At 46.1% G+C, this 71,599-nt stretch overlaps 2 protein-coding genes across 2 annotated transcripts; both read right to left on the bottom strand.

Annotated features, from left to right (window-relative positions):
* Positions 1–19,163: 19,163 nt before the first annotated feature.
* GARIN4 (golgi associated RAB2 interactor family member 4) lies at positions 19,164–20,942 on the bottom strand. The gene has a single exon (XM_068538423.1). It carries the CDS (start codon positions 20,940–20,942, stop codon positions 19,164–19,166), a length of 1,779 nt encoding a protein of 592 aa, XP_068394524.1.
* Positions 20,943–24,304: 3,362 nt separating this feature from the next.
* Positions 24,305–38,336, bottom strand: ATF3 (activating transcription factor 3). The gene is made up of 4 exons (XM_068541467.1): positions 38,137–38,336; positions 31,939–32,186; positions 27,994–28,097; positions 24,305–26,784 (listed from the first exon to the last, which is right to left on the bottom strand). The coding sequence occupies exons 2-4, from the start codon at positions 32,180–32,182 to the stop codon at positions 26,587–26,589; spliced, it is 546 nt and encodes a 181-aa protein (XP_068397568.1). The 5' UTR covers positions 32,183–32,186; positions 38,137–38,336; the 3' UTR covers positions 24,305–26,586.
* Between the last annotated feature and the right edge of the window lie 33,263 nt (positions 38,337–71,599).

The raw sequence follows: 71,599 nt of genomic DNA on the forward strand, positions 1-71,599 counted from the left end.
TTTCAGCCAGAATGGCCTGGTACAGACCCCTCATCACTGGGAAAGAATTCTAGTGCCTCTGTGCTTTGCATCACTTGTTCAAGGCAAGTCTTAGCAGAAGTATAGTATTGAATCAGGCCGGGATTCAGGCCTATGACCTGGACACCTGGGTGCAGAGAGGAGCACCTGGCCTGTTTAGTCTCCAAAGTAGCCACTTATCAAGACCTTATGCAATGGGATATTCTCATCCAATAGGAAAGAGGAGCTGGAGGCTGCACAGCCAACACAAAGCCAGACAGCACAGCTAATATCCAGGAATTAGAAAAGCCTCTGTGAAGCCTGTGGCTTGGGAGATGCAGTCCTTGGGAAGCAGTGGTTGGGCTTATTTATTTCCACCATGATTAATTACCAGGAAGCAAAGTAATGACTATATGCTCCATATCATTTTGCAAGTCTTATTAACTGTTGGGTAAGTTCAATTTATTTACAACACTAATATCTGTTTATGTCAGCCAAGTTGGCAGTGTGGTTAGCCGTTCGCAACTTCAAGGAATTAGAAGAATATGGTTAAAACAAACAACAAACATTAGAAGGAACATCGTCTCTGAGGAAGCTGGACTGGGGAGGAGTTTGATCTCAGGGCCTTAACCGCAGCTGCTTCTCCCTTGGGTCTTTTCTGAAGCCCCGTCCCCGCCCCCCCCCCCCCGCCCCCGCCCCCCGCCCAGATAAGACATTGATAGGAGCAGAGGCTCCTGAGGGGCCCAGGTTACATCTCCAGTGACTTGGCGATGTGTTGAGTTGGTTAGGCGGAGAGAAGCAGGTGGTCTTGCATTTTACAAGTTCTATTGAATTGAAGCAAAATTTCTGGTCATCCGCAGGACCTTCAATTAAAATGAGTTGAATACAAGTTTACACAGCCCTGTTTCATCAGCCCTGAATGCAGGTACCCGGGTCTGGGATGGAGGAAAGGACGGGGCAAGAGTGCGGACAGCCAGTGGTGCGCATGCGCACACTCGCACCTGCGCATGCGCGCACTGGCACCTGCGCACACCGCACAAACCGTGTGCGTGGGCGGTGCCCGCAGTTGGCGCCGGCCTCCTTCGATGTGCGTTGAAGTGAAATTGGGTCCTGGTGCCAGTCCAGTCAGCCTTGAGAATCCTGTGCCGGCTGTTCCTGCTTCTGGAGAGGACGAAGCCACGGAGTCCGCTGAGGTAATGGCCTGGATTTTAATTGGTGCTAAGTGACCTCTTTGCGGGAGGCTTCAGGGTTTGATTCATGCTTACACTTAAGGACAGACGAGGTCCCCTCTTCTTGGGGGCCCATGGGGGTGGGGATCGTCAGCTTAGGGCACGTCAAATGTCCTTTCCTACATTCACTACAATTTAGACGCTTCAGATATTTAATATCTTTCCTCCCGGTGCACACTCAACCTTGGCGGAGAAACTCAACAATGGTGGTTGTCACATCACCTAAAAAGAAACATTCTCTTATCAATAAAACTCCTGACTAGAATATTCAAATCTAATTACTATGCAATTTTAATCATCTTCTTTAAACCCCGCCCCCCGCCCCGCCGCTTATCAGGCACACTAAGTAGCCTCCTGAGGGACCATCACAAAGTCTCTTACCAGGAGCTCCACGGGAGGGATTGACCCCCGTGCTCACAGCACCAGGCCTGAAGCAACCCTGCACAGCCAAAGAGGAGTGAGAGAGGGGAGAAGGGGAGCCCACCCTCCTTCTGCCACCTGGATTCCTCTGTGACTCAGGAACCCAGCTGAAGTTCTCACTCTGCCCTCACATACCCCTCACACACTCAGATTTCCTCCTCAGAGCCTCTTCCTTGCCCAGGTGGAGCCATGGATGTGTGACAGCTCAGTTTCCATCTGCCCACCAAGCCCAACCTTCTCAATGACCCCGTGAAGGCCTGCTTTCTTCAAAGACTCCTTTCCTGACTGTCCTGCCCCTCCTAGACCTCGCACCCCAAACTCACTCTCTCCCCCACCATCATTAAGGCAAGGCGTTCATTTCCCTCCAGTCAGACACAGTGCTTCTTCCCTTGGCGATCTCTTTTTCCTGGCTTAAAGACCACCTCTGGTGTTTATTCAGCGTGATTTCCCTGGACTACAGATATGATGTGTGTAGCAAATAGAAGGGGTGGGAAGCTAAAGTTAGTCTTTACCATCCATGTATGACATTCCTTCCAGCTTTTTTCTTTCCCAGTTCCTTCGTTCATTCGTTCATTCATTCATCAATCATAGATTGCTCTTTTGTCATGTGTCAGGTGCTATGAAAGATAAAGGGCATGAAAGAAAATGGATAAGACATGGTCTCTGCCCTCAAGAAGCTCAGAGTCTAGTAGGGCAGGACAGTTACACAAGCAGATGGTAGTGAGTGCACTGATGAAGCATTACAGGAGCAATGTGGAGGAGCACTGAACCTGGGTGGGGATGAAGCTGAATTGCAAAGGATGAGGAGGCATTGGCCGGGAAAGGTGGGGTGGGGGACAGGAGATCAAGAGACAGTGGTATCCCAGGGAGAGGGGACTGCGCAAGTAAGAGCCTGGAGACCAAAAGTCACCAGGTGTGTGCTGGGAACTAAAGGTAGTTTAGAGTTGCTGGACCTTAAGGCAGGGAGTGGTGAGCACTGAGGCCAGAGCTGCTACAACGCCCAGGGGGTGTCATCATACTGTAGTCAGTGCCGATGGATCCCCCTGCTGGGGACAGTTTTTGTGACCTTAGACCATGGCCCTGAATGGGTCCCAGAGGCAGGTAAGGGCTGAGCTTGGTGGGCGTTACAATTTGAAAAGGGCCAAAGGACATGAACTTCAGCCTCATGCTAGCCCAGCTCCCTGGGCCTGACCGTGTGTGTCCTTCCAGACACCCACCCTCTGGCTCTTCCTTCCCATTCCCTCCCCCTTAGGTCACAACCTGTCAGAACTGGAAGACACCCTAAATGCCATCAAGAATAACCCCCTCTTTTAACAAAGAAAGACGTGGAGGCCTGGAAAAGGGGTTGCCGGCGGTCACACTGACAGTTAGTGGCAGAATCTGCCCATCTGTTCTTCCCTGAAACCCAGCTCCCTACTGGCTGAGTGGGCAACACACCCAGCATCCACCCCCTTCCCCCAGCTTCTCTCGGTATTTTCTTTCAGGCTTTCGGGTGTGCCTGAGGCTAATTTACTTAAACCTCTCCTCAAACAGTTACTGTTTGGCGGGGGTGGGACCTGGGGTTGCACAGTAAGGCCCGAGGAGAGGTTTGTGGGAAATGCACTTCCTTACTCTTCTGAGGACATTTCCAGAAGTCCCCTCGCTCTCCCTGGTTGTGGGGCAGGGGCTGCGCACAACACAGGGTGGAAACTCTCGGAGGAGGTTCGGAAGAAGGCGGCCCCTGGGAGACAGACACAGATGTGAGGTAGGAGGGCCCCCCCCGCGTAACCTCTCCCTCAGGTGCGCTGGCGTAGCCTGGTGTGTGGTCTTGAGGAGAGCACAGAGACGGGACACCAAACAGAAGGACATCTTGTCCTGTGGCCCTCCCCTTGGTAGTGCCCTCTGGGGGTTAGGGGCGGGGAGGGCAGCATACCAGGAATTACGGGAAGTGATCAGGACGAGCGGCTGGCTCGCGGCGATGCTAGGGGTGATGCCTGGAAGCCCCTGGTGCGTGTGCGGCAGTAGGACGGGGTCACACGTGTATCAGTTCTGTAGATGATCACCTGCAGGTGTTCACTTCGTCCTCGTCCCCTCCCCTTGATGTTGGGCTGTCCTGTGACTTGTTTTGGCTAAAGGAATGGAGCATAACGTTAGCAGAAGCTGTAAATGTGCTCGTGTGGTTGAGCTTCACCCTGACACACAGAGCACGTCCTGAGCGTCCCCTAGTCCCAGAATTCAGAGACGCGTGGAGCAGATGTGAACACGACCCACAGTCTGAAGCAGAGCCACCGCAGCCCACTTGCAGGCCTTTGAATGAGAAATAAACATGATCACCATCTGAGATTTTGAGGCACGGCCAAGAGCAAATCCTAGAATACAGGTTCCTTTGTGAGTAACAGAAAATACAAATGAATTGTGCCGTAAATCAAAAAGGTTTTATTTTCTCACATAAAAAGTCCAGAGGTAGGCCATCCAGGGAGTTATCCAGACCCAAGATCCTACCAGCTTTCTGGTTCATCAGAAGCTGTGGCCCTCAGCTTCGTGGTCAAAAATGATGTGGATGCTCAAGGTCCAACCATCATGTCCACACTCCAGCCAGGAGGAAGGAGTGGGGGCGGGGGGGGGGGAGAAGAGCATACCCATCTCTCTAAAGAGACTTCCTAGAAGTTTTTGCGCACCGGAAGTAATTTTCAAAGTATTTACAACATGGATTTCAATTAATCAGAATGGATGCCCTCTGTCAACAACAGGTACATCTGTACCTGTACTTGTGGGCTGTCCTGATCGCATCTTTCCACTTACAAATCTCACTGGCCACATCTCAGTCACATGACCACACCTAGCTTCAAGGAACACTGGGAAATGTAGTCTTTATTCCCGACGGCCATGGGCGCACTTACCTACTATCAAAGAAGGGGAGGACCTTTACAGTGGGACAGCTAGCATCTCTGTCACACTATGGAAAGTACTTAAAGCTCTTGGTACAGGTCCACAAGCCCTTGCCACAATTTGAAAAAATTTTTTCTGAAAACAAGTATTTTTCAGAAATCATTAGATGGCACAATTTGACCTGAAGTGTCTGTTTATCCCTCTTGTGAATATTCATATATTTGCCGCAGAAATATAATGTTTGATCATGAGGTGCTGCCCTGGATCCCTCTAGGGTATTTGTATGTGTGTGTGATACACACACAAGTACAGTATTACCTATAAAATCTTCTAAAAGTCTGAATTTGAAATCCATTTGGCTCAGGGTTTTGGATAGAGTGATCATATATCCCAGTTTGCTTGGGATATTCTGGTTTACCCTTGTCCTGGTGAAATTATTAATAGCTCTCCCAACTTTCACTTTCACAATTACTCAGTTTGGATGTTGAATTATAGGGTCAACCTATGGATAAGAGATTGTGAACCTGTACAAACTAAGCTCTCAGTTAATGGCAGCAGTTATTACTGTTCCCCAGCAGAGCTCCTGTAGTGCCTATTGATATATACAGATATGCTAAAATGTTTCTTCAAGTAGCCATTCAGTTCTTCAGGGCTAAACAGTACCCTCCTGCCGGTTTTGTCTCCATTCTTCATGAATTGGCTTCCAAGATAGTGTGGCAGTCAGTTTCATCCCAGCCACCTCTCAGAGAGCACAGGCTTGGAAGCAGTGAACACTAAATCAAGGCAGTTTTACTGAATCAGGAAAATGACTAGCATATTCTGAACTTTGGCAGACTTTTCTTTCTTCATTCCTGGCGAATTTAAAAAATAGGTCTGGAGATGCCTGTGGATGCAGCAGAATTCCACAGGCATGATACCCTCTTTGCACAGCAGAGATGTAAGGAAAACAGCTGGGTCAAAAGGCCTTTCCTTGCTTTCGTTAATTGTCCTCTGGGTCTCATGGCCAGGATCTCAACTGTGAGCAGGGCCAGCCCTGGACAAGGCCATAGAAGGCCCCCTTCTGTTCTCTTCCCCTCCGCTCCCTTGGCATCCATGTACCCTCTTAGCTTTCCCACTGCGAGGTGCAGAGAAGTGGATCCCAAACTTGGCTGGTCTTCACTCAGGCCTGGGGTGTGTGGGAAGAGAGATTGCTGAAGCCTGCCCCAGGTCAGTGATTTGGGAGTCTGGCGCCAAGCCCAGGAATCTGTGTTTTAACTATTCCCCTGGTGATTCTGAAGAGCAGCCCAGTTTAAGAAACACTGGCATAGTGCAGTGAGCAAGGACTTTGGAATCAGACAAAGCTGAGTTCAAATTTAACTTCTGTCACTGTGGCCTGGGGCTGTTTCTAAGCTTCTCTGAGTCTCAGTCTGCCCATCTGTAAAATGTGAAACTTCAGGAAAATAATGTATTTTATTTTATTTTTAAAAGAATTTAAAAATCTCCTTTGAATATATAGTTACATTCCTTTTTTTTAATGCTCAGTGTTTTTATTGTGTTCACGCATGTGGGATCTTAGTTCCCTGACCAGGGATCAGACCCGCGCCCCCTGCAGTGGAAGTGCGTAGTCTTAACCACTGGACCGTCAGGGAAGTCCCAATGTATTTTTTTTATTTTTTTAAACATCTTTATTGGAGTATAATTGCTTTACAATGGTGTGTTAGTTTCTGCTTTATAACAAAGTGAATCAGTTATACATATACATATGTTCCCATATCTCTTCCCTCTTGCATCTCCCTCCCTCCCACCCTCCCTATCCCACCCCTCTAGGTGGTCACAAAGCACCGAGCTGATCTCCCTGTGCTATGCGGCTGCTTCCCACTAGCTATCTATTTTACATTTGGTAGTGTATATATGTCCATGCCACTCTCTCACCCTGTCACATCTTACCCCTCCCCCTCCCCATATCCTCAAGTCCATTCTCTAGTAGGTCTGTGTCTTTATTCCCTTCTTGCCACTATGTTCTTCATGACCTTTTTTTTTTTTTTCTTAGATTCCATATATATGTGTTAGCATACTGTATTTGTTTTTCTCTTTCTGACTTACTTCACTCTGTATGACAGACTCTAACTCCATCCACCTCACTACAAATACCGCCATTTCATTTCTTTTTATGGCTGAGTAATATTCCATTGTATATATGTGCCACATCTTCTTTATCCATTCATCCGATGATGGACACTTAGGTTGCTTCCATGTCCTGGCTATTGTAAGTAGAGGTGCAATGAACATTGTGGTACATGACTCTTTTTGAATTTTGGTTTTCTCAGGGTATATGCCCAGTAGTGGGATTGCTGGGTCGTATGGTAGTTCTATTTTTAGTTTTTTAAGGCACCTCCATACTGTTCTCCATAGTGGCTGTATCAATTTACATTCCCACCAACAGTGCAAAAGTGTTCCCTTTCCTCCACACCCTCTCCAGCATTTATTGTTTCTAGATTTTTTGATGATGGCCATTCTGACCGGTGTGAGATGATATCTCATTGTAGTTTTGATTTGCATTTCTCTAATGATTAATGATGTTGAGCATTCTTTCATGTGTCTGTTGGCAATCTGTATATCTTCTTTGGAGAAATGTCTATTTAGGTCTTCTGCCCATTTTTGGATTGGGTTGTTCGTTTTTTTGTTATTGAGCTGCATGAGCTGCTTGTAAATCTTGGAGATTAATCCTTTGTCAGTTGCTTCATTTGCAAATGTATTTTAAATTTAAAAAGTGTTTTTCAGATCGAAAGTCTATTCTTCTTCTCAAATGTAAAATCAGACACCCCCCAGGTAGCTCATTAACACACTGGGAGAACCAAGGAGAATCTCATTGCTGAAAAGAACAGGCATAGACTTACCTCCCACCTTGTCCTCTGCTCCCCTCCCATCCGGGAGAGCAAAGGGCAGAGTTCATGACCTCAAGGTGACAACAAAAGTAGATTTGTCTATGCTTGGCAGGTAGTGTGCAGTCAACAAATATTTGTCAATTGCTTGCTTGATTTTATGTTTTTGTTTACCCAACTTCCTCTGAAATCTTCAGGAATCTAATTCTTGTTTGTGGGAGAGGCATGGTGGGAGAGAGGTGAACTGTGGGATTAGATAATATTTTATAGACGGGCTTTTATATTTCTGCTGTATTTGTGGCAGTATGTCTTAATGAGAGAGGATGGTCTTTAGAGTCTGGTGGATTTGGTTTCAGATCTTGCCTTCACCATGCTGTCAGGACAAACTAAACTCTTAGTGGATTAACACGGTGAAGGTTTGCCTCATCCAAGTCACAGTCCAGTGCAGGTAGCGGAGGACAAGGTGACGGGTGCTCTGTTCCATGTAGTCACTCAGGGAGCAAGCTCCTCCCATCTTTATGGCTTCTTGGTGCCCTGGGTCATCCAGATAGTGATGGGAAAGGGCACGATGGACCAAGGTTTTTATGGACTAGGACCGGAAGTGGCAAAATCACTTCTGTCCCTGTTTCACTGGCAGAATTCAGTAATGCGGTCAGCCTAATAGCAAGAGGACCAGGAAATATAGTTTAAGACGTGCCTGGAAAGAAAAGGAGAAAATGGATACTAATGAGCAGTAGAAGGTTCTGCCAGAACCATTCATCAGCTCTGTGACCTTGGGCAAATGCCTTTAACTCTTAGCCTTAGTTTCCTCGTCTGTACGATGGGAATGATACACATCTATTGGGATAGTTGTAAGACTTAAAAGATATAATATATATAACATGCTTGATACACAGTGTGCCCTTCCCTTTTAAATATATGGAAGAGCATGTTTTCTTTCCTCTGAGTAGCCCCAAGTACTGACTAGTTGAAAGTTTTGGCCTTCAATAAACTTTCTACCAAGTTAGGGGAACACAGATGCGAACACAGCTCCTGTTCCCTGGAGTGGAGGGTTCAGTGTGGATCGTCTCCTTTCAGTGAAGCAGTGAGGCGGTCCCTGAATCTTGGGGGAGTTTGTCTTAAGGTCTTTTCATGACATGTGTTAAGGGTTTGCTGGAGTATTACCTTAAAAACCAGAAGCATCTGTACTCTAGTTACCTGGAGGAAATAACCAGAAGGAAATGACTTCCATGGCAGCACCAAGCAATTATGTTAATATAAGTAAAAACATTCTGATGACGCTTAGTAGTCTGTTGGAAAGGTTTTGGAAAAAATATTCTCTTCTCTTGAAATCTTTAAGAAAAGGTCAGTTTCTACCTTTTGGAGTTACTCAGCACCTCCCAGCCTAGGGGCAGAAGAACGGAAGCTGTTGCTTCTGGGGCCACCTTCTTCTCTCCTGTCCTTTCTTGGAATGGTCCTCCTGCAAATGAGGTGCCTAAGGCTTCGTGCCTGAGTTGACCTACCCCAGAGCTATCCTCTGAGGTCTTCTTTGTTGGAACATGCAGACTGCTGCCTAACCCCTCTGGCCAGGTTGCAGAACATTCTGTTTACTTGACCAGCCATACCCAATAAGGACAAGTAGAAGGGGGTCAATGTAGGAGATGCAAGAAGAGAGGAGAATAGCAGAGTGTTGTTGTCATGGGGAGTGGGACATAAATAATGCCTTGTTTCAGAGATGCAGTAATGCCTTGGGTGCTCTGCCCTCCACTGTGTACCCCGTTGGGAGGTTTTGGTAGGGCGTGGGGCTGAACCAGAGCTCAGAGCCGGGAGAGGAAAAGGGGGGAAGGCTTGGCAGCCAGATGCTTTCTCTTCCTCTGACTTTTGCTGGGTCACTTACTAATGACAGGGAACCCAGACTGTGCTTCTTTCTCCGAATGACTTCCAGCCACATCCCTCCCCAAACCCCAACTGGAGGCCACTCTATTTTTAAATTTCTCTTGGGAAGTAGATTCCAGAATTTCCCTAAGTCTTCCCGTCAGGGGAGTTGCTGATTTCCAGTAAATCCAGGGTCACATAGCTTTCTATACTCATTTGTGTTCAGTTTGCATAAATTAGCATGCCGCCGAAAGCAACCCAGGGAATTAAAGCAAAAGGACTCAGCTTTTGTGCCCCAGGGAGGTGATGAGGGAGGCGGCGTCATCCCCAGAGAGAGCGCAGCAGCCCTGACTTGTAGGCAGGAGGTTCCGTCGTCCCCTTGGCCTGCAGGTCCTCAGCATGGGCCGGTGGGAGGAGGCATCCTCAGATCTGAGTAAAGGTCAGGAGGGAGCGAAGCTGGGGGCAGGGGTGGGAGCAGATGTGGAAGGTCTCAGTGAGACAGAGCGTTTCAGTGGAGACAGAGACAGCCCATGGGGCGGGGACAAAGGGAAGAGGGAAGAAGGAGCAAGAGTGGGTGGGTAAGTAGAGGCAAGTTGGTGGCGAGCACTGCATGGCCAGTTAGGATGGCACACGGTGGACATCTGCTAGCTAGCAAGCTAACGGTCCTAGAGAGCGTGTGGCCAGGCGGGTTTCCCAGGAGCCATTTCCATCTTCTCTCGCCAGGTGGGTGTTAGACTGGGGTTTCTTGCTGGGGTCTGGAAAGTCATCCCTTGGGTCTCTGAGGTGTCACAGCCTGAAAGTGCAGATGACAGATTTTAAAGTGGTTCCAGATGAGACAGATGACAGCAGGACAGGACTTTGGGTTGTTTTTCCAGAAGGAGCAAGCTACCCCGTCCACAAATACCACTCATTTCCCCAGTGGCCACGACACTCTTGAACCTGAGTGAAGGGTGCTGCCTGGCAGAGGAGCAGAGGGAGGTGGAGTGGCCCTCACAGCCGGGGGAGGCTGGCACCTGGTGCAGTACCCACTGTCCTAAGTACCACACATGTCTCTAAGCCACGGAGTTGATTGACTGCTGGCTGTAGGCTGGCTACTCTCCATAGTGTAGGGTCTGATACCTTCTAAGGCCATGCAGTCCGTGGAGTCACCCCATGGTGGGGTCAGGCGTGTGGACTTCGGTGTCAGACCCCTTGGGATTTGATCCTGGCTCCACCACTGGGGATCTTGGGTAAGGTACGTGAACTCATCTGTGCCTCAGCTTCTTCATCTGTAAAATGGGAATAACATTGCCTACTTCATAGAGCTGTGGAGAAAGAACTAAACACAATAATCCCTATAGAGGTCTTAGAACAGCAGCTGTCTGAGAGGAAGGACTCAATCGATACAAACATTATCGTATGCGGCAGCCCCAAATAAGATGCAGTGAAAAAGATTGCAGAACTTGGAGAGAAACACGGGGTGGGCTGCTAATTTCTTGGCCCTGTGCCCAGTGTGGCAGCTGCTCATACAATTTCTACTCAAGCTGATGCAGCCACAGCAGCAGACCGTGTGGGCAAGGGCCAGGCATGGGCTCTGGCCAACCACAGGCTAGGAAATAACACTGTTAGCTGATGATGGTTCCCTTTTTTTTTCTCCCTCCAGCAGGGGAGTATGAAGGAAAAGAAATGGCTCCTGTATTCATTTGGCTGGAGAAAGGGACCCCAGCAAGAAAGAAGGGCATGGGACCCTTCGTGACTTGTTGCTACCACTCCCAATAGAGGGGCCCCTGGGGAGGGCCTGGCATCGCGGGCAAGAAGAGACTGAACATTATTAATGGTCTCTCTCCATGTCCTGGGCCTCCCATCACTTAGAGCTGGCAGAGGGCTGCTGGAAGGAGGGGAGCAGGGACTGTGGAAGGTCACCGTTGTGCCTGGATGCAGGAGAATGACGGATGGACTGGGGACTGTAGGTCTTTATAACAAACATTTATGGAGCCTCTAATATGTGTGCTGCACCTGGGGACTCAGAAACAATAAGACATGGCCACCCCCCTAAAGGAGGTTACAGGCTGTACCAATTGAAAAGAATTACTTCAATCCCTTCTTCTCAACAGAGTCCTCCACAGATGCCACTTCTCCCTCTGTCCCGGGCACTCAGACAGCCTTGGGGACTCTCACTGTTGGCCTAAGGTGACTTCCCTGACAGCACACCTGTGTCCCACTCTCAGCTTATCACCGACTTGCAGAACTGCTCTCTGGGGCCGAAAGCACTGGGCTGGTGGATTACAGAGAGTTCTGAGAGGCTTCTTAGCAGGCTCTTCTCCACACATCATCACCACTCAGATCCCAGAGCAACGTGCCAGCCGCCTGCTTTTTCTCCAGCCCTTGCTCTTCCCTCAAGATCAAGCTGCTGGGAACTCCCTGGCGGTCCAGTGGTTGGGACTCCGTGCTTCCACTGCAGGGGGCAAGGGTTCAGTCCCTGGTTGGGGAACTAGGATCCCACATACCTCGAGGCACGGCCGAAAAAAAAAAAGATCCAGCTGCTGATGCTATGGGATGTCTGATAGCCCAGCCTGGGATCCCTGCTCTGGGCCCCATAGTCCGCTTGTTTGAAGTGAACGGAGGAAATAGACTTTAATGTGACAAGAGTTGTTGTCTCTTGGACCTGGCCTTAAGAGTTGTGTCTTCTTGTTTTACATCCCCTCCAATTTATCCTCAGCCTGCCTTCAGTCATCACCAGCCTAAGTTAAATCCTGGATGCCCAGAAAATTTCAAAACTGGCTGCTAGTTGATTCTTGAATTCAGGGAATTCTTGGACTTTGGGATCAAAAGAAGCTACTTGTGTCTGGGGTACAAGGAGGTGGTTGGAGGGGGGCTGGTTATATGGATCCCAACTTGCTGTATCTGTGTTCCCCACTCCCTCCATCCATCTCTGAAGGCTGACACCCAGGCCAGGGCTGGGACAGGCCTCTCTGGGCACAGAAGCCTGCCGGCATTGATTTCGCTCCTGAACCAAGAGGCCAAAAGGACATTGTGATGGTGAGGCAATGAACATGAAACAGAAACGAGTAGCTTTAGTTTCAGGAAGTCCAAAGTGGAAAGCAAGTGTTGACATTCTTTAAGACCCATTGTAGGCTGTATTTTGTGCTGCGCTAGCCAGAACTCTGCTACTTACTTGAAGTAGGACCTTGGGAAAGTCCCTTTCCTCTCTAGGCCTCAACTTCCTCATCTGTAAAGTGCCCGTGGGATTAGTCAAGATACTTCTGGGCCTGACCTCATATGGTTGTAGGTGTTCCAGTAATCTATCACTCAGAGGACAAAGAGCGGGGAGAGATGGGGAGGAAGGGACTACGAAAGGTTCAGTGGGAGTCCTTGTGAGTTTAGCTAACTGATAGGGGAGAGGAAGGGAGGGGAGTAAAAAAATAAAGTGAAAATGAGGAAGAGGGAAGAGCATAAGAGTGGGGGCTAAGGGGGCCACCACAGCTACCTCAGGGCTCCTCGGGCACATCCGGGCCAGGTTTACTTTGTTAGGATGGGGGTAGGGGTGGGAAGTGGCAAACTGTATTTTCCACAGAGGGCCACAATGATATTGCCACCCCCCATGTTCTTTCACATTGTGATCTTGCCATTTCCCTGTCAAGAGTCGGAGTCTAGTTCCTCTCCCTTCAAATCTGGCCTGGCCTTATGACTTGCTTGTAACCACAGAATGTGGTAGAAGTTACGCTGGGTGACTTCTGAGGCTCAGTCAGAAGCAGCTTCCACTTGGTTATCTTGGGTCACTCCATCTGAGGGAAGCCATCTGACTACCTGAGACCATCATGCTGGAGAGGCCACATGTAGGCATTCCCGTTGACAGTCCCAGCTGAGGCCCACCTTCCAGCCATTTCCCTCAAGGCACCAGATACGTGGATGAAGCTACTTTTGACTCTCCAGGCCAGACTACTGACCAACCTCACTTGATACCATGAAGAACAGAAGATTTGCCCCACTGAGTCCTACCCAGATTTCTCATGTAGAAGAATCTATAAAATGTAAGAAAATGACTGTTGTTTTAAGCCACAGAGCTTTGGGGTAGTTTGTTATAAAGCAAAACGTACTGGCACAGGATGGTAGGAGATGTTTAAAAATATAAGCTCCCTTACAATGAAAAATCCTTAAAAATGTACAAACAAGACTTTAAAGATTTCAGAGATGTGTGAAATTTCAAAATTGATTTGGAAACCAACTTTAAATTTTGCCTATTAAGGACATTACAACAAAACTACCATTTTCTGTAGGTCACCATATTATATATTTTTAAGTATATTTTTTATCATGAAAAAGGGAGAAAAGTCACTCTACCCCACCTGAACGGCTAAAAGGAAAGAGGTAAACAGTATCAAATGTTGGCAAGGATGTGGAACAACCAGGACTTTCATACATTCCTGGTGGGAATTATTATTTCCACAGTCATTTTGGAAGGAAAATAGCTTGGCAGTATAATCAGAAGCTGAACATATGCATATATTCAATTCCATTCCTATGTATATGCCGAACAGAAGTTTATGTATATTTTTACCAACAGATCTGCATATAAATGTTCATAATAGCACTATTTTTAATAGCCCAAAACTGATAATAACTTAAATCAATAACAGAATAAGTTGTAGTATCATCACACAATGGAATACTGTATAGCAGTGAAAATAAATGGACGATCGCCAGGAAAGTCATGCCCAAACCTCATAAATATGATGTTAAGGGAAAGAAACCAGAGTCAAAGAGTACATTCTCTGTGATTCCACTACGTAAAGTTGAAAAGCAAACAACATTCATCTATGGTGTTGGAAGCTAGGGTAGTGGTTACCCTTGAGTGACTGCAAGGGGGCACTTCCAGAGTTGCAGTGATGTTCTGATTCTTCGCCAGGTGCTAGTTTTGTGGGGTTGCTTATCTTGTGAAAGGTCATCGAGTGGTATGCTTACGATGGCACACTTTCCTGCATGAATGTTATAAATTGACCATTGAACAACATAGGGGTTAGGAACCTCCCCGCCCCCAGGTGAAAATCCGTATATAACTTTACAGTTGGCCCTCTGAATCCGCGGTTCCACATCTGCGGGTGCAACCAACCGTGGATTGTGTAGTACTGTAGTGTATATTTAGTAAAAAAAATCCAAGTTTAAGTGGACCCGAGCAGTTCAAACTCGTGTTGTTTAAGGGTCAACTGCACTTCAGAATAAAATGTTAAGAAACAAGGAGGCAGGACATGATCTCAAAGCCAAGGATAGATCTTTAAAAAACTAATTTAGTTTTATGAAAAGCAATAGATTTGTTCTTGTTTTTCCCTTGAACCAGTGTATATTGCATTATGGCAGGGTCCCGGGACTGTGAAAGTGTCAGTGGGAAAAGAAAAGCGGGGTGACGTGGTGAGCGTCAGCTGAAGCTGTGGGGAGCAGGCTAGCTCTCCAGGGAAGGTACTTCTCAGCAGCTCCTTGCTGCTGCACTCACAGTTCACCTGCAGACTGTACCACGTGCATGCATGTGCATATCTAGAAAGATGTTTCCCAACCTTTCATAGGCCGTGGCACATGCAGAAAATGACGACATTGGAATGGCACACACTGGGGTACCAGATGGGGCTCCTGGCAGCCAAAGCCAAGTGGCCTGGTCCTCCAGGTGCTCCCGGGATGAGGGGTATCAACCTCAGCACACCTGTGGGATAATGTCCTCTTAGAGAGAGTGTGGGAAGCCATGGGCCTCTACTCTCCATTTCACGTTCTCTGAGCTGGCAAAGGGGAAGAGTCTAGGCTTCCCTTGCCCTTCTGCTCTTGGAGAAACCAACTCTGCACACCCCTCACCCCTGGGTTACAGGTCCCATTTGCAGTAATGAAGATCATGGGGTTCAGGGGAACTGTGCAGCATTCTAGGTCTCTCCTCTATGCTGTGGCCTTACTTCTATTTCTAGCCTCATTTCCCACCGAACACCCCACTCTCTCTCCTGAGCACATTACACCCTGGGCACACTGTACTTGTCTGTCATCTATGAACATCTCCCAAGCCCTTCTCTCTCTCCATCACACCATTCCCTCTGCCAGAGCGCTCAGCCTGCCATCCCTGTGCTAAGCCCTCCACTTCTCTGTGAAGCCTCTTTCTATACACTGAGGCCACTACCACACTGTGATTTGTGTTACAAGCGTGTGTGTGTGTGTGTGAACATCCTCATGGTCCCTGATTTCCTATCTTGCCCACAGTAGGTGCTCAACAGTTATTTCTCAGATGACTTCCATGCTGCAGAGGGACCCTGGCACTAACTCCACCCCTCTTCTTGGTGGTCACTCATTGTCCCCTTGGGTCCGGATCCCCAGCCTCTCAGGGACCTTTCAGCCGTTTCAGACTCTGCCACTCCACTGCCAGGGGCCTGGAGCCATGCTGCCTGGATGAGACACGTCCTCATTGCCCAGATTCCCTCACCTCCCCTAGCTCACACCTGTGGGGTTGGCATTAGACTAATTGTGGTGTGACAAAGGGAAAGGGTCACAGTGACTCAGCCTCAGTGCTGACTCCCCTCATTCAAGCGCCAACCTGCAGTACCAGCATGTGGCCACAAGGGGCTCTCTGGGGGCGACTCTTGGCCCAGGGGAGGAGGGCTCTGTGGGAAGAACTGCCCAGATAAACAAGGAACTGCTCAGGGGCTCTGCCCCTCTCCAAGTGCTGAAGCCCCACTGCCGCCTTGGCTGCCTTATCCTGATGTTTTACCCTTGGCTGTCTAGCAGCTGTTGTCTTCTATCTTAACACGTTACTCCTTGCTTTCCCGTGAGCCTCTCTTCTGGCCACCCACTCTACTGACCAATAGCCGCCACAGGGGCAAGTCACCTCCACTTATGTCAGTTCCACTTCCTTTAGATGAGGGCCAGACTTACACCATGAGCTCCCCATCTTTCAGGATGTGGGCTGGAAAATTGTCCTGTTCCATCTCTTCAACACCTCTCGACTCTGCCCCCTTCTGTCTCCCCAGTGCCACCCAGGTTCGGGGCTCCCCGCCTCTGCCAGGATTAATGCAGTGGCTTCCTGGAGGATCCCGTGTCTCCAGACAGCCCCCTGCCCATCAACTCTCCACCCTGGAGCCAGAGAGATCTTACTCCCATCAGACGCTGGCCTTCAGTGGTTCCCCAAGTCCCAGACACTCAAATAGTACCCCAGGCCCCAAGACCCAGCTGCCTGATTCTCCAGCCTCACGTCCCTCCTCTCTTGCCCTCCAACCAGTAGTACTGAAATACTTGTAGTTGCTCAACACACCGTGATGTTTCAAGCCTTTGTACTTTGCACACGCTCTTTCCTGTGGCCTGATCATCTCCCACCCCTCCCCCACCTTTTCCCTTGCTGCTCATACTTCCTTCACCTGGCTGAGCCCTATTCATCCTTAAAAGTGCCAATTCCCCTGTGAAGCCTTCCCTAACGCACAACTCCTTCCCATGTCCCAGAACCCCTCCTCTGAATAGATCCTGTCCCCAAACACACGTCTCTCATTGTATTTGTCACTCAGAGTTGTGATAATTACTCGTGCTGTCCTGTCTCCTCCACCATCTGTGTACCTCTGTGCGGGACCGGGGTGGCACACTGTCTGAAAGTTGTTGCACTGAGGTAGCTCCCTCTCTGTACCATCACCTCCCACCTTGAGCAAGTCCTTTAAATGCTCTGAACTTCCGTTTGCTTATCTGCAAAATGGAAAGATGTGAGAATCGGAAGGGGGCACATTACATTCAAGAACTCTATAAACGGCTAAGGGCTATGCACGTGTTTTTAATGCATTTTCTTCCTTCAGACTAGTGTTTACCTGCACTTGCCTGTGTGGAAATCATAAGATCAAAGGAATGTGATGTGATCTTTTTGTAATTTCTCCACCTTGGGTCCAAGGAAAAGCTGGTGGAGAGTAAACCATTAATTGTGTCTCCCTGCAGCTCCTAGTCTTCTCGGAAGCTCTGGGTTAATCCTGGGGTCAGGAACCTTGGTTGGCCAGGGGAAACAGTGCATATGTGTAGGTCTCGGGCTGTCTCCCTTTCTCATCAGTGCTCCCCACCAAGTGCCCACCTTTCCCTCCACCAACAGAAGCGACCTCTCCCCACCCTCCCGTGATGAGGTCTGTGGAAGTCACAAACTGAAGGTCCAATCAACAAGGATGCTCTGACCTAACAAATAATCTCCCTCATGTGAGGTTTAAGGATTTGGTTTTGGAGCCCCAAGAAGAAAAATGTTCCTGAAGATTTGGTACGGAGAAACCCTTCTGAGCAGGGCATTCAAAAGTTTAATTAATGGCTGGAGGAGGACTGGACGCTGGACGTTCCAGGAGTGAACGCTGCAATTCCAGGTGGGAGCCTGTTTATGGCTGCAGCGCGGGTCATGCCAGAGGCTAGATGTAGAAGCCTGGGAGCCAGACACAGCTCAAGGGTGGTCTGGATGCTCTCGAGATAAGGCCAGCTAAGAGCTGTGAGCTCACTGAAGTTCGAAAACCGACTCCCAGCCCCCACCCCTCCCTCCCCTCAATCTAGTAAAATTGATGCTCATCTCTGTAGTTTTGGAACATGATGGTAAGAATGCTGGTGCCTCGGGTTCTTGTGCTGGTCCTATCTCAGGCTTGTTTGCTTGCCTCCTTCCCGTACTACAGACAGGGCTTTGTGTAAAGAAGTGGGCTGGTGGATCACTGTTCTGCAAAGATCCCATTGTGCGACTGGAGCAGGTTACCTTCTCTGAGCCTCAGTGTTCTCATCTGTAAAATAGGCATATCGTTCCTTCTTTTCCTAATAACCAAAAACAAGTGTTCTTGTACTTTACCTTAAATAAATGTAATTTAAAGATGCCGAGCCTTTCTGGCATCACTTTTGTGCATACATAAAAGTGAAAAAAAAAAAGTGAAAAAAAGAGAAAGGCATTGGCAATAACTTCATCACAACTGCCACGGCGATTGTAGGACCATCCTCATTTCAGAGTTAGTAAAATGTGAAAAATACAACACCTGTGTACCTACCATCTTGCTTAAGAGACAGAACAATTCCCAGCAGCACTAACAGCCTTGTGTCAGCCTCCTTGACCTAGCCTGTCCACCCTAGAGAAAACTGTCCTGAATTTTGTGTTTACTCTTCCCTCATTTTTAGCTACAGTTTTTTTTTAAACATATACCCTATGCAATACATTGTTTGAGCTTGTTTCAGAATGGTTCCGTGAGTGGAATTGTATCCCATTCTTTTGATGTTTTTAAAAATCATGAGAAGTCGATCTATACTAATGTGTGTAGCTCATTTATCTTTCACTATGGAGTATTCCACTCTCTTCATATCCTGCTGTATTAATTCTGTTGATGGACATTTGGGCTGTTTCCAGCATTCTGCTGTTAAGTTAGTTTTGCTATAAACATTCTCATAGTTGTTTCTTAGAACATGTGTGTTTCTCCAGGGTATATACCTGGGAAGGGGACGGCTAAGTCTAGATGAGAGTGCTTGCTGTTCTGATTGCTAGCCAATACTGCTGCCCGTGTTTCTGTCCACTGAATAGCCCGAGGGGCAGGAGTCCTGCTCTTGCTTTGTTTACAGACCTTCAGGGGGAATAAGCGTTTATAAAAAGAATAGGGGGATAGTGAAGGAGAGCTTCCTAGGCCATAGTCTGACTTCCAGCCATGGCCCCGGGGGGCAAAGCCAGAAAGGAGTGGAGGCCAGGTGGAGCACTGCTGTTGGCGCTGAGCATGTGTGTGAGGTGGGGCTGCCCTTGACTGGACACTGGGTCTCAGACTGTGGCACAGCTGACATCACAGAATCCACTGTGAGGCTACGGCTGGGCTTCAGGACCTAGAAATTCAGAGAGAACACTGCATGCATTCTCAGATTGTATGGTTCTTTATTTAAATTGCAGTAAGGAAGCTGAAATGGGCTCTCCAGGGGTATTTCGCTGAGCCCTGGTCCCCTTTGCAGCTTCCAGCTCTAGGTCCTATTGATGGGCTTCAATGGTCACTGGCTCCATGGCCTCAGATGTCACACCACCAGTGATTTCCAGCCCCTGGCCACTCTCTGCTGTCTCTATGATGGCCTCCATTCGGGTCCCTTCCACCGCCTTAGCCAGGATGTTCACACCTTTATCGCGTGATGAGCCCGCTGTCTTTCTAGTAAGATTGGCTCTGATATTGCTCAAGAAGGAGCTGATCCTGCTGAATCTCTTGGTGGCGGAACCTGAACTCGCTGTAGATAAGCTCCTGCCCGGTTTGTGCGAGGTCCTGGGCTCGGTGGTGATGGGAGCACGGCTGACGCCTTTGTGACCAGTGCCCTGCTCACTGCCCCCCGGGCTGCCGTGGCCTTTCTCCTTCTGGTCATCTCTAGTGGCTCTACGGCCGCCTGAGCACCGGCCAGCTGCTTTTTGGATTATCTTGTTCCCCGCTGCCTTGTGGTGGCTTTCCACTGAACTGCAGAGCGAGGGGCTCCTAAGAGCTCTCTCCTCTTCCCACTGCTCCCTGCTCTCCCTTCTTCCCTTGCGGGCCTGGGACACCCTCTGTGAGCTGCCATCCTGTTCACTCACTTGGCCTTCCTGTGGCAAGGTTGAGATGAGGGTCCCCTCGTCCTCCTTGTCGGCTCTTCCTCTGCCAGTCTCGCTGGTAGGTTCTGCTCCGACCGCAGTCCTGCCGGCCTCTGGGGAGAGGCTGGTGGACGTGCTGGAGGCATACTGTGAATTGTCCGCAGCACCTGCCAGGGCCGTTTTCCTGCTCCTCAGGGATGTTCCGGCAGTGCCCCCAGTGGCTATATTGGTTTTGCTTCCTCCTGGACCGTCGCTGGCTGTGGCCGCCGTGGCGGTGCTCTGCTCTTCAGGGGCAGGAGACTTGATCACTGCCACGCTCAAAGCACCCGCTGCGGTGCCTCCTGCCACCCATGCTGTCTCCACCTTTGTCGTTGCCCCCGATGCTGACTCTTTGTCAAGCACCGTAGGCTTTGCTTTTGCAGTGGCCACATCGGGCACGGTACCGGGCTTGTGGGAGTCCAGTTGGATCCCCTCCCCCCCAGCAAACGCTGCAGACGTGGCCCCGGCCACCTCAGAGCGCATGTGGAGGCTCCTGATGCTGACCTGGTCCTGATCCCACTCTCCTTGGCAATCCTCCCCTGCCGGGCTCCGCCCGTCCTCCTCGTCGAACACAGGCATGCCGATCATGTCCCCGGCTGGAATGGCATAGGTGCTGCTGTGACTGTCCACTGGTGGTCGCAGGAGGTAAATCAGCTTTTCCCAGTAGGCAAAGAGGTCTTCCTGCGCGTCCAGAGGGGGACACAGCTGCAGGTAGCAGGAGCGGCCAGTGGCAAACTTCACGCGCAGCTGCTGTTTCTCACGATCGTGAGCGGAGATCCTCACGAACTTCAAGGGAAGGAGCCTGGTGAGCTCTAAGGTCTTTGCAGCCTTGTGGCTCTTCCCCTTGGTGGCCTGGCTGCGCTCAGCGTGCTCTTCACAGCCGGTGGCCCATCGGGCCAGCAGCATGATGTCTGGGAGTGGGAGGACGGGGCTGCTGGATGCGATGCCCACGGTCACCATGCAGACACAGTTGTGCACGTCGATCACGTCTCCCCTCTTCGTGATCTGGATAAAGTCGCTCTCGAATATCGGTGCGTACCTGAATATGTCGTATTCGCCCTTGTGCAGTTGCTGCTGCAGCTTCCCCATGGTGGTGTTGAACAGGCCCACCCCGGTGCTGCTCTGGGCCGTGTGATACGGGAGCAGAGAGTCCCCAGTCATGGCTGTCTTTGATCACGACAGGCAGCGCGGTTAAGGCGGGCCCCTGGCTCTTCCCTCCCTCGGCTTCGTTGGCAGAAGAGCGAGCTGCGGTGCTCCTGCGTCACACAAGCGGCCCTACGGCAGGTCTTCCAAGCCCACCCCACCGGCCCCCACCTTTGCCTCAGGGTCTCCCAGAGGCAGGGGTGTGGGTAGGGGCACAGATGATCACAGCGGAGACGCTGTAGGGCGCCTGGACCCCAGGCTAAATCTCTTCAAGTTGTAGAGAGGTATGGTAGGCTCCCCCTCTGCCTCACCTCACTTCTGCTTCTGGGTTTCTATCTCCCCAAGAGGCTGTGAACTTCAGTCCTAGTGAGAGAAGTAACCACTTTCTCAGCCTAACCCCCTGGCACAGCCTATTTATCCTCTGATGCCCTTTGTGACCTATCACTGTCACACAGCCCTTTGCCTCATCCCCCAGCTGCCCCCTCAGGGCAGGGCCCCCATCCTCTCCCAAACACCCCATTGCCCCCGCGGAGGACAGGCCCATCCTGCCAGGGACTCAGGTGGGTACCAAAATAAAAATGTCTTCAACTGGGAAAATTTTGTGTGGGTCCTTTTTCTTTTCCTCCCCCAAATTCAGCTACTGGATGAAATCTATAGGAATGTAAGATGATGGGATAAATTTGAACCATTTAAGCTCATGGTTTAATTGTATCGAATAACGTAGAGTTGGCAGTTGCGACCCTTAGTGTGTCCTTTCATAAAATCCCAGTAAACGTTGACGATGGTGATTTTTAATAATAACATTAAAAATTGCTTCTCCTAGGCACCATGCTGCGTTCTTCACGTATGTTTGTAAGAATCCACTGAGTTTGGTACTGTTAACTACTGTTCCCAGTTTACAGGTGAAGAAATTGAGGTTGTATCTCCTGTTTAAATTCCCAGAGCTAATGGTAGCAGAGGCACTATTTGAATGTAGGTCTACCTGATTCTAAAGCCTTTGTTCTGAACCACTACAGTACTTAGCCTCACAAAGAAAGCTTGGCCCAGCCAAATGTTTTCAAACTGGACTGATTTAACTACCTTTAAGAAGACCTATTTGGTGCATTATTAAAAGTCGCATAATTAATTCTATGTGTGTATATATGTTATGGAGAGAACCCAAGACAGCAATTGGGCTGATGTGGGGATTAAATTATCCAGGGGATCACTCAGATCCTCCCTTCCTTTATGCTTGTGCAAACAGCCTGTGTGTGGAAACCTAGTTATTCTTATGACATGTCCTCCCCCAGTGAAACGGGGGGTGAGTAGCCTGAGATGTAAGCTTTGATTCCAAGAGCCTGCCAGATGCTGTCCTGTAGTAACCTCCCTACCAGGCAGAAGTGGTTTGGAAGCCTTGACACCTGTGGGGAGCATGTACCATTAGACATCCTGCCTCATTGCCACTCCCACAGAGCTAGTCACAGAATAAGTGATTTCTAAATTGTGACTTGAAACTTCTGAGAAAGGCCCTTGCTCCCAACTCTCTTATCTCCAGTTTGATGTTATGCTTGAAATCCCACCATAGAGATTCATTCCTTGAGGATAAAGGCTATCTTTCTGTTAAGATACACACACCTGTCCCTCAACAGATGACTGGGTAAGCAAAATATGGTCTCTCCATACAGTGGAATATTATTCAACCATAAAAAGGAATGAAGTACTGATATATGTTACAACATGGATGAACTTTGAAAACATTATACTCAGTGAAAGAAGCCACATATTGTATGATTCTATTTATAGGAAATACCCAGAAGAGGCAAATCCATAGAGACAGATATTAGATTAGTGGTTGCCTAGGGCTGGAGGGAGCAGAGAATGGGGAGTACAGGATTTCCTTTTGTGGTGATGAAAAATTCTGGAACTAGATAGTGGTGATGGTTACACAGTATTGTGAATGTACTGAATGCTACTGAATTGTACACTCTAAAATTACAGTGGTGAATTTTATCACAGTCATACACACACACACACACACACACACACACACACACACACCTGCTCAGAACCTTTATAGTTAAAAAACATAGCTTTCAGCTTTAGAGAGGTCACCTGTGTGACCTTGGGCATGCTACCTAGCTCTCCACTTCGTCTGTAAAATGGGGATAATAACAGTTGCTGTTGAGGATTAAATGAGATAATGCATGTAAAGTATTGAGCATATTGTCTCACTCGATAAATGCCAGCTATTATTGGTATTAGTTTCAACTGGCCCTTTAAGCTTCAGTGTGAATTCCTTCCTGACAGCAGTTTTCGGTAAGACAAATAGAGAAGCTTCTGGGGTTAGAGCCACCATGAGAACTCAGAAGGATCCTCATTGGACAGACCTGGCCTCCTCTGAGGTTTTTTCTCAGGCAAATCCATGAAAACGCTTTACTCCAGGGAGAAACTGCTTGAACACAACCAAAGAGTATGGGATGCGGAAGAGAGGAAAAGCTTGGTGTGGGTTTGGGTTTCAGGGTTTCTTCAAAGCCCGTGGGAGAAATTTGGATAAAGATGGAAAATAGCATTTTAGCTCCTGGCAGAAAGTGGAAGTTTCAACTCCAGAACCCCTGTCCTGGGCCAGAACCCTTTACAGCTCTTTATTCTGAAGTAGAAGTCAGGCCAGATCTCAGGGAAAGGCCAGGGGACAGGATGAGGGCAGGAGACAGGAGGGAGGGTGGGCTGTCCATACCCTGCCAGTGTGACATCACAACCCCAGCAGGTGGTGGCCCAAGGAAAGGACCTTGTCAAACCAGGTGTCTGACTCTGGCAGAGATCCCATCCAAGTTTATTCTTTCACAGCCCCCAGTTTCCCTCTCTGTCGAACGTGAAACTAGATGAACTAAGCAAATTGATGGTAAGTACTTATTAATCCTTTTTTTTAAAGTATGGAGACATAAACTTGGTTACAGAAAACAAAACTATTTTTAATGCATTTGTTAAGAGAACTTACAGTCCCACTGATGATTTACATGCGCTTCTCAGATCAACTTTTCTTGCCATTGCCACTTCCCCCTTCCTTCCTCTCTAATTCGTTGTTGTCCATGGCAGCTTTAAAACTGTCTTAAGTTTCATAACAGCTGATTGGTGGCTCATCCAGAAGGTAAATGCAAGGAAATTCATCCCCCTCCACTAAGACAAGGAAAATAGATTATCTCCTGAAAGAAGTGGTAAATGGTACTTCCCCCAGATGCTCTGTGCAGATTAGGAACTGCCCCTGATATGTAGTTAAAGCAGCAAAATTAGGATGCCTGTGTCACAGGTGATAGTTTAAAGGAACTATACATGAGTTCAAAGGAGCAGGCATGCTTCATGTGCATGAACATTCAAGGAAGCAAGGATCTCTCTGAAAAATGGCATTGGTGGCAGAGTAGCCAAATTTTATTCCCAGCCTGTGAGTGTTACATATGTGCACAGGGAAAGAGCAAGGGACCCTGGTTCTGTTCCAGACCTAAGGAATCATATGCTCTGGAGATTCCAGAAAATTAGGTGGACTATTTTCTTTGAATTATCACACCTATCCCGTCTAAAGTTATACTCTCTCTTCCTCCCCATCCTCACTGCCATTCTTTTCCAAATTTGAAATACCTATTTGCAACAATGAGACACAAACTTGGATGTTATAAGAGATGTAATTCAAGTGAACACGAGGAGTTCTGTGACAGATTGTAAGGTTCAAGTTGAGCAACAGGTGTACATTTTAGGCTTTTGTATATTCAGAGAAACTGGTAGTTGAGGTATTCAGATTTTATATCAAAATTCTATCTTTTTTTAATAAATTTATTTTATTTTTTTTTGGCTGTGTTGGGTCTTTGTTGCTCTGCACAGGCTTTCTCTAGTCGCGGCGAGCGGGGGCTACTCTTCATTGTGGTGCGCGGGCTTCTCATTGCGGTGGCTTCTCTTGTTGTGGAGCACGGGCTCTAGGCACATGGGCTTCAGTAGTTGTGGCTCTCAGGCTCTAGAGCGCAGGCTCAGTAGTTGTGGCGCACAGGCTTAGTTGTTCCGCGGCATGTGGGATCTTCCTGGACCAGGGATTGAACCCGTGTCCCCTGCGTTGGCAGGCGGATTCTTAACCACTGCGCCACCAGGGAAGCCCCCAAAATTCTATCTTAATACCAAACAATCTAAAAGATATGCTTGCTGCTGTGCCCTAGGGTTTGTCAATGAGAAATTGAGCGTCAGAAACCACAGACGGAGGAACAGGATTGAAAGTCAAAAATCCCACCTAGTGGCACCCCAGAGAACAAAGAACAACACCTGAAGAATATTTAAAGCTCGAGACCACCCCCTACACCACCGTCTCCAAAGGAGAGGGGAGGGGAATGGTTAGATCTCAACAAACAACCAATTTAAAAGAACACAAACCAGCACAGCACTTAAGTTCACCATGTCTTGGTTCCAATATTTATTATATTGACAGGTTAGGAATACTAGGATAAATAAGTAATATCTTCTTTTACAGAAAATTGTAATGATACTACTGAGTAGGATTAAACACTCTGAGGATTTCACAGAAACGTCAGAATTTAAACAGACAGTAGCCAGAGTCCTCGTGGCCAGTGTGAGTGACTGTCTCACAGCTATAAATGCTCTGGGCCCGATTTCTACAAACATCTGCATGACAGAAACCATGCCGTTAACATCTAATAATGCTAAAGCCTAGGCATCACCTGGCTTCAAACGCGTCTCCGCTGATTGTGGTTTTCAACCGCAAGAAAAGGAAAATGGAACATTCTTTGGCTCTTCCGGCCTAGAAAAAATTCCTGACCTAAGTCACTGAGCAGAGAATCCTAACCCTTTGGAAGCTGGACTCTGTTTCTGCTTTCTTCCTATGACATTATAACTGAGTTTGCAACAGAGGACCTGCGTTAATGCTTGGGTGCCAAGGGGGAGAGGCCTTCTCTGTTGGCACAAAACTGCACTCAGTCCAGGCTGGCACAATTCTGTTCTCCCGGGGCTGACAAGCTCCTCTGGCCACCTGAATACTTTGCAAGACACTGCACGTGCTGATAGCCCCCCCCCAAATTCTCAGAAACCAGATCTGAGGAAAGTCACGAGAAAGTCACAGTGGTGGTGTACTGCGCAAACATCAGAAGAGCACAACGCCTAGTTTTGAAACGAACGCCTTGCACACGGTAATTCCTGTACAGAACAGCATATTTGCTAGAAAGCACAACCCTGGCCATCGCACAACTTCACAAAATGCCATTCTCACTCCACGTCCCCTACAAGTGACAGTGGCAGCGGCAGCAGAGGAGGTGGCCCCACCCCACCCACCCGAGGTACAGATGCTTCTTCTGCATGAATCCTAATGGTGGGAGGCCTGGTTTTTGCAGAATCCAGATGAAAGGCAGGCAGGACCCTAACCAGGGGCCATCTGGAGAATCCAAGGATGGCCAAGATGTTAAGGCCTAAATTCTGGAGTTGAGGAAAAAGATGCCCTTGTTGCCCTGGTCCAAAGTCCACTCTGGGGTAGAGTGGAAAGGCCCGGCTGAGTCACCGAGGGCCCTCCCGCCTTGATGGTTCTTTGCTGCTGGGATTCAAGAGGTGCACAGGAAGTCAGATCTCCAATGGCTTCAGGGTTTCGGATGTAAAAGGAGGATTCGATGAGGACTCCGCAGTTGCCCCATGCCACGGCTGCTTAGCTCTGCAGTGTTCCCTCTTTTATCTGTTGGATAAAAAGGTTTCTCTCATCTTCTGGAGTCCTCCCGTTCTGAGCCCGGACAATGCATGTGGGCCGGTGCAGGTTGAGCATGTATATCAAATGCTGCTTCTCATTCTTGAGCTCCTCAATTTGGGCCTTCAGTTCGGCATTCACGCTCTCCAGCTTCTCTGACTCCTGGGGGGCAAGCAGCAGAGGGATTAGGAAGGGAAGCCACGGGCCAGTGAGGAACGGGGTGGCCTGCTGGTGGCCCCTGGGTGGCGAGGGGTAACAGCTGGGACGCGTCGGGGCTCATCAAGCTGGGAATGGCCGCTGGCTCCCTGCTACAGTGCCCCACAAAGCCGGGACAGCAGCATTAGGTTTGGGAGAATCCAGAGCCTGGAGAAGCCTTTGAACTTGGAGGCTCCTTCAGAGATGCCTTGAGTTTCCACTCAAGGTTGAGGCAGGTTGTGACCCTGATAGTAACGAAACAGCAATAGAAGCAACGGCAAAGAGATCTCCTTTGCACAAGTACAACAGCCCATGGGCAGGTCTTCTGGACCCGAAAGGGACCTGGGGACTGGAAGGCAGTCCAGACTCATGGTGCTTAGTCTTCTGTGAGTCACTGATTTCACTGAGAAGCTCATCTCCCCAGAAAGAATGTACATAGCGATAAACAAAATGTCTTAATTTTCACTGACCCCCTGAAGCAATTGACAGAACCCTTGGGGACCTGTGGAACCTGGGTGAAGACTCTGCCCAGGCCTTTCTACACTCGGGAGAGGGGACACAGCCACTGGAAAGACCGCATCACGGCCTGCTCCACCTGCCCACAGATGCCGTTGCCACTGGTGCTTCTCCCTTCTGGAAGGGGAGCCGGCTGAATGCAGCTGGGAGCACAGACTATTGGATGCACCAAGGAGAAGGGCTGCAGAGTTAAGACCGAGAGGGGAATGCAAAGAAAGTGTAACCTCTGCCTGTAGATTAAGGAAATAGCTTGTTTGAAGAGATTAATTAAAGGCTTTTCACAGTGAGCCAAATGAGAGGTGGCAGCTTCCTTTTCTGAGGAAAATGGGCGAGTGAAGCCTCTTTCACTGGACTGACATATCCTGTCGCCCGGAGGCTTCTGGACGTGTATGGACCGGCCGAGGGGGAATATGGGCACCAGATGATCTTGTGGTTTTTAATTCACACACCTGTTTCTTACACATCCAGAGTCACATTCATTGTGCTAACAGCTTTGCTACTTCGTCGTTCTGCAACTGGCATTTCTGCTACCAGCTACAATGCCCTTCCTGGGAAAGCACTTCTGGGCGGGGGCTTTCAAACTCCCCTTCCTCACGTGACGTGAGGTTGGCGGGGAACAGGCGTGAGCAAGAGGAAGGAGCAAGGCACACAGGCACTCACTTTCTGCAGGCACTCTGTCTTCTCCTTCTTCTTGTTTCGGCACTTGGCAGCTGCAATCTTATTTCTTTCCCGTCGCCTCTTTTTCCTTTCATCTTCTTCAGGGGCTACCTGTAAAATTCAAGAGGCACAAGCTTAATGGGAGGCTAGAAATTCAATCCACCTCAAATACACTGCCTTTTATTTCCAGCTAAAACTGGCAAACCAGGGCAGCCCTAAAGAATTCGGGAGAAGTAAAGCCCTAGACTTTTGCATGAAACCTCTACATACACACACACTCAAGAGTGAATAATGAAAAATCAAAGAACAGTTAAAATTATATTGGCAATATTAGTAAATTAAATTTATTTTACTTTTAAAAAGCATTTGGATTTTAAAATAGGAGTTTGATATTCAAAGTGATAACTATTGGTTATCAACTAGAGCAAGAAACAGATTTTGTTCAGTAAATATGTCCTTTCCCCTAGAACCAGGAATGACCTCAGGAATATCACCTTGCCACCCACTCCCCCTGCCTCTTCTTCGATTCATCTCTGTCTTCACCTGGAACATCATCATAGCACCTCCTTCCTAAATTCAGGAGAAGCCCGTGCAGCTCCTGGAGAAGAGGAACCCAAGCCTATTCCCCAACCAGAGTGGCGTTATCAGCCCGTGGCTTGGTGCCACCTGTGGGTGGAGAACTAGAACCGTCCATTGATTCATCCAAGAAGTTGATATTGATCTCTTCCTCTGTGCCCCACCCTGAGCCAGCCCTGCGATCCTCAGAGAACAAAACCCTGTCCTGCCTTACCATCTGGTCCTCTGTGAAGTTCACTCTGATCCTGACTTTGCCTAAGGACTGGGGGGGAACCAGCAAAGTCTGGCTTCTGGACTTGGCTCAGAGACCAGAGTCCAGCGGGAGTGAAGCACTCACAGTGAGCAGAGTGGGTGATGGTTTAGGCCACTAATGTCAGAACTCTGTCATGTCACTTGTCACTGCTCCAGACAGCAGGAAAGGCCATGGGAGCCTCACCGCAAATCCAAGAGATCCTGGGACGCCACGATCACCTCACCTCTGACTTTGGATTAGATGACAACTGACTTAAGGTTGTTGGGCTGAGATGGAGGCTTCACAACATAGGGAAACAAAGCCCAAGGGGGAAATACGATGAGAGGCATTTCTACCTTTTATGTCTTGGATCCCAGAACCACACAGGCAGACATTGGGTTTAGACTAAACTACATGTGAATCTCAGCTTCACTGCCTATTAGCTGTGAGACCTCGTGCAAGTTACTGTGCTCTTTGGAGCCTCAGTTTCCTCATTTGTAAAATGGGATCAATAATCTTACCTACCCAGTAGGGTTGTGATGAGGGTCAAATTAGTTAATCTATGTACAGCCCTCTGCACAGGGTTTAGGTGCTATGGAAGCTTTAGTTATTATCATCATTAACCTCATCATCAATGTCTTCATTAAGAATTCCGCAAGTCTAGAATTTCCTTTGCAACTAACTCTACAGATATTTTTGGATGGGGGGAGGATTCAAAGTATTCTCATAAGAGGAAGTACTTGAAAGTAGAGCAAATCTCGGAGTCACAAACTGTCAGACATGGAAAAGCCTTTCTAAAGGCCATTTAGATCAATCCCCTCACTTTATTGATGTGCAAATGAGGCACAGAGTGGCCAAAAGTAATGTGCCGAGGGAGGCCCAGGAATCACCAGCTCATGGTCAGCAGACCAGTAGGCTACAACACTGGATGTAAAACCCAGGCCTGTGGCTCCCAGTCCTGCGTCCTCTCTTGGCCACAGCTGCCTCATTCCACCATGCTGCGTTCCCAGAGGTGCCTGGGATCTGGGGAGGGGGCTCACGCTGCCCAGACACACAGGATGCCCGTGGGTTTCACAGGCTCAGCGCCTTAAGTTGGGAATTACAGCCACCAAGGAGACCAGAACATTCAGCTAGGTCATTTGGTGCATTCTCTTCCCAGGAGAAAAATCTACTTGTTAAACTGACCTAAGATCAGAAGGTCACTTGATGAACAAAAAATCACAGTACGTGAGTTGGATGACTTTAAGGAGTGCTTCCATGAAGCTGGCTGCCTGCTTCTTCCTCTGGAGAACCCTCCAAATATCCCTCCAAAATGCTTTCCTTCCTTCCTTCCACGGCACCCCACTACTTCCACTGCATCCTGTAATTTCAAGATTTAATTAGAAAAAAATTTTTTAAATTTTTTCCTTGGGTGTCCCATGTTCCACCCTGCACTTTCCAATATTGGACTGGGCACCAGTGACTTGCCCTGAGGTTAACTGGGGTACAGCCAATGCCCCTAATGCTGCCTAAAGGATATAGCATCGTATAGTAGTCCTGCCTACCATTCACTGAATGCTAACGCTCAGCCAGGCCCTCTGCTAGACCCTTAACAAATGCCATCTCATTTAACCCTTAGATCAGTTCTATACAGGAGTCATTATTTACCCACCCACCCACCCCCTCCCTTTTATAGAATCATAAAGATTCCTAACCAACTTCCTTTAAAACTCAGTTCTCTTCTGGCCAGGTCCACTACCTCTTGCCTAAAGGCAGTGATCATGCCGGTTAAGTGAGCTTGAAACATTCCCATCTTTCATCCGTGAGGGGGAGGCGATAAAACAGCTGAGACCTCAGCTCTGAAGTCCTCGAACCACCACAGCATTGCCAGCAACCACCTCCCAGACTTCTCACCATGCCTGTTACTCCGGGTGTCTTACAAAAGGTTGCCGAGTGGCGAACAGCACAAGCGTCAGAGACAGAAGTGAACTTGGAGCAGAACCTGTACCGAGGCTGTGAGCACGGCCGACTGGTCCTTGCTCCACAGCCCGGCCACCTGGGTTCTCGTAGTGATGAAAACAATCACCACACTCTCTGCTTCTTCAGAACAACTGGACACAGAAGGTGATCTCATACAGACAGACTCATGGCTTTCAATACCATCCATACGCTGATGGCTTCCAACTCTGTATCTCTGGCCCCGACTCTCCTCTCAGCTCCAGACCCACGTATCCAACTGCCTCCTTCACACCTCCACTGGGGCATTGAACAGGATGGACGCCTGCTCTTGTCCCACCCAATGTCCTGCAGTCCCAACCTCAGCAGCAAATAGGCTCTCCATCCTTACTGCTGGTCAGGCCAGAAATTTTGGGGTCACCATTGACTCCTATTTGGAGTCATACCCGATGTATGACTCCGGGCAATCAGCTGTACCATCAAGACAGATCGAGAGGCTGACAACTTCTCAGTCCCTCACTGCCCTCATCCCGATGCAGACCCTCTGGTGTCGGTACCCTGCTTCTGCCCTCACTCCTACTGCCCATTCTCGACACGACAGCCAGGGTAATCATTTAAGAATATTAGGTTAGATCATGTCGCTCCTCTGCTCAGAAACCCTCCCAGGGGCTCCCCACCTCACTCTGAGTACACGGCGTATCTTTACAATAGCCTACAAGACCCAACATGATCTGGCCCCCACCCGTGAGCTCAGCGCCTGCCTCACTCCCCACCCCACACGCCACCCCAGCCCCTTGGCCCTCCTTGCTCCTGGTCCTGTGCACTCACCACACCCCTCCCTCAGTGCCCTTATTCTTGATCTTTTGCCAGATACCCGTATGGCCCTTATCCGCTCCTCCTTCGAGTCTCTGCTCAAAGGCCATTCTATCAGCGAAGCCTCCCCCTGAACTCCTGGTTTAAAACAGCAACTCCACTCCTACCCCACTCCCCTGTCCCCCTTTGCTGCTTTATTTTTCTCCTTTGCCTGTCTCTCTTTTGTGTATTTACTTATCTTGTGTGTTGTCTGTCTCCTCCCAGTGGAAGGTAAGCTCCCTGTGAGGGCAGTGATTTTGTTTTATTCATGGCTGAAGCCCCCTGCCTAGAGCATGCCTGGCGCATGGTAGGTGTGCAATAAGTAAGTGCAGAGAGGGCGCCCCCGGGAGAACCTACCTCGGCTTTGGTGACCGACATCTCGAGGGGTCTGCCGCTGATGGTGACTGACTCCAGCGCCGAGGACATCCGGTGGCAGAGGTGCTTGCTCTGGATGGCGAACCTCAGCTCTTCCTTGACAAAGGGTGTCAGGTTAGCAAAATCCTCAAACACCAGTGACCCAGGAGGGGACAGGCAGGGGACGATGGCAGAGGCACTGACTTCCGAGGCAGAGACCTGGCCTGGGTGTTGAAGCATCATTTTGCTGAAAGACACATCAAAACCCAAACTACTTCAGGGATTTGGGGGCATGGGATCAAGGACCCCCCCGCACCTGTGACCTCCAATACCTGAGCCCCACCCCCAGAAGAAGGTCCCATTAGCCCTCGGCCTTCTGCTTTGTTTTCATTTCACACCATCCTCATCTTGAGTAAAACAGGTTCTTAAAGTACACAGCTCAGTGATGTGGGTAAAATGCCTAGTTGAAGTTTATAAGGGGTGGCGTTTCAGGCTATTCTGAATTCACAAGAGTTATTAGTATTGGCTGGTGTGCATATATGCAAATGTAGCCTCAAACAGTCCGGAAAGAGGAAGAGTGTTAAAAAAAAATCAGTGAGGCTATTATGTAACCCCATTTGCAGTCTCCTTTTCAAAAAAAAAAAAAAAAAAAAAAAACTTGGAAGGTATCTGAAATCAAGTTAAATCTATCAGTGAGTGGAAGTAAAAGCAAGGAGTGGGGGACCCTTGGATTTAGCAAATATATCTCTGAAGCTTCCCCCTCGGGACGCTGGATCCAAGTCATTGAGAATGAGGACAGTAACGTCGCCCCAGTTTGGCTGGGGTGTGGGAATTCAGGTCACGAGGGACTAGAGTAGCCCTTTCTTAAGGTAAAGGTTGGGGAAGCAAAAGACCTCAGAGTAAAGAAGAGTGAGGAGCTCAGAATTTGGACCTCTTTTGGGGAGTGTTGTTCAGCCCTGTGATGTTTGGAAGGGCTTGGGCTGGGCTCAGAGGGGGCCTGGGACTAGCTCTGGCACTAAGGAGTGGTGTGACCTGAGCTCTCGGAGTCTCAGCCTTTATGTGACAAATGTCTGGGAGCTCCTACAGCACCGGGATGGAGTCTCCACTGTTGCTCTTTCCAGAGCCTGACCCAGCCCCTGGCACCGGCTTCTCCCAATGCCTGCTGACTGCTGGAGACTCTCCGACTGAATACATGAAATGAGGACGGGGCGGTTAAATCAAATGGCCTCTGAGGTCCCATCTACCCCCTATCATTCTACAGCCCAGGGAAGACAAAGGGACCAAAAAAAAAAAAAAAAAAAAAAGAAAAGAAAAAGCAAGCAAGAAAGGGCAGAAATAGTAATGGTTCCATGGTTCCGGTTTGGAATAGCCCTCCATAAATCTCTTCCTGCTGTATACTCCCTCCAGCAGTGGCATCCCCCCTCATCCCTGCTTTCAGTTCTCCAGGGGCGATGAGTGTGGGGATTCTCAGGGCAGGCGATCCCCTTGGAGCATCCCTCTCAATCTGGGCACCTGAGGTCATTAGCTAAATCCAGACAGACAAGAAGCCCTTTGGCAAGTCGCTAACATTTCACAAGTGCCTCCTTCATTCCAGAAACCTTATGTGCCTTAGCTCACTTAATCTTCATGAGAACCCAGTTAGGTCCTAGTCCCATTTTATGGATGAAGTAACTAAAATTTAGACAAGCTAAATAATTTGTCCAAAGTCATAGAGTTAGTATGAGGCAGCGTCAGGATTTGAAATTAAGTTTGACTCCAGAACTCATGCCCTTAATTTACAGAACATAGAATATTATTCTAAATTGTAAAAGCAAACAAAAAGCCAGAGCAAATTTTCTTGAGGGTTGGGAGTAGGCATGGGGATGGGTGAGGGTCCTGGAACTGAAGTGATGGAGGGGAGACTAAGCAAAGAGCCATGGGGAAAATGTGAACTCTGTATTGAATTCCTGAGCTTTCTCTGCCTGGGTGCACACTCAGACTGCTGCCTGCATTCAGGGAGTATGTGTTACTGAATCTTTTATCCAGGAATTCCCAGTCTGGGGTCAGAACATCACGATTTGAGGCTCACTTCCTTATGCGTCATCATCTTTACCTCCCAGAGCCTTCTCTTTCCTCTGTAAAAGAAGTCTAAAAACAATCACCCTATTTTCCCAGAGTTGTGCAAGGCATTGAAGAAATAATACCTGAATATGCCCTGGAAAATATAATGCAACTAGGAAATATGTTATTATTGGGCCTCCCAGGGATCTGTCCAGCCCAGGGCTGGCTCTCCAACAGATGCTCTGTGGGGTTCAGGTGGGTGGGTGGTTGGTCACTGTCTTTGATCCCAAACGCTTCTGAATACAACACCCTGACCTCTACATCCCCCTTAAGATCCAAGATACACTGATGGTGGCAAGAATTCCAGGCCAATGAACGCCACCCTTGTTGACTATTCAGAGAAACCCAGGAAATGTATGTGATTCTCTTCCCAAAGCCCTATGTCATGAGTCAGAACTGATATTCTTCTATCAGTTGAATCCTGTAATCTTAGGATGCAGGGAGAAGACTTTTCCGATAAACTCTGAGAAACCACCTTTCCAAAACCAGAGGCTTAAGATTCTCCCATGCAATTGTGTTTTCCCTCCCTTTCCAACATTATTAAAAACCCAGTAGTTCAGGGATGGAATTCAGAGCTACCACTGGGCTGGCCTTTGTCTGAAGGACTGCATGGCTCCCTTCTACACAGGCAGTTTGAATTCCACCACAGTTGAGCGTAGTTCCATTTCACCTCCCAAGTTTATTAATGAGCTTTCAGGGCTTGGGGTCTGCTGTGTGGGATTTTTTTCCCCCTTCTTAGTGTAAAGTCAGCAGTCCTGATGAAAGAAACTGAAGAACGCCAGTGGTATGGAATGTTTTTAAGAAAAGCATTGGGTGGGCTTACTTGAGGATGGAAACAGGTTGTAAAAATGTTTAAAAGCCTTTCAGAAAGTAAAGCAGTTGTAACTGTAACGATTTGGGTTTTTCCTGCACTCAGCTAAAGTTCAGTTTCTTGAGATACTTTCTAGTTATTTGTTGCCTCATTTTCTTAAAATGTGATCAGCCTAGACCCAGGCTGTGCCCCTGCAAGAAAAATGAAGTTAAACTTTCCGTTTTTCAGAAAGTTGAGACCCTTGAACATCCCCCTTTGAAGAAAAAATTTTAGAGGATTTTCTGAGCTGACTTTCTATACTGACCTTAAAATTGTCCAGACTTATTACAAAGAACCTGCATTTTGCTTCTGCTTCATTATCTCTAATCAGAAATCGTGTCATATAATCGGTAGTTTCATCATTTTCAAGAAAGTGAAACTTTACTCATGTATTTCTTTAACTGGAAATTCAGCTCCCAGATTTTATTTCCTAGTAGCTGCTACTACCTTGAATTTTCACTTTTAATTTTCATTTCTTTCCACTAAGCACTGCTCATAAAGCATCTTATAGTGAGTAGCCAGTTCTTTCACTAACTTCCTGTCTTGGTCTTTCTCCTAGCCCGCTGGAAGTGGGTATATAGACACTGCAGTTGTAGGTGTAAGGCTAGACATCAGGACAGAGATGACACTTGCAGGCCTATCACTACCACTCACACGCTGAGCACCCGCTGACATGCTTTCTGGACCTCAGTCACCTCATGTGTAAAATGAGACCAATACCGCCTGCCCCAGTTCCCTCCCAGGGCTGTCAGGAAGATCATATGAGATATGTCAAGGTGGATTTACACACATCCTGGGTAGCCATTATTACTGTGATTCCACTTTCCCCATTTCAGGGGGGACTCATAATGTTGCTGTCAATGAAGTTAAGCCCCATTAATCATGAATTAACCTGGAACCCTCAAGAAATTCAGGTCAGTTACAGCTTCTTTTGCACTTTGACCTCTGGGCTCTTGGTGCACCAGACCAATTCCACCCCACTACTTGCTGGCCCCAGCTTGTCTCCACTGGTCTTAAGTACTTGAGAAATGACCAGGTCTCACACATGAAACCATTTCCGGTTCCTGTCATGTCCTGGCTGTGTACTTCCTCCTCCCCAGGCCGAGTAACACTTGGAACCACTGACCCTGTCCCATGCCTAGCCCATTTGAAAAGGGAAGAAATCATGAGCTCTATCCAATGGGATAGAACACCCAATATTGGAGTCGTCTAGGTCAGATCTTCATTTTGTAATTGAGTAATATGGGGTCCAGGAAGGTAAAGTGACTTGCCCAAGGCCATAAAGCTGGTGAGTGGCCCAGCCCAGGCCAAGCTGTTGACCATCCACCTGCTGCTCATTTTGCTTCATCACCAACAGAGATTAAACGCCGCGAGGATCAACCAACGAGGCAAATGGAGAACAGAGCCATTGGTCAGGTAGATGAAGGGTCAATAGTCCTAGGAACCTGTACCCACCACAGAGGAGGCTTTGATAGGACTAAGACAGGGAGGGAGTATAGAAGAAAGAGGACAATGGGGAAAAAAGACCAAGAGGGGGAGAGAGAATGGTGGGGTTAAGATAGGAAGGATCTGGAGGCTCCAACAGCTGCCACAGGTGCTGGGTACTGTATATTATTCGCACTGTGTGCCTCGAGTGCTGCCTGTGGTGTTACCTCTGAAACCACCCAGACAATAATAACTGCAAAACCCACCCCCACCCCAGTCTTCATCCAGGATATCCTCAAAGCAGTAGCATTATTCTACAAATGCTACATGCAAAACAAGGGGACAGTCATACCAATTTCTCCTTCATTTAAAGTTAAGAGACAGAGGCCCCAAACATGTGACTGTCACCCACACTGAAACAGGTGCATTAAGAGAGCACCCAGATTTTCTAGCACCCAATTTTTTTTTTTTTTTTTTTGGCTCCATCAAGGGATTAGCAACTCCTTTATTTGTAAGGAAGCATGTGCGATTTGGAAATGAAATTAGGGAAAACAAAATGGTTAGAAGGAAAGGAAGTGATCCGATCAGATGAAAAGAGGGTGGGGGGAGCAGAGAAGGAGAACCATTCCAGTGGAAAGAACGTGGGGAAGGGAAGAGATGCCCCACAGACAAGTCCCTTTTCCCCCACTGCCTCGGAGGCCGGCCAGTGACGTCCAAGCCCCTTCATTCAAGTCACTCAAGTCCCCTCATCGGTCCCCTGTCTTTCAATTACACCCCCCCCCTAGAATCTGAAAACCTTCGCCCAGACAGGACCGTAATGGTTGTCCAGTCCGACCACCACCTCGTGCCCGCAAACAGGCAGAGGGGCCAGGATTTCTATATGCCCACATTTCCCAGCTGGGGATATTGAGTGAGGCCCAGGACATCAAGTGCAGTATAAGCTCTCAGGGTCCTGGCCCCAAGACCACAGAGACAGTCTCTCAATTATCTGAACTGGCTTCGCACTCTCGCTTCCCCCCACGGTGGGTCTCCCCGGATGGAAAGCAGAGAAATCCGCGAAACGCCAGAGGAAGAGCCAGAGCTTGTCACAGGTACGAGAGAAAAGCGTGTGAGAAACTTGGGACAGGAAGTCTCCGGCCCAGAAACTCGGCATCTGTGCCGGGAGCCCTCTCCGCCTTCTGCCCTAGGGCAGACACATGAGCGCGCGCCACCGCTATAAACATACCCAACTAACTTTCGCTCCGGGCTACCGGCGCTGTCCTGCCGCCCGGCGCTCCGGGGCGGGCAGGGCGACCCCCAGCGGCGGCGCGCGCGACCCCGGCTCGCTCGTTCTTTCCCCATTCATTCCGTTCCGCCCCTGGGGCACCCCTTCCGCGAGCCCCGGCCTCCGCGCCTCTCAGGAAGGCTGGGCTCGCGAGTGGCAGTGCCCGCGCACCGAGCGAGGGATGGAGCCAGTCGGCGAGCCCGATAGGCTCGGACACCCTGAGCAGCCACCACCCGTCGACCGCTCCCAGGGGGTAAGTAAACGCGAAGGCGGAGAGGAGCTGTGCTCCGACGCCAGTCGAGGAGCGGGAGCCCGACCTCTCGGTTGCCAGGAACATTTCGCGCCCCAGGTCAAAAGAGAAACTTCTTTGCGATAAAGTTTCTAAAGCGCCGAGAAGCAGTGGTGGCTGGGAGAAGTTCAGCCAGAGTTCCTTCGAAGCCAGAGGCTGGGGGCAAGTGTCGGGGGTGGGCGCAGGGGTCGGCGACTGGTTACTAGAGGGGCGCAAAGAGAAGGAAAGCGAGCCACCCTTGCCGCGCTCACTCGGCTTCCAACGCTCACCTCCTGGCTCCACTCGGGGCGCCCAGGGTCCGGAGGGCGGGCGGGCTGGGCCGGGGTGGGGTCGGGCTGTTTGTCTGTGGGGCCGGCGGGCGAGCACAGAGGGCGCACAGCCGGCGCGCGGGCTGGCGGGTCCGCTGGAGCGGCGGCGCGGGAAGAGCGCTGGGCAGTGCGCGCCTCGCTGCGTGCGACTGTGGTTGGGAGCGCGTTGCATCACCCCTTTTATAGCCCTCGGGCTGGCGGCGCGCCCTTCTCCGGGTTACCAGTCCCAGGCTGACGTAATGCTATTAATAGCTTCCCCCGAGAACCAGCCGAACTAGGCTGGGCGAAAGCCGGGGTTGGGTGGGGGCCGGGGAGGAGGGGCCAAAGAGGAGGAGGGGAAAAGAGGGACCGGTGATGCAAGCTCGGGGAGGAGCCGGCCGGGGAGCGTTCTCCCGGCCTCGCACGCCGGGACACACGCACCCGCCCGCCCTCTCTCTCCATATCAGGACCGGAGCCGCCCGGGCTGGCCGCCAGATGTGCGTACTCGCCGCTGCGTGTTCCAGGCATGAGCCAATGGTGCCCAAGCCAGCGGCATGACTCCACCGCGCTGGCATCTCTCCCTCCGCTAAGTTGGGGAGGAGGGAGTTTGGAGAGGCGGGTCCTGGCCGCTGCCCAGACTAGGTGAGGCTGGAAGCGAGCAGCGACCTTTCTGTAAAATGCGTGGTCATTTTCTGGCGCGTCGGAAAAATACTCCCTTCACAATCAAAAGCCTCCTTCTCAAGTAGGGGACGGGATAGGAACAGAAGGATTATTCCCCAGTGTGGGAGAAGTGCTCAAAGGCACCCCTGCGCTGAACCCACACCGTTACCCGCCGGGGGTGACCTCTGTGGCGGGGACCGTGAGAAGTCTGAGTTAACCCAAGCACGGAGAGCTCCGCGGGCGCTGTGCGCCCACGCCCGTAGCCCCGGCACACCCCATACGGGCGCACATGCGGAACCGTCTCCCGGCAGGTTGGGAACCCGACTGTGAGGCCAGGCCTAGTGGTAGGACCCTAGGGGGTTAGGATTTTTTTTTTAACAACCCCAAAGCGTTTGAAATTGACAGCGAAACGAACAAGCCCGTGAAAAGATGAGCGACCTGGAAAAATCAGAGGCAACTCAGAGAGGGGCTAAGAGTAAGGCTGAAGCCTAGAGGCCAGGGAGAGGAGTAGAGAGAAGGTTCTTTAGTCTCCGCAGGCGGGGCGGGGCGGGGCGGGGCGGGGGTCGCCTCGCTCTCTGGCAATGTTGAGGGAAAACCCATCTTCGGCTTTCCTGTGTTTTTCTGCGCCCAGAGGGGATTGGGCTGGGACCGGACGGCCTGGACTGGGGACGCACTAACTGCAGCGGAAATAAGGCCCCGCAGCAGAAATCCTTTTCGCCCTAAAGCCGGTGGCGGGAAGGGCGGGGTCTCGTGGCCCAGATTCGAGCCGAGGCTTCCGCAGAACTGGATTTGAACCTTAAAATCGATTTCCCAGTTCCGATTCCCCGACCTCAGCTGTCTAGTCTTCGAGAGCGGCAGAACCAGAGACCTTGTCAACTGCTCATGGACTAATACAGGTGAACGCGAGTGTGGCCGCCTGGGAGGGAGACCCGTGCGCGCCCGTGGGGTGTAGGGGCACGTGCTTCCACCTGCCTTTAGAGAGGGAGACGGCCCAAGGCCATAGTGTGGTAATTTGGGGTAGGAACTAGAAGGCTCTCAGAGCCCAGATCTCTCCCGCAGCCCCACCCCACCTGCAGCCCTCGGCTGTTAACAGTCGTGAAGGAGGGGGGTTGTCTGTCTCTGTCTCTGTCTCTTGTCTCTCTCTGCCTTACACACACACAGAGTCCCGCACCCTCGGGGAACCTGTCCCTCTCCCCAGCCTCTCCGATTGCCCAGCAGCCTGGCATAGATACCCTCAGAGTTACAGGTAAAACTGAGTCCCCCGCACCCAGGTTCCTCTCACCCGAATCCGAGCCTCACCGGGACACCCCCCCCCCCAAGCTTCGGGGCCCAGGACAACGCGGAGAGCCGCCTTGAAAGTCCCCCCGCCCCCGGCCCGTCCGGGAGCGCAGAGGTTCCACGTAGGATCCCGGGATGTTGCCCGGGACCTCACCGGGTTTCCAGCGAAGTCACGCGGCCAGAGCGGGGCCCTTGTTTTTGCTTTACTTTTCACCCTGGTAACGGACCTCCTGGCCTCACCCCACGCTCCTACACTCCGCCCTCCTAACCACGCACCTGCAGGTAAACCCCGGGCTGGCACGTAAACCCCGGGGCGTGTCGGCACAACCCCTAGAACAGCGCGAGAGCAGAAGGAAAGGCGTTTGTAAATTTACATTTCATGTAAGTTATTTGGGGTTATCTACATATCTTTCCTATCTACTTGTCCGCTGCCCTCGAATAAATTGCACCATTACAAAGCGAAACAAGGAGATGGGGGAGAACACTTGAAAGCTACCCCCGCCCCGCCCCCTTTTTTTCCTTTGTGAAATGCCTACAGGCATCTTTAACCAGTTTACATTTTAAACTAGGATTCCGTTAATACACCCAAGCCAGATTTGTGGAGGTTTTGGTCCTGTAGTTAAGGGGAAATTCGGCTTCGGGCGTAGGTAAACAAACAGCCAGACCATCCTCCACAAAACAATGCGCGAGAAGGGTAACTGAGACAGAGAAGTTCACAACCGCTGGTATTACCGTGGTACCTCCCGTTCCTCTTATTAAATCTGCTTCATTCTAATAATTCTCGGTTTTGAATCCCCAAGTCACACCTGGATAGAAATGCTGTCAGCTGTTCGCAGAAGTCTGAGCCTCGCTCTCCCACTGAAACTCTAAAAGCGGTAAGAATCTTGACAGAGAAGTTAAGTCCACTCCCTTGTGAATGAGACTCTTATCCAAGGAAAACAAAAACGACCGCTGCCTGCCTCCCTGCCTCCAGCCCCCAGGAGAGCTGTGAAATCTGCCTAATCGAAGAGAGACTGGGAAAGAGCAGGGGAAGGGAACAGCCCCAAGGTGTGTGCCCCCGAGGCGTGATCAGTATGAGTTCTGTGCGTCCTCATTTTACCCTGACTTTGGACCCACCGTTGTCCAGCCTGCACACTCGGTATCATCTAGAGGAGGGGGCAAGAAAAGCTTCCAAGACCAAACTGCTTCTCTACACAAAGGCAAAGAATGCCTCTCCCCTCCCTGAGAAGCAAGCCCTGGGTAGGGTTATTTCAGGGGTTAATCCTCAGTGAAAGAGGGTTAAGCAGAGGCTTGAATATTGCTGAGGTTTTACTCTGGAGAACTGCCTGGGGAATCTACATTCAGACCAGCCCCAGTATGTTTTGCTGAGTGAGATAAGAATTGGAAACTTCATGTTGGGGCATGTGCAAAAGGAAGGGAAAAAAAGTTAAAAGGGGAGGGGATGGAACTAGGCAGCTAAAAACAGCCCACTGTGGCAACCGAATCTCAACATCAAAACATTGCAGGGAGCCAAAAGAGAAAAAAAGAAGTTCAAGAGATATTTAAAGGTTTTAGCAGTTTCTTAGTCCAGGGAACAGTCCCTTCCCACTCCTTCCCCCACCCCCATTATTCTTCATCAAACCTCAAGATTGTATTTGCTCACAGATCTCTAGAGAGGCAAGTGAAACACGAGTTAAAATCAGTCAGGGTACTAGCAGCTCTATCCTCCTGGCTCAACCCACTTCACCCCAGAAAAGGTGTGGGGTAGATGTGTTTTCTTCTTTCTTCTGCTTTCCAAAGCGCACACTTTCTATAAAGTGAATTTGAATGTGGGGATTACTAATTTAAGAGTCTTCGTCCTCAGGAACACGGGGAAGCAATGTATAGTGGGCTCTGAAATGTGGAAGGTGGCGCTTTGATTCTGGATTCAGCACGTAGTGGCTGTGTCATCTTGGATAAGTCATTTCACTCTCTGTGCCTAAGTTTCCTCAGCTGAAAAATGGCCCTTGTAAGAGCATCTAACACATAAGGATTCACTGAGGATAAGGCACACAGCCAGGGCTCAGTAGTGGTATCATGAATTATGAATCAAAGGAGGCATGCTGGGGATACCCCTGAAATCTCTCCCAGAGCCCATTCTGTCCCCCTAGTCAGTGGCAAAGAGTTGTGGATGAAGTTGAGCTACATTCAGGAATGACCATCTTCAGGGGAGTGGGGATAGGACTCCACGAAGAAAACAATGAGAGCAATCCCCATTTTCCTTCCACACAACTCTGGCACACATCTGGGGCTCTCCTCAGTGCAGGGCGGACCAGTGCTAAGTGCCCCCCCGCTAGGATTGGGGAGTGCGGGGTGGGCTGGGAGGGGGGGGATCTGGGTTTTGGTCTGGTTCTGCCTTTGGTATTCCTGAGCAAAGGATCTTCCCCTCTCTAAGGCCCCACCTTTTCTGAAGTGAGGAGCCCTGGGCTGAGCTCTAAGGGTCTTTAACGGAGACCTTCTGCAGAAGCCATCCTACAAGTCCCTGGCAACCCCTCCTAAGAGAGCTGGAGGGAGAGAAGGCGTCAGGGGGAAGGCATTGGAGAGCACGAGGAACAGACTCATTTCAATCATCTCTCTTCCCCTCCAAAAACTAGAGTCAAGAAAAGTTGTCCGACTTTATTCTCAAACACAGCCTGTGGTCCTGACAACCTTCCTTTCTCCTCCTCCTCCTCCGCCACCTTCTTCTCCCTCTTTTGCTTCTCCTCCTCCTCCTTCTCCTCCTTTTCCTCCCCTCCCCCTCCTCCTCCTCCTCCTCCTCCTCCTCCTCCTCCTCCTTCTTTGCCTTCTTCTCTCTTAACATTTCTAGGGAATTTTACCTGTGGACTTGGTGCCTTGCTAGGTAGGAGGGGCTGTGAGAGGAGCACCCCAGGCAGAGAATGCATCTTTGGGGACCTTCTGGTGTGTAGTCCATCTTCTATGCCATAGACACCCACTTTGGACCATAGGACAAAAGCCCAGGTAGCAGCTTTTCCCATTTAAGAGTGGAGATCCTAGAGCCCTGGGGCATCCAATTCCCCCGCAGCCAGGGCATTAGCAGGACTCAGGAGACCTGGGACCCGCTCGAAGTTTCCCCTCCAGCCAACGGAGTGACTTGGTGCAAGTCATAAACCCTTCATCTGTGTTCCAGTCCATAAACTTTATTTCACGTTTAATATCGACTATTTAATATTGACTCCCCCCAAAGTGTTGTTGTAAGAAGCAATGAGATAACAGGTGTGAGAGTCATCTGAAAATAATTAAAAGACTCATACTTTTAAAGATTCCTTTGGGGGATTTAGTATAATTTTTTTTTTTTATCATTATGAAAATTTGGGAAATGGGCAACAGAAAAAGATTACCTGTAATCTCAACACTGTTAGCATTCTGGTGTGTTTCCCTCTGGTCTTTTTTCTTATACATATGATTTTTAAAAACAGAGTTGTGATTGAGATTGCAAGCAGCTTTGGAATTTGCTCTTTTGCTTGTTACTCTGAATTATATGTGGTCCTTATTACCATAATTTTTTCTTCTAAAAAATGTTCATTTTAGTGTGAAATGTAGCATACATACAGATGATTATAGAACATATATATTCGTTTTAATAGTAAAACAAACTTCAAGAACCTACCATTCAAGTGAAGAAGTAGACCACCACCTCAAGTACTTAGAAGCCCACATGCGACCGTTTTGGATCACACCTGCCTCTCTCTACCAACCAGAGGTCACCACTATCTTGACTTTTATTACCGTAAGTTTTATTAGGCTGTGGTCGTGATATGATTTACTTAGTCATTCCCCTACTTTTAGCAGAGTGTTGCTAGCGTGCTGTACAAATTTAAATCTTTATTTTGGGTAGGGGCATCAAATTCCATCATTGCCCAGGTTGTTTACACGGAGTTAGAGAAAGGGTCTTGATATCTATCTTCAAGTGCTGCACGGGGCATAGTGGAAGATGGAAGGACCTCGAATGATCGTGACTGCCAGTGCATTTTCCTTGTTTCCTGACATCCGAACAAAAAAGCCCCTGCAGGCAATTTTCTCATGAAGCATCTCCTTTAATCCTTCCTCTCTCTATTTTCCCATCCGCCTTTATTTTCTGTTTGTCCACCTTAGAACAGACAATCTAGTCTGTGGCAGGGGTGGGTAGTACAGAGGCAGAACAGCTGGCGCACCGCTTCTGCCTGTGCCCTCCGGGCAACTGCTCACTGTGGTTCAGGTAGCAGCTCGGCTCTGGCATCTCTATGCCAACTCGGTGGCATGGACAGCACAGGTGGTATGGATGACGCCAGGTAGGTGGCCACTGGAGCAGGTTCCTAGAGTCTGGTGGTACTGATTCTCCGAACCACACAGCGTCAGAGCCAAAAGGACCCTGGAAATCAGCTACGGCCATCAAAATGGGCATAAGCATGTACATGGGTACGCCATTGTGCACCAGAGCCAGGAGATAAATACAGGACATCTTGCTGGAGTGTCTGTCTTAATTAATACGTGCTTTAACTATTGTCTTATGTTAAACAAATATGGATATGTTGAACTGACGTATGTTAAATACGTCACACAAGAATCTTTAAGGAAAGGAAGAAGACATCAAATACATTTTGGGCTTGAGATGGGCTACCAAGAGTTACACTCCCAGGACCCTGGGGGGATTAGTTCCCTCTCTTCTGCCTTTAAGTGTAAAATAATATGAGCAAATGCTGTTGTGTAGCACTCACAGCGTTCCAGACTGTAGGCTAAGCCCTTTACATAGAGTTAATACCTGTAATCGTCATAACAATCCTACTGGGTAATTAACTGTGGACATCTCCATTTTGTAGATGAGGAAACTGAGGCACAGAGCGTGTAAATAACTGCCAGAAGTTACGCAGCTAGCGAGTGGCAGAGCAGGATTTGAGCTCAAGCAGTCTGGCTCCCAAGTCAGGGTGCTTGGCCGCGACGCCTACCGTCTCTCAACAAATGCTCACAGGAAAACTTGGGGAGTTCTGACACAGTTCAGTGTGCTCACTGGGTAGGTGGGGACGTTGAGCTCACAGAGGAAAAGTGGCTCTCCTACAATTCTCCAGAATCATAAATTCTTTTTATTTTATTGAAGTATAGTTGATTTACAATGTTGTGTTAATTTCTGCTGTACAGCAAAGTGATTTAGTTATACATGTATGGATACTCTTTTTCATATTCTTTTCCATTATGGTTTATCATGGGATTTTGAATATAGTTCCCTGCGCTATACAGTAGGACCTTATGTTTATCCATGCTATACATTAACAGTTTGCATCTGCTAATCCCAAACTCCCAATCCTTCCCTCCCCCATTCCCCCCTCCTCCTTTGCAACCACAAGTCTGTTCCCTCCGTGAGTCTGTTTCTGTTTCGTAGATATGTTCATTTGTGTTGTATTTTAGATTCCACATATAAGTGATATCATGTGGTATTTGTCTTTCTCTTTCTGAATTACTTCACTTAGTATGCAGAATTATAAATTCTTATACCAAGGGACTTCCCTGGTGGTCCAGTGGGTAAGACTCCATGCTCCCAGTGCAGGGGGCCCGGGTTCGATCCCTTGTGGGGGAACTAGATCCCGCACGCATGCCGTAAATAAGAAGCCCGAATGCTGCAACTAAAAGGTCCCTCGTGCCGCAACGAAGAAGATCCCGCGTACCACAACTAAGACCCAGCGCAGCCAAAATAAATAAATCTTTAAAAAAATAAATAAACAAAATAAATTCTTACACCGAAAGGAAGCTTAGCAGCAGACTTCTGAGCCCCCTGTTTGCCCTTTGCTCCAGAAGGTGCTCCGTTTGCTAAGATGGGGCCAAGGTGAAGAACAGGTGCTTGTGAGAGGGATGGACCACCTTTCAGGGGTGTCCTGTGCTCGTGGCTGACCACGTACAACACCCCTGGAGCTGAAAGGGTGAGTGGCAGAGGGGTGGGAGCCAGGGATGGCGGAAAGAACCTTGGATCTGCACTTTTTTCCTTCCTCATGCCTTACCCTTGAAGCTAACACGTCATAAAGAACCCTGATACGTCAGAAATGTCTAGAGACCAATGGAAAGCGCCATCTGTCAGGCCGACTTAATGACTGATTTTAAAACGAACAAAAAAATCAATGCGAGTCTAGGTCGTATTTAGTAATTACTATTTACTGAGCTCATGCTACATGCCAGGCACATGGTAAGCACGTTTAAAAATACCCAGTATCTTCTTTCATCCTTGTAATAACCCGGTGAGGTAGGTATTATCATTTCAGTTTTACTGATGAGGACACCAAAGCTCAGAAGGGTTAAGGTAATTGCTCTTAGGCACTTGATTCAAACACAGATCTGATTTCCTTCAAAACCTCTGTTAAGCTCTACTATCCCCCAAATCTTAGAGAGCTTCACACATGCTTACTTTCCTTTAGCCTTGCCTTCTTCTTGAAAAGGGGCACCCCCCTCCCTTTACCAAAGTCTTGTTGAATGCATGGAACCTTCTAGTATGCACCTTACCATACTCCTAAAGTCTCGGAAGACTCCCACGTGACAAATGCCAGATTCCTGTGCCCTCGTGATACTATCCTGTCTGCCAAATTTGCAATTATTCCATACTTTGCTTTAACCACAAACATAAGCCCTGCTATTGACTGAGTAAACCGAGTAGGGCTTTTTGGACTTTTATTCTGCTTCCCAAAATATGATGAACTGAAATCATCTGATGATGAACTTGTACTTGAAACTGGAGTGGCTGAGGGTGGAGTGAGTCACTCCGGTGAGTTTATACCTACCAGTCAATCCTTCAAATTCTGTCCTGTTGCCAGATCCTGTGCTCAGCAGTGTGTTTAGACATCTTGGGGTTACAAGGGCAACATAAGAGCATCCTTTGCCCTTGAGGAGTTTAAAATCTTGTTTGGGTGGCAAACTAAGATGCATGAAACAGTATCCAGCACATAGCGGTCGCAATATATATACATATATATATATATATATATATATATATATATATATATATATATATATATATATATATATATAATTTCAGCAAGCATTTAATGGGCACCTACTCTGTGCTGGTATGTGCTGGGTGGTATGTTGGGAGTTGCAGATACACAGTGATGCTTCCCTGCCTGGAAGATGCTCACAGGGAGATAGACTAGCTCATAAGGAGATAGACTTTCGACAACAGGTAGGCTGATGTAATAGGCGCTAAAGTGGTGCAGGAAAGCTCTGCCCAGGAGAGCTGGCAAAGGCTGATAGACAAAGTGACTTTTGAGCTGGATGTTGAAGCTGAGCATTTTCTGGGCAGGGGAGGAGGGCAGGCATTCCAGGCATAGAGAGAAGCATATGCAGAGGCAATGGGTACCAGAAAGTCAAGGACTGTGCCCTGCTCATCTCTACATTCATTCCCAGCTCCTTGCACTGTTCCAGACACATGCTTGGCCCACAGTCAATGTGCATGCAATGAGTGAAAATACAGAATTGTGAAAACCTGTAGCAGGTCTGGAGAATGGTGAAGCAGCTGTTGAGCAGGTGTATGTGTGGAGGGGAGCAAGTGGGCGAGGAGCAGACTGTGATAGGCCTTGAAGGTTGTAATAGTCAGTTTGAATTGTGTCCCAGGACAAAGGGGAGAGGTGGGCCACAGGGTCTTTCGGCAGCAAATGGGCACAGCAGATGTTGTTTAGGAAAATTGCTTGTGCAGGGTTGAGGGGGGACTGGATGGGAGAGGAGGATGTGGGAGGAGGCGTCAGGAGGCTGCAGCACTGGTCAGGGGCGGCGATCAAAACCACATGAACTGAGGAGACGGTGGTACCCCACTCTCCTATGTTGTTTATTCAAAATAAAAATTATCCATGAAACGTAATGCTCTTATGTGTGCTGAAAGTAAAGGAGCTGTCTGTCCCCTTTATCTTTTCATTGCAAAGTTCAAGATTCCTTTATTAAAGTCAAGCTTCTCCCATTTGAGGGGCTGTGCCTCACTTTACCTCATATATATATATATGTATATATATATATATATATGTATATGTATATATATGTGTGTGTGTGTGTGTGTGTGGTGGTGGTATTATAAATTGTGAAATTTTTTCACAGTTCTTCAATTCTCTGATCTTAAGCTCTGTGTCTACAATCGCTGATGATGAAGATGATGATCATGATGGGGATATTACACTTTAAAAGCCCCTTTTCTCCTGTTGTCATTCCCTGTTGACCAAGGGTTCTACAGAAGAGACGTGTACCTGGTCGCATAAAAGTTAATCATGGAGGAAGCCCCATGTTATCTCCGTCAGCCTGGGACACACCTGCCTGGATAGACTATCTCTTTCCCTCAGTTTCCAGCACATAGTCTTGGCCTCTGTTTCCTGATCTGAAAAGTTGCCATAGCCACACTGGATTACTGTGGGGTATAAATTCATTCACTTATTCATCAAATATTTATTGAGTGCCTGCTACATGCCAGGCATTGTTCAAGGTGCTAGGAAGACAGAAATGAGCGTGGCAGACAAGGGCTCCACACTGGGCACTTAGCAGATACCTGAACATTTATTTATCCTCTTACATTTAATTTAAATTAAAGTTAAGTCTGGTGTGGAAACCCAAAAAGATTCTCAATTCAGAAGGACCAGTGTTGTCGCTTTCGCTCTCTTTTAAAGAATTAGGGAAAAAATATTGACCTTTACCAGTTCATCGTCCGTGTGTTGGATGCAAGCCAACATCTTCTTTTCCCTTTCATTCTGGCCTTGAAAGGGGAGAGCCTGGGAGAATGGGGACCATGTACTTTCATTCTTACATATAAAGCTTTAGTTTTAATTTTCACATTCCCCACAGCACACTCCTGCACTGGCTCCGCTTCATGTACTGACATGTAGAACTAAAAGGAAACATAAAATGAAAATGAAACAATGTTCCACCTGAGTCACTGTGTTTCTCCTTTATCACCAAAGCAATGTACTCCCACACAATTGAGGCTTGTTCTATTTAGGTTTTAAAACGTCATCTTTGTAATTAAAGCGCACTATTATTGCTATAAAGTAAACAACTGGAAAACACGTTCTTAGAAACATCTTTCTGATTCATAAATATTTGGATGGTGAAGTCACAGAGGTGGAATGCTAACCTTGCTAACATGCTGATGATAAGGATCAGTAGACGCTAATATTACACAGTGAAAAGTTAGCCTTAGTCTGGAGCAGAAAAATAAGGTGGAAAATTGGGCAGTTATTTTGTAATGCTCAGTTGGAATCATATAGGTTTTAAAAAATAAATACTTTTTTCTAATGTTGTAATTCACTTGGATTTATTAATTCATTTAAGGAGTATTTACTGAGTGCCAGCCTCCCGGCTTGACACTCCAGGTCCTTCTCTGCCCCCCTTTCCAGCTCAGCTGGAGCCACTCCCCACCAGCACTACAAGCCCCAGCCACTTGAGGCGCTAATAGTTTCAGTTTCTCACTGAGCCTTTCACGTTGCTGCATTGTTGCCTGTGCTGATCCTTCTGCCTGGAATTTCCTCTTCCTCCCCACAACCCAGCCCTCTCCGCCTGGGAAATTGCAATTTTATTTTATCTTTCAAAATTCAGTTCCAAAGTCACTTTCTCATCTATGTAATTTTAGTCACAACCAGGATTAGCTATGTAATTTGTAATGTAAATGAAAACATGGATCCCCTTGTTCAAAAACGATTAAGAATTTCAAGCTGTTGACAGCAGCGCATTAAACCAGGTGTGGGGCCTTTAAAGAGTGGGACTGCAGATCACATGCTCATGGAGCCAGCCCTGGTCACGTCCTTTTCTGTGTTCCCATAATTCTTAGTCGATATTGTTGTATCTTGGCCATTCAACATCTATCCACCCCAATTTAGGTACTGGCTTCCCAGTGTTCCTCTGGGAAGGCCATTCCCCTCACACTCCTGGCCGATGTGCTTTTAGCTACCAGTTGGAAAACCATGCCAGGAGCCAGGGTGATTGGTCCAGGAATGGGCTTGGTATCCAGTCGAAGCCAAGGAGCTGCTGGAAGCATTCGGCTGGGGCTGCTGGAGACTCACTCCCTTTCCTGCTGGACTTGAATGTGTGAATGGGGGACGGGGGCAGGGAGCTGTGAGCCAGAGGTTGCTGGGGGAGTCACATGGAGCAGGAAATAAAGGGCAGAGCCAAGACATGAGAGGCTCTGCCGCAGGGGGGCCTGCAACCACTTTTCAGTTATCTGAGCTAGTAGATCACCCCTTTTCGCTTAAGCCATTTGGAAATGGGTTTTCTGACACTTGCAAACAAGAATCCTAGGGAATACACATCTATCTGGTCCTTATACATTTTTGTATGTGTTCCCTCACTGTTCTATGAGTTCCTTGGGAGCGAGAAGCTTGTTTTTTTCATCTTACTATCCCTGGGTCTTTGGGATAGTATTAAAATATCCTTTCAGTTTTAAAATAAATAGAATGATTGTGGTAGTGGATGGAAAAACAACAGTTGGTAACTTTATCTCCATTACCCCAATTTTTGTTGTGCAATAACTGGTCTTTAGCATCAAGATACCTGTGGGCCCCTGCCACATTTTCATTCAGTTCAGTACATGCCAAGTCCAGGTGAGCAGGTGATAGGTTGGTAGGTAAATTCTGCTCACAGGAGCTGGCCACACTCTCTTCTTTCTCCTGAGGTGGGAGCCTGTGAGGGGCCTACAAAGCACATTCACACTCATTAGCTCCAGTGTATCCCATACAACCCTGAGAAGGGATCAGGACAGGGAGAGTTATCTCTGCTTTAGAGAATGGACGTTGAGAGAAGGGTCTGAGCAGTTTTGTCCAGACCATCGCCGTCCAATACGATAGCTACCTGCCGCATATGGCCATCGAGCACTTGAATGTGGTTAATCCAAATAGAGATGTGCTGGAAGTGTAAAATACAACTGGGTTTCAAAGCCTTAGGACAAAAAAAAAAAAGAAAGAATGGAAACTAGCCCATTAATAATTTTTACATTAATTACATGTCAAAATGATATTTTGAATATATTGAGTTAAATAAAATATATTGTTAAAATGAATGTCACTGATTTAATTTTACTTTTATTTTTGTGGCTACTAGAAAATTAAAAATTATATATGCGGCTCACATTTGTGGCTTGTATTTTATTTCTTCTGGATAGATGATCTAGAGCTAGCATACTGGCTCATGCTCTGTTTCTATCTATAGACTCAAGCTCCCCTCTTCCCTCTGGCCACCCTCATCTGAGGCTCTTCTGCCCCACTGTTTCTGCTCTGTCTTTTCCCTCCATCCTTCCTCCCTAATAGGACAGAGTGTGTAAGAGGTAGACTGACGTTTTAAGCCTGATGCTTGTTGCTTTCTGCTAATTTATAAGGGCACAAAATAAGCACAACATCAACTTTGAACTTTGGAAAGTTTTCAAGGTTTTTTTTTTTTTTTTAAGTAGTCCCAGCCTTCTTGCAACTTTAATTTTATTTATTTATTTATTTATTTATTTATTTATTTATTTATTTTATTTATTTATTTATGGCTGCATTGGGTCTTCGTTTCTGTGCGAGGGCTTTCTCCAGTTGCGGCAAGCGGGGGCCACTCCTCATCGCGGTGCGCGGGCCTCTCACCATCGCGGCCTCTCTTGTTGCGGAGCACAGGCTCCAGACGCGCAGGCTCAGTAATTGTGGCTCACGGGCCTAGTTGCTCCGTGGCATGTGGGATCTTCCCAGACCAGGGCTCGAACCCGTGTCCCCTGCATTGGCAGGCAGATTCTCAACCACTGCGCCACCAGGGAAGCCCTCAAGGTTTTTTTAGTTCATATTCTCTGAATATTTACTTTGAAAAAATAACTTATCTGTATTTAATTTTAAAAGAAAAATAACAAATCCTAGCTGGGAAGTTGCAATAAAACATATTCCAATCCTTGCCAATCTTCCGTTAAATTAATGAAGCACGTAGGCTACCTGGAATGGGTCTTAGCCTCGTGCATCATTTCCCCAGCCCCCATCTGCAAGGTCTGCTGGCCACCTGCTCTTCAGCCCCACTGAAACCTAAACTAGAGGAAATAATAGAATTCAACTGCGGGAAGAGGGCTAGATTAGACAGAAGGAAGACTTACTCTCGTGAGAGCTTAGCCATTAGAACAGGCTATCAAGGCTGTGTGGCTCTGAGTGGGTACCCATTTGTAGACTAACTGGAAATAGAGAGCTGTCTTGGGTAAAATCTGAGAGCTCAAGAATTCCTGGAGTGGCTATTCAGTGTCACAGATTGAGCAGGGACAACGGGGAGTTTAGAGAATCTACAGAACAAATAGACGACAGATCTAGGCTGAGGCTGGTGACTAATATAAATACATACACAGAGACATAGATATGTATGCTTAAGATCACTTGCAAGACTTGAGAACACTAATTTTAAAATGCCATATTATCAACGAGTGGATCAGGCTGGCAGCACCCGAACCCACTGATCTGTCTTAATATCCCCAGAAGTGGGACCACCAGACACCACGGACCTCTTGCTGTGATGTAATAGGAAGCACATAGCCCATCAAGGGAAGTGAACTTGAATCTACTAATGCCCAAATCTGACCATTGGTTTTCAGTATAAGGGATAGAGGAAATGTTCAAACAATGCTATGAGGATGCAACCAGCGAAATCCAGAATGGGGGAATTCTGTGGGTCAAATTACCTTGTTGCTTCAACAAGTAAATAGCATGAAAAAACAAAAAAGGAAGAATTATAATAGATTAAAAGAGACTGAAGACACATATCAACCAAATGGAACACATCGACCTTGTTCGGCTCCTGATTCAGTCAAACTGAAAATGACAGAGATAATTTTGGAAATGTGAACATAGGCTAGCTAATTAGATGATTGTTAAAATTATTGTTAATTTTGTTAGGTATGTTGTGATTATCATTTTAAAAGTCCTCATCAGTCTGAAAAAGGAATGAAATTCTGATACATGTTACAGCATGGATGAACCCTGAAAACATTATGCTAAGTGAAATAAGCCAGACACAAAAGGACGAATATTGTATGATTTCAATTATATGAGCTATGTAGAATAGGTAAATTCACAGGGACAAAAAGTAGAATAGAAGTTACCAGGGGCTACGGTGAAGGGAGAATGGGGAGTTATTGTTTAATGAATATGGAGTTTCAGTTTAGGATGGCAATGTTCTGGAGATGGATGGTGGTGATGGTTGCACAACAATGTGAATGCCACTGAATTGTACACTTAAAATGGATAAAAGGGAAAAGTTTATGTTTTGTACACTTTACCACAATTTTTTAAAGTACTTATCCATTAAAGATATACCCTGAGATACCTGTAATTTACTTTAAAATGCTCCTACCCTCCCCTCCCCCATTAAAAAGTATGTGGAAAGATAGATAAAATAAGACTGACAAAATATCTATCATTGTTAAAGCTGGGTAATGGGTATGAGGATTTATATGTGCATGTTTGAAAAATTCCACCGTTAAAAATTTTTTTAGGGCTTCCCTGGTGGTGCAGTGGTTGAGAGTCTGCCTGCCAATGCAGGGGGCACGGGTTCGAGCCCTGGTCTGGGAGGATCCCACATGCCGCGGAGCGACTAGGCCCGTGAGCCACAACTACTGAGCCTGCGCGTCTGGAGCTTGTGCTCCGCAACAAGAGAGGCCGTGACAGTGAGAGGCCCGCGCACCGCGATGAAGAGTGGCCCCCGCTCGCCGCAACGAGAGAAAGCCCTCGCACAGAAACGAAGACCCAACACAGCCAAAAATAAATAAATAAATTCAAAAATGCATTAAAAAAAAAATTTTTTTTTAAATGCCTGGCTCTCCAGAGTAAATGAATACAGTGCAAATCTGTCGGCACATGTAACTGGGCCCAGCTGATTGGAAAGGCACTTGCAGTGGACCGGGAGCAGGGCTGTGGAGAGCCTCTTCTGCTGCATTCCCTGTGACTAATCCATAGGCCATCAGTGTCCAAGGAGTGCTTGCTTTTTTTTCAAAGCTGCATCCCTCAGTGACAATCTTTTCCTGACCTCTGCCGTTGGGGGAACACCTAATACCTTTCTCAGCCAGATTGATGAGTTTCTGGATTGTATTTTTTCCACAAGCATAAGCCAAGATATCGCTTTAGATTTTTCCTTGCAATAGTGGCCTGGTGATAATTGCTGGGTGTAGTTAAAGAACCTCCATTGAGCAACAGGATGGTACCAGCTGGTAGGAACACTTGGGAGGGGCCCTCGTTGCCTAAGGACCCTGAGGAGATTTCACTGGGGGAAGCTTCTTTAAAGAAAGTAAGTCTTAAAGACATGCCCTTAAGACAATGGGGAAAGGCATTCCAGGTAGAGGAATCAAGATATTCAAAGGCATGGGAGCAGGGACCCAGAAGGGAAAAAGAGGCTGGAAAAACTAGCTGGCATCAGATTGTGGATGCTCTTATATGTCTTGCCATGAATTTCAATCTTTCAATAAATTGAGAGCCTACTAAGGGGCACATTCTTTGCAAAGATGAGCATTTCCCCTTTCCCTCCTGACTAAGAAGTTTGATGGAGGAGAGGGATGATGAAGGGAAATGATTACCCACTGCACAACCTGAGACACCTGGCTGTGGAGTCCAAAGTGATTTGTTACACCTTGAGTCTCCAATCCTCCTTTAAACCCAGCTTTGCAGACGTGGGTGGGACCAGGGCAAGTAAGAGATACCAGCTTAGGTAATAAAAGAAATTCCAGACTATAAATAGGGCTTGGTACAGGGAACCAGGTCCATCATAAAGAAATGTTTCTCACTTTGTGCAGTCTCTCCTCTTTATCTAAGCAGTCAGCTCTCTCACCTTGTAGCCCTCAGTAAGAGCAATGAAAATACACGATCCTGTTCCCAGAATGTTGCCCAGATCCAATGCTAACTTCCTAAGTCTCTCAACAAGAGACCCATTAAGCTTATATTACCATTTAAAGTGCCTGGAAAGTGTGCAATTTTTGAAGGAATAATAACACGTTATTATTTGCAACATAGCAAATGTTGCAAAATGAACATTTGTAGTTTGGGCTCCTGTGTTCACACTGAATTCAACTTTTAAAAATGTGTGCACGAGATTAAAAATTTTCCAATAGTTTGGGAGTCTATTTAAAGAAAACCAACATTGTTCACCCCACACTCACGCCATTTTTCAGACACCACTACTTTCACCTGCCTGTTTTAAAAATTATTTTAAAAAATTATTTAGATTAAAAAAAAATTTCTTGGTCAGTTTAAGACATTGTCTATTGACTCATCTCCATAAAATATGAGGATGTTAGCTTCCTACTTCCCTGCCCCCAGCTTTCTGATTTATAATTTAGTTCTATTGGTTCCCTCTGTACACTTATATGATATATCCTGTTTCTCTTCCATCTATGCACTACCTTTTAACTCCCCACTATGTGAGCTGAGGATATTAGCACAGTTCCCTTCTTTTCATCTCTCCCTTCTACTTCCCATTATCTGCCATTTGTGCCTTTACCTTTACATCAGGAAGGAAAGCATCTACAATCAGCTCTGTCACCATCATTGTCATCCTTGCTTTGTGGGTAGTTTGATTTCGAGAGTGAAAAGCTAATAGACAGGGTTTGCATTATTATGACTATGTAAATTGGGATTACAGATCTTCCTCAACTTACGATGGGGTTACATCTCAATAAACCCATCATAAGTTGAGAATATTGTTAAGTCAAAAATGCATTTAATACACCTAACCTACCAAACATCATAGCTTAGCCTCACCTCCCTGAAATGTGCTCAGAATACTTACATTAGCCTACAGTTGGGCAAAATCATCTAACACAAAGCTCATTTTATAATAAAGTATTGAATATCTCATGTAATTTGTTGAACGCTGTACTGAAAGTGAAAAGCAGAATGGCTGTAAATGTGTCAGTTGTTTACCCTTGTGATCACGTGGCTGACTAGGAGCCGCGGCTCACTGCCAGGGCCCAGCATCTGGAGAGAGTATCATGCTGTGTATCACTAGCCTGAGAAAAGATCACAATTCAAAATTTGAAGTACGGTTTCTTTGGAATGCGTATCACTTTCAAATCATCATAAAATTGAAAAGTTGTCAAGTGGAACCAACGAAAGTCGGGACTGTCTGTACTGAGATGCCCAGGGGCAGGCTAGGATTGTATTTCCTTCTCTGCCAGGTCAAAATCACCACCTCTCTGCCACTAAAAGTAGAACATGCTTAGCAAAACAAGTCACCTGGATTTTCTCTTTCGCTCAAAATGATGCTATGTTTTAGTTGGCTTCAAATTGGGACAATAATTTTCTTTTTAAAAATATAACTATGTCTACATATTTTTGAAAAGGAAGCTTTGGCCACCTATGAAGACTACTAAAATGTGGCATTGTATTGAGCATTTGAAGAAGAGATTATGCAGATGGTGGAAGAAGAGAACTAAATCCAAAATGTCCAGAGTTGGAATCAATAGATAACGTCCAAAAATGGAAAAATCAGGAAGTTAGCAGAATAAGCGTAGTATTTATAAATACAGAGAAGAAATGGCTAAAAGAATGGAAAACAATTGCCTTCAAGGAGTGGAAATCAGGGGTGGAGCTACCTGGTCTGGGAGACTGCTGCGTTTTTCATTTTGGAGCCTTGTAGTGTTGTTGGACTTTTAAAACTTTGTACATGTATTACTTTGATAAGAATTACAATTAAATTTAAAAAGAGAGTAACTATCCCTTTCATCCCACTCCCAAGATAATCACTGCTGACCCAATCTAACAGCTGAGACTGAGGCGTTAAAAAGAGGATGGGGGCTCTTTGTGTGTGGGTGAGCCTCATGGTCTGGTGGTAATGCCCCAGGGTGATGCAATGGGATTCTTCATTGGAAGACCTCAATGTTATATACCCTATCTTTTCTCTAACTTCCCTCTGATGGGGACTGATGGAAACCTGCCTGGTTGGGGGCTGTGAGCAGGGTAGGAAGTGTGCCGAGTGTCCCAAAGTTCAGAATGTGCAGAGTCTCATTTAAACCCCTCATTTTCATCCAAGTCCACACCCTGCCTGGAATCTTCATGTCCTGAGCCTCTCCAGTTTCAGTTTTCCTTCAAGAGAAGCTTCTCAGGGGGGGAGTGTAGTCATCTGGCTGCAGAGGGTAGTGTAAGCTACTTAGGGGGTCACCCTCTTGATTCAGATTTTTTTTTTAACATCTTTATTGGAGTATAATTGCTTTACAGTGGTGTGTTAGTTTCTGCTTTATAACAAAGTGAATCAGCCATACATATACATATATCCCCATATCTCCTCCCTCTTGCGTCTCTCTTCCACCCTCCCTGTCCCACCCCTTGATTCAGATCTATAAGTAGTCCCCCTGGTTTCAGCCTCACCCCTCACCTCCTGCAGTTACTGGTGCCCCCAGATCCTGAGCCCCACAGGGCTCTGTAGAGAGAGCTCCATCCCCGGCCAACAGGCACCTCAGTTGGGCTCCTTCTGCTTTGCTAAATTAATTACATGTGCCCCAACCCATGCCTGCTTTCCATCTTCTACAATTCTGCTGATATCTCTCGTCTGTTGTTATCTATCCTCCTGTCCTTTCTGTCCTTATAAGTTAATACAATTTTTTTTTTTATCCCTTTGGTGTTATTTTCAAGGGGCTTGTGGAGAGATACATGGAGATACCCATGGTTTCTTTTTTTGGCTTCTAACAACAATCAGTTATTATCTCTTGCAAGTTTTCAGGGTTGGTGGAACTAGATAAGACAAGGAAGGGAAGTTCTAGACCAACTCACATATATGCAGACAGTTGAAGATTGGCTGTCTGGGTTGGGTTGGAGTCCCTAAGTGGGGCTCGCTTTCAAGTGTCTTTTTTTTTTAATGAGTGTGTGAATGAACGAATGGTTAATGCTCCATTTTAACTGAAGTTGCAATTGATTTTAAAACAGCGAGGCTGGATTTTATTTACCATTTTTTGCTCTCTGTTGTGAGTTCACATTCTGGGGTATTACCCTGTTAGCAATACTTTGTCCCTCAGCCAATGGCTACTTCCCTGAGCCGAGCCTGTGGGCTTCTAAACATGTGGGTTGGTCACAAGAGGCCAGGCTAGAGACTGTGGTTTGTGTCATGTAACCCACCCTTATGGCAGTAACCCTAACTTCTGCAAAAGTCCAGTTGAAGTCAGTTGTTTGGAATGCAAAACGTATTTTTCTATAGAAACAATGTAATAAAGGAATATTTTAGCTCCCAGGCCAGCTTTCAAGAGTCTTTTTTAAGCTCATAGTTATGAATATTCTTTATTTATTAATGTACTCATGTCTTAAATTTATTGAACACCAGTTATGTGTGATTTGAGCTTTATATTATTGTAAGAGCCTATCAAACACAATCGTTTAAATACATCACTTTGCTCAATTATTAGCCTCCACTGTTTTTAACTTCCAAATGGTCATATCTTTTCTAAACGTAACGCTCTTCATCTCTCCTTCCCCTGACTCACCCACCCCACCTTCAGAGAAAAAAGCGAAGCCTGTGTCAGAGTCAGTGCAAGTGTTCATTTGTCAGAGATGGAAAATCCCCAGTGATTCTCGCTGCACCCAGAGGGCTCCTCTACCCAGGGAAGGGGCCTCCTAGAAAGTAATCATAATGCTTTCTCCAGGGCACTGCAGTGACTTGGGCGAAACTGGGAATTGGCTCTCCAACAACTGCCTTTGGGATTTCTAAGTCTGTAGCACTGACATGAACAAAAAGTCACTTTTTAAGGCTTATCACCGATAACTGTTGGTTACTTTTTGCTTTCCCATAAAATTCAAAGGTGATTGGAGCATGTTGCCAGTGCAGCACTTCATATGTTTATTTTCTTGTGCTCCGATTCACCCCTGGCTTGCAGAGAGCAACACTCTCGCTCAAGAGGAGAGCGGACAAACTATTCCGCGGGGGACATTTGAAACTCTCACCAAACTAAGTTCTTTGGCACTTTCTCCAAGGTTATTCTGGGCAGGTGTATCATCCAAGACAGAAAACATACAGATACAGTCGTTTGTTCATGTGTTCTTTCACTCACCAAATACTCACTGAAGGCTTACTATGTGCCAGGCACTGTGCTCAGGGCTGCGGATGCCCTCCTGGATCTACTTCTGCACCATCGACTCTGTACCATGTCCCAAGAATAGTATTCCTTCCCACTGACCTCCCTCCCACCCCAGATAAAGCTCTACCAGCTTGGGAGAGAAGGGAGAATCAGGAGAGGGAGAAATGGTGGGAGCTGCCTGTGTGGGTCTCCCTCCATCTCCAGTCTGGCTCCGGGCTCAGAAGATCATAGAAACCCCATGAAAGTTTGAGTAACCTCAGAACAGAGGAGACTTGTATCCCCTACCACAAGTAACTTCCCAGAGAAGCCTGTGTGTGAGGGTAAAGAGGCATGGCTGAGTGACGCATCCAGGTGGATGGACCCAGAGCAGCCTCATGGCATGGTGCACAAAGAGTAGCCAAGACCCCCGCTGCCCACAGGTGGGACCCAGGAGAGTCGAGAGAGGCTGGAGAACCCAACAAGTTTGGGAAAAAGGAAGATGCAGAGGGCATGGGAAGCCACAACAAGACCTGGGTCATTTAGGAGGAAGTCAGGGGGACGAATGCCAATGATCAAAGGCTAAGGGGACCCACCCTACACCTTAGCAAAACCATTATTTTGAGAAAGAGACCCAAGGGCAGAATGCTGAATTTGACTGAATGGATAACCTGAAATGATTCCATAATCATTAATCTGGCTGAGTTCATCCCAAGAAGACTAGATTATGATTCCTGTGACAGAGACATTAATAATTATACAATATAATTGATTACATTTTATGCATAAGAGTATGTAGCCTATGAAATTTGCTCTTGCTTCACAAACAAGTAAATTGAAAAATCACACATCTTCATAAATTCTCTGGGGGAAACAAACAGGTGGTAAAATAGAGGCTGAGAGGGAGGATCTGTGTTAGATGGGTGGTGTGAGGAGGGCCCTTTAAAGAGGGCTCTCGGATCTGCCTGCTAATGCAGGGGACACGGGTTCGAGCCCTGGTCTGGGAAGATCCCACATGCCGCGGAGCAACTGAGCCCGTGAGCCACAACTACTGAGCCTGCGCGTCTGGAGCCTGTGCTCCGCAACAAGAGAGGCCACGATAGTGAGAGGGCCACGCACCGCGATGAAGAGTGGCCCCCACTTGCCGCAACTAGAGGAAGCCCTCGCACAGAAACGAAGACCCAACACAGCCAAAAATAAATAAATAAATAAATAATAATTTTTTAAAAAAAAAATAATAAAATAAAGAGGGCTCTCGGTAAGCTGAAGCCTGAAGGATGAGAAGGAGCCAGCCACGCAAAGAGGTATAAGAGGCAGAAGGAACAGCATGAGCCAAGGTCCTGAGGCAGGGAAGAGCTCTTCTGTTTGAGGAACTACAGGAAGTTCAGTGTGACAAGCATAGCGAGCAAGGGAGAGAGCAAAGATGAGTTTGGAGTGGTGGATAGGCAGGTGGATCTAGCAGGGCCTTTGGGTCCTTCTGTACTTAGCAGCCCCAAAGCCACCACAAACAGAAAAAGTCCTTCTTCAACCCCTGGTTTCATTCATAAGCCTCCCTCTTTCCCCACTATGCTTGTGGTTCTGCCTCACTACGGAGGCCCATCTCCCCTGTGCCTTTGGAGGCCTCCCTGGACCTCAGAACACACCTTCCCTTGTAGAGTTTTCTTCACCTCCTCCTGTTGGTTTCCAGCAGGTTGGAGAGGGGCCACCATTTGATGGTCAAAGGGCTTAAAAATGGGCAGATTCCTCAGTCTCCCTCCCAGGCACTCTCATGTAGGAGGCCTGGCTGGGGCCCTGCAATCTGCACAATTAACAGGCTCCCACAGGAGTTTGATGCAGGTGGCCTGGGAGCCACACCTGGAGAAACTCCAGGTGAAAGAGAGGAGTCAGATTTAGGCAGGAAGGAGACAGAGAGGGGCAACTTAAAGAATTTTTGACTCTAGGGCAATGTGATGGTTAATTTTGTTTGTCAACTTGACTGGGCCACAGGGTGCCCAGATATTTTGTCAAACATTACTCTGGATGTTTTTGGATTAGTTTAACATTTTAATCAATAGATTAATTGCCCTGTTAATGTGGGTGGGCCTTATCCAATCAGTTGAAGGCCTCTGAGCTAAGACTTCAACTGACACATCAGCTCTTCCTGGGTTTCAAGCCTGCTGGCCTTCAGACTGGAACTATACCACCAGCTCTCCTGGGTCTCCAGCTTGCTGACTGCTGATCTGAGGACTTGCCAGCCTCCATAATTGTGTGACCCAATTCCTTTACAATAAATCTATCTATCATCTATCTATCTATCATCTATCTATCTATCTATCATCTATCTATCTATCTATCTATTATCTATTTATCTGTCTATCTATCATCTATCTACCTATCCATCTATCTATCTATCATCTGTCTATCTATCTATCTCCTGTTGGTTCTGTTTCTCTTGAGAACCCCAACTAATACAGGTAGTAACAGCTGTTTTCTCTTTTCAGGATGCTCAGAACTTTGTAGTACAGTGGGGAAAACAATGCCTGATGGTAAAAGTTGTAAATAAATATTGTTATGAGAAATTGAGAAGTGCTATGTGAGATGGGTTCTTTGGGAGACTTTAAAAAACAATTGTAGCTACTGTTTATGAGTACCCTCTCGCGGTGTTTTATCTCCTCCGCCTTGTAAATACTTATGTAACGTCTGGCTTTCTTTTAAGTATAATCTCCATGAGGGCAGAGATCCTGTCTCTTTCGGTCAACACTGAACCTGTGGGAGAGAGCCTGGCACACAGTAGGTGCTTGGTAAATACTTTCTGAGTGTGTCAGTCGATTTATTTCTCATCTTCACAACAACGCCACATGCTCGGTGCTGTGATTTCCATTTTTAAAAAAGCAAACTGACGCTCAGCTTGAGCGCTGTTGCTCTCTGATTACAGTGCCCCAGCCCCGCCCCTTCCATCCATGTCCGCCCTGCTCTGGGCCCTGGGAGGCTGACCTCTACAGACAGACAACCTGGGCTCCTGGCCAGGGAAGGAGAGGCCGAGGTTAGGACCTCTGTTCCAGGGTATGGCTCCGACAGTGGCTGCGTCCTCCGGGGCCACAGCTCCTTTTAGGCGGGCCCTGTTTTATGGTTCCAGCTTTCAACAGTAAAATATTCCCTCCTCTTCCCCTTCAGGCCTGGGGTGGTAATGGCTTCCTGCTATAACTGTCTGTCTGTATTTCATCCTCCCCTGTTGGTTGCCTTAATGCTGCCAAAGCCTCAGTTAAAATTCCCTCTGTTAAACTCTCCTCAGTTAAACCCCTTGTCTCTGCCATCATTTTCCTGCTGGGATCCTGACTGATGAAGAGAAACTAGATAACAAAATCACACAGCTAAAAGGTGGTAGAGGCAGGATTTGAACCCAGGTGTGTCTAGCTTTGAAGCCCGTTTTCATTTTGTTATACTTCACGACCTTTCCTCTTCTCTCAGAAGTTGGTTAGAAATAAACCTGCTCCATGACATCCTATGATCTCTTCTAGAACAGTCCACAAGCCTGGCATTCTTTAGCCATCCCTCCTCCCAGAGAGGAAGACTGGTGGCATGGAAATAGGGCTTGGCCTTCTGCGGCCCCAGAGACCCGAATTTGAATCCAAGCTCTGCTAGGAGCTATGTGACTCTGAGCAAGGGGCTGGACTTCTCTGAGCCTCTGTTTCCTGGTTTGCAAAGTGGGGCCATACCACGGCACGCAGGAATGAGGAGTAAATAAATCAGTGTATTTATATCACGAGCTTGGTAAAGTTGGTGTCTCCTGTCCCTCCTCAGTTTGGGTCTTGTGGCAGCGCCTGAATACCTCCCTGAAATCACTCAGTCTCTTTTTTGGGTTAAAAAAAATTGCTGCTCAATCTCTGTGCAGGGAGAGCTGTCAGGGGTTCTGACTGCTAAAAAAATGTGGGCATGTTTCAGAAGGATGCTTCCAGAGTCCTCGGCTCAGGAGACAGATCTTTCCTCCCAAGCTTTCTTTCAGCATTTAGTTTAGTTTTGTTTTGTTTATGAAGTTTTTTTTTTTTTTAATTTATTTTATTTTTGGCTGTGTTGGGTCTTCGTTGCTGCGTGCGGGCTTTCTCTAGTTGCGGCGAGCGGGGGCTACTCTTCGCTGCGGTGCACGGGCTTCTCACTGCGGTGGCTTCTCTTGTTGCAGAGCTCGGGCTCTAGGCGCGTGGGCTCAGTAGTTGTGGCACGCGGGCTCAGTAGTTGTGGCTTGCAGGCTCTAGAGCACAGGCTCAATAGTTGTGGCACACGGGCTTAGTTGCTCCGTGGCATGTGGGATCTTCCCAGACCGGGGCTCAAACCCGTGTCCCCTGCATTGGCAGGCGGATTCTTAACCACTGAGCCACTAGGGAAGCCCCAGGCATTTAGTTTTGACTCTCTCGTGACATGGTCCAAGGTGAATCTCATGACCAGTGTGTCTTTTCTCCAGCGCTGACTGTGACTAAAATAGGGCCTTATGGGGCCAGCCCACAGAGCCCTCCCCTTGGAGAATTTCTAGAGGTCGCACTGCTTTACAAGGGTGCAGTGGGTTTGAGATCCACTGGTTGGTGATCCTCGTCTCTTAATAAGCCTCACAACGTGTAATTGAAAACGCATTATTGCAAGCTCACTAATACAGAATTTGTGGAGTTTGGGGCAGAAGCCAGCCAGCTTCTTTCCCAGAGATGGTGCAAAATGAGGGTTAAAAAAAAGTGAGGTGAGGTGGGTAAGGGCTGCCAGATAAAGTACAAGATGCCCAGGTTAATTTTATTTCAGACAAACAACAAATAGATTTTAGTATAAGTATGTCCCATGCAATATGTGGGATATACTTATACTAAAAATTCTTCATTTTTATCTCAAATTCTCATTTACTTGGGCATCATGTATTTTTATTTGCTAAATTGGGAAGCCCTATAGGTGGGGGGAAGAGAGATGTTTCACCAGCCTAGGAAAACATTGTTTTCTGGCTCCTCACACACGTTTTAGAAGCTCTCTTTTACTCAGAAATCACTGTGCTTTTTATAAATTGCTCCATTAAAAGATGACTCTATATAACATTCTATTAGCTGAGTTCTAATGTCTATGTTCTTGAAAATAATAAAACTGTATTGCCTTAGGAATATGTAACCACAATATATTCCTTATCTAGAGGCCATGCATCTAGCAACTTCAAATATTAAAACACTGCCAAGCTTTCATTGTATATATGTGTAAGATAGTTCACATCCATGTATTAAGTATTCCTCGGGATACTAATTGTTTTATGCTTTAATTCTTATGGTTTGTATTTTCATAGCATAGGTCATATTTTACGCTGTTTATTTCCCTTAAGTCATTAATAATTATACCATAAAGCTTAATATTTATAGCAGGACACACATCTATGGAATCACAGTATTCTTTGCCTTTTAAAAGTAATGAATCAAAAAACAGCAACAATAACAACAGCAACAAAACAAACCTCCACGATACCCAGAAGAGATGCCATGGCCTTTATGCACTTTTTCTCAGGGCACTGCTGAACTTTTGATAGATATCTACTCAAAACTGAATTTTGTAGTCATTGTCTTTCTGCGTTCTTGTTTTTCATGTTTTCCACCTCGAGGGAACAGTGGGAAGCAAACTAGGAAGGCGGCTGGGCTTTCCACTCGAGGCCGCACGCCACCAGCATCATGAGTAAGAGCAGAAGCCCCACGGAAACCCGAGACCAAGAACTCAAAGAGTATCACAGTCAGAGGGCATTTCCTGTCGGGGCCAGTAGACCCACACATTGTGTCGGCCCCTGCTGCCATCACTGAGTCACTGAGGCTTACAATAATGCTGCATGTCATTATGCAAAAATTAAATTATGTTCAGGTCAAAACTTTTGTCTTCCCATCTCCAGAAAGAGCACCATGACACTTCTAAAAATAGTATTATAGTTCTGAGGATTCTAGACAAATGTCACAGTTTTCTCAGAAAATTGGAAGACTGCAAATGTGGGATAATTACTGGCTTTTAATGTGTTTGTCCTTAGTAGTGAAAATAAAATACAACTATCATATTTACATACTAAACTGGAAATTGGGAAACAGTAGTGCAAAAAAGAGGATCCTCCCCTCAACAGATCTCAAAATCTGTGGAGAGGAGGGATACAGGTAAGTAATTGTATCATCAGGATAGCCAAGGTTACTTAGGTAACAAACAACTCTAAAAATCTCAATGCCTTAAAAACAATGACTTTGTTTCTCATTCACACTACATATCCATAGGCTGGGGATTTGCTCTGTTATTCTCACTCTGAAATCTAGGCTGGTATAGCAAGACACCATCTGGGTAGAGCGTTGCCATCCAACCATGGATGTTCATTTTATAGAAGCGGAACTCTGGGTTTAAGATGATTGGGTAATTTAGCTAGGCAAGGAGCAGAGCCAAACTGAAACCAAGATCTTTTAACTCTTACACCAGTGGTCCTTCTCTTCTATAGATACAAGTTATCCTCTGAATTAGATGACCATGCTCCAGCGGGAGTGGGAGTAAACAAAGCTCCAGATTCAACTCCAAAGGTTTAATCATGTTTGCGACATATTAGTCACCATTCATTCATTCAGCTTACTATATGTTGTCATTATATTACACACTCGGTATATAGTGGTGATCAAAATACATACAGTCCCTCTCCTAACGGAGCTTATGATTTTATGATGGGGAGGTACATGGAATTGAGTTTCCCAGGCTTGGGAAGAGAGGCTGAGGTTGCAGAGAGTTGCCCGGACTTTAATTGCTAGAAGTTGCAGGCCTAGGGGTATAGGAGGATGCAGACACAGCCTGCTGATTGGGAGTGAGTCAGTGATTGTATCTGCTGTGTCCCTATCATCACCACGTGGCAGCAACCCTGAAATGCCACCAGAAACTCTGGTTTGGGGTTGGGGAGCTGGAGGGCTAGGTGGGACAACTACAATACACTAGTGGAAGAAAAGGGAGGTATGAGTGAGGAAGAGAGAGAAAGAAAACAGCAACAAAACAAACATGATTTCCATCTGAAATGAGCCTGCAACCCAAATTCCAAAATACACAGAGAAATCTAATGCTTAGAAAGACGGCCAGCAAAGTTGATAATCAGGACAAGATTTTACTCCACGGTGAAACTAATTTTATAGATCAGCCTAACAAAGACTTTAGAATAAGTACATCTAAGGTGTCAAGAGAGAGGGATAAAAAAGTATTAGAAATTATAAAACAAACTAGGTGAAAGCAATACCAGGTTTATTATTTTTTTAAATGTTTATTTATTTGGCTGCGTTGGGTCTTAGTTGCGGCACACAGGATCTCCATTGCAACATGCAGGCTCTTTAGTTGCAGCATGCAGGATCTTTTAGTTGTGCCATGTGAGATCTAGTTCCCTGACCGGGGATCGAACCTGGGCCCCCTGCATTGGGAGCATGGAGTCTTAGCCACTGGACCACCAGGGAAGTCCCTATTATTTTTTCTTAAGGAGTCAACTAGAAATCTCAGAAATGAATAATACAATCACTGAAATTTAAGATGCCCTGAATGAGAAAATTTCTGGTGTGAATAAAGTTGAAGAGCACAGTAGTGAGGTGGAAAGGGGTGCTAGGAACATGCCCAGAGTCCAGGCAGAGAAGAGAAAGTATTCAGAGATGTGGAGGATTGATTTAGAGGCACCGACTGACCATTATCTAAGGGGAATTCTGAAGGAAGAGAAAGGAGGGAAGGACAGTCAATCAATTTTTAAAGAGATCATTGCTAAGACGTTTTCAGAATTGAAGACTTCAAATCAAAGGTACATTTGGGTACCAAGCATGGAAATAAGAATAAATCCATACCTAAACAGATGGTAGCAAAATTGCAGAACATTAAGGAGAAAGATAATCCAAAGTTAACAGAGATAAAAGATGGATTCCCTGCAAAGGAATGAAAATTAGTTTGATGGCAGCCTTCTCATGACAACAGTAGATTCTAGAAGACAGTGAGGATAATATGTTCAAAGTGCAGAGGGAAAGTAACTGTCAGTCCAGAATTCAATACCCTGACAAATAAAGACATTTCAGACATGCCAAGACCAAGAATTTACCAGTCATAGACTATCACTAAAAGAACTACTAAATTATATTTTAGCAAATATAGCTAACTATTGATTGTAAAAACAAAAACAAAAACAAAAACTTAAAAAAAAATATTTAAAAAGGGTGAAAGTACAACTCTGAAACAAAAATAACCTGATAGGAAGCAGGGTTCAACAGGTAACCAAAAAGTGCTGAAGCCTTTGTTGTGGTCAAGAGAACAATGGATACTAAATACCTTAAAAATATATTCAATAAATAAATAAGGATACTAAATACCTTAAAAATATATTCAATAAATAAATAAAGCGATTGACTTAAGAAACTAGCAACAGTAGAAAAATATAAACGAGAAATAAGAAAATAATAAATATAAGAGAAAAAAATTAAAGATATAGTATTTAGGGAAGACGAATAAAACCCAAAGTTGATTTTTTGAAACAACTTACAGAAATAGAGAAACCCTGAGCAAAATTTATCAAGAAAACAGAAACAACAACAACAACAAAACCCCACAAACAGAAAATTGGAATAAAAAGTGGTTAGAAATAGATTCAATGGAGATGTAAATATAAATAAAAGAATGCTATTAAAAACTTCATGGCAATAAATATGGAAATGTGGAAGAAATGGATAATTTATTTTTTTTTAAGAAAAAATAAAATTTTGGTAATTTATTCAGATGAAATCAGAATAAAGCCTTAACCATTAAAGAAATTAAACTGTTAATCAAAAGGTTTCCTTCTTCCAAAGACACAAGGCCCAAATGGTTTTACCAGATCTTCAAAAAATAGATAAACACTGTTTAGAAACAAAAAAATAAACTGTTCCACAGAATGAGGGAAAAACAGAAGAGGATTATCTAACTTATTTTTTGAGATACTGAAGTCAGACAAACACAAGTAAAGAAAATTATAATTTAATCTCACTTTTCATGTAAATACAAAATCTTAAGGAAAACATCATGACCAAATAGGACTTAATCTCAAATTGAAAGTATAATTCGAAATTAGAAAACCTACTAAAGACTAAAAGAGAAAAAATGTTTCTCCTTTAAAAAAAAAAATTTTAGTGTCGTTTTGATAAATGCAGAAAAGACCATCCATGGAATGCAGAATTTATTCATGGTTAAAGAAAAATCTTTGCAAACTAGGTATAGAAGGCAACTTTCTTTACCTGACAAAGGCCATATACCAAAATTCTACAAACAAATATTATACCAACTGGTTATATTTTAGAGGCATTTCCATTAAAGTCAGGAATAACATAAGGATACCAGTTATAAGTCTGTATTTAGCATAGTGCTGAGGGTCTTGACTGATCTTCTTTGCAATAGCAGAGAAAGGAGAGAGACAGGGACTGGAAAGTGAAAGAAAACTGTTCTTGTTTGCAGAAAATGTGACTGTCTACATAAAGAATTCCAAAAAATTCACAGAGAAACTCTTAGCATTAAAAAGCATTCAGCTAGGATGCTAGATTAAAAAATCACACAAAAATCAATAGCACTCCCAGTAGTAGTCACTAATTCGAAAATATAATAGGAAAAAAAAAGAATTCTATTCACCATAGTAGAAATTATGTGGCACCTAGCATTAAATTTATTAAAATGAGTATAAGACCTCTATGAAGAAAACTATAAAAGTATTATTGAACAATATAAAGAAAGACCAAAATAAATTTAGAGAAATATCATGTCCACTGTTTAGAGTATTCAATAACATGAAAATGTCAATTTTCTCCATATAGATCTATGGGCTTACTGCAATTATAATTTTAATTTTAAAAATCCTCAAAATGTGTGTTTATTTGTGTGTGATTCTTAATAATTCTGAAATTCATGTGAAAGGGACAAAAAGAGTCAAGATAATTCTGAAGAAGAAGAGGTTAAGGAGACTTGTCTTCTTAGATATTTACGTATTTTTAAAGACCATGCTGGTATTGACCTAGGGGACAGATATATAGATGAATGGAACAGAACAAAATCCCGGAAATAGCCTATACACATGAAGAAACTCTGTACAACGAAGGTAGCATCACAATGCAATGGGGGGAAATGGTAGGACTTAGACAACTGGTTATCCATGTGGGAAGAAAGAGAAATCAGACTCCTACTCACCCAGCCATAAAGACTGAAGACCTACATGTGAAAGCAAGCTTGCAACTTTGAGAAGAAAATATAGGAAAGTACATTTATCATCACCAAGTAGGGAAAGATTTCTTATATAATATACAAACATACAAACAACCAAATAAGGGGTATATATTTAATTACATTAAGACAAAAGCTTATGCACAAGAAAAAAGACATGTAAACAAAATGGAAAGAAATTACACAACAGGAGAAGTTATTTGCAATGCATATAACCATAAATAGGAGATAATTTAAGATGCAGTAATTACACAAGCTTAATTCTTTCATCACAGGGCAATAACACTATTAATAAACAGAAATTAAAACAAAATAACAATTAAAGTATAAGAACATGGCAGTTAGAAGATAACTAATATGAGAACACCCCATATTAAAAGTTATGAAATGTTATTAAAGTATACTGAAAGGGGAAATTACAGTCTTCATGTTTTCATTATTTTCAAGGAAAGGAAAAATGAAAGTCTTCAACCCAAGGATTTATAACAACAATAAAATCCCTTAAAAATCAAGAGAAAGAAAAAGAATAAAGGCAAAACCAAAACTAAATGAATTAGAATATAGGAAAGTTTATAAAATTAATTCAAGAGCTTATTTAAAAAAACAATAAAATAGGCAAGCTTTAGAGAAAGTAAAGAAGAAAAAAAACCTGTGAATAATAAAATTAGAAATATAAAAAAGGGATTCAGCATCAGATGAGGAGGATATAGTTTAAAATAAGAGAACACTTAGCAAAATCGTAAGTTATAAGTTTGAAAACATAGATGAAATGATCTTCTGGAAATACACACATTACAAAAATTAGAAGTATTAAACCTAAATACAGTAATCACAGCTGAAGAAACTAAGGGAAGAAAAGAGCAAAAGAAATCCCTCCAGAGAAAAAATGCCTAGGCCTAGAAAACTCTATAGGGAAAATCTTTCAACTCTTAATGAATACATAATTACTATGCTTTAATAATTACTTCAGAACATTGAAAAACTTTGAAAGTCTATCTAATTTACTTCACAGAGATAACCCTGATGTCAAAACCTGAAAAAGACAGCTCAAAAAAAGAAAATAATAAACCTATCTAAATTATGAACATAGAGAAGAAATCCAAACAGACAACAGAGTATCAAAAGAATATCCCCCAAAGGATTTAACTTAGAATGAAAAGGTTTTACATCTTAATATTTGAAAAAATCCAATAGTATAATATATCCACCAATTTAAAAAGAAAATCCAAATGAGATTCTCTCTCAATCCAAATGAGATCCAAAGAGCTAGTCCTTATTAAAAAATGATCATAAATTTAAGAACTCCTTCTTAACATTAACAAAATATTTATTTCAACCAGTCAAAACCACCTGTGAGAATGAAATACTAAGGCAATATTATTAAAATCAGGAACAAAGCAGGGATACAGTTTATTGCCAATTTCATTTGATTTTTAACTGAAAGTTCTGACCAATTAAATAGTATACATACTGGCAGAAAACTGCTAAATATACAAAAGAGACACAAAAGTCAGTAGCTTTTCTGTATTGAAATGCTATCTAGTTAGAAAGTATAATAAAAAAAATCAAACTACAATAGTAAAAATTAACAGTGATGACACGGAAAACCTCTATTAAATGCTCTTGGAATAGCTTTAATGAGAATGTGAAGGATCCATATAACAAAAACTACAGAATGTTACTGACAAATACAGAAGAAAATTTGAATATTGTTCTGTGGCAACAATGTCAGTATTTTTCAAATTAGTTTGTATCTCAATATACTTTCAACAAAAATCTCAATAAGATTCTTTTAGAATTTGACATTATCATTCTAATATTTACTGAAAGAACAATTAGGTATAAACAGCAAAGAAAATGTTGAACATGAAAAGGAATGATGGGACAGTGGCCCTGCCAGGTATTAAACAATTTTAAGAAGCAAGTATCAATAAAACTGTGTGGAACTGACACAGGAACATATGTATAAATGTTCAAATCAATTGCACAGAATAGATATTCTGAAACAATATTATACACAAGAACTTAGTCTATGATAAGGAAAGCATCACAAATCAGTAGGGAAAAAAATTATTACTTAATAAACTATACTGGGTTAATTGGTTATTTAGAAAAAATAAATTTAGAGACTTACCTCAAATTATAATAAAAATAACTTTAGATGGATTAATAGGTGTAATTAGATATAAATACAAAACTATTAAAAAGACTAGAAGCACATGAAAAAATGTTCAGTAATTTTAGTCATCAAGGAAATGTAAATTAAAACTATAATAAGCTACCACTGCACACCCAACAGACAGACTAAAATAAAAAAAGATTGACATCAAAAGTTGACGA

This window comes from Eschrichtius robustus, chromosome 3, assembly GCF_028021215.1.
Source record: "Eschrichtius robustus isolate mEscRob2 chromosome 3, mEscRob2.pri, whole genome shotgun sequence".
Lineage (NCBI taxonomy): Eukaryota > Metazoa > Chordata > Mammalia > Artiodactyla > Eschrichtiidae > Eschrichtius > Eschrichtius robustus.

What these genes read in the sequence shown, in the direction of transcription:
- GARIN4 (XM_068538423.1), bottom strand. Translation starts at nt 20,942, where the DNA reads ATGACTGGGGACTCTCTGCTCCCGTATCACACGGCCCAGAGCAGCACC.
- ATF3 (XM_068541467.1), bottom strand. Translation starts at nt 32,182, where the DNA reads ATGATGCTTCAACACCCAGGCCAGGTCTCTGCCTCGGAAGTCAGTGCC. An exon ending in GGTCACCAAAGCCGAGGTAG is followed by an intron (nt 28,098 to 31,938) that starts GTTCTCCCGGGG and finishes TTTTACAGGTAG; the next exon opens with CCCCTGAAGAAGATGAAAGG. An exon ending in AGACAGAGTGCCTGCAGAAA is followed by an intron (nt 26,785 to 27,993) that starts GTGAGTGCCTGT and finishes CTTGCCCCCCAG; the next exon opens with GAGTCAGAGAAGCTGGAGAG.